Raw genomic sequence first — 72,089 nt, forward strand, 5'->3', positions numbered from 1 at the left:
TGGCTGGTAAATACACACCTCATAAAGTATCTGTTCAGTTGACACAAGTACACTTTTGTAACCTTGTAATGGTGTGTTATCTTAGCCAGGTCTCTCTTGAAACAGAGATTTTTTTCTCAAGGGACTTCCTTGTTAAATAAATGGTGAAATAGATTAAGTATACAAGATGAATATACAGTACATCTAATTCCAATCATTTCTGATGTATCTGATGCCGTACGAAAAAAGAAGGCAGTTCCATTCAGGTTGTCTGTAATGGAGCTGTGATATTCCTGCCACAAAGAACCTTATTTATTGAAAGAGTGTCCACTGGGGATTGAGCTCTCAGTTCATTTATGCAGTGCATAAACAGCTGGAGAAGCAGCATCACCCTGAGCAGTTGTTCTGCAGCAGCCCACCACCAAAAGAGACTGTTGGGGCTCAGGCCCGCACCATCCACTCTACTGTTTAAACTTTAAAATCTCCCTTAACTGCTGCATATTTGATGATCTGGAATGAAGGAAGCTCACTGTGAAAACTGACGTGCCCTGCTGGCAAAACAAGTTTTTCAGGGCATGCCCATCTGTGTCAAACGGTAAGAGATTGGTGTTGTTTGTAAGTCCATGAACTATACAGCTTCATGGCAGCAGTTATTTCTGTCACACCCCCAGAAAAATAGTACTGGTGGAAAAGAGGGAGTCTGAACTTGGAACTTGATGGCTCTGTCTTAGGTTTCAGCTGCTCCCATTTTACACCAGCAGTCTAGCTTATCCTGTCTCTTCTCAATGCCACTAGTCAAGCTCATGTTTATTTAACTGTTAAGCGGGTTCAAGGGCTTAAGGGCTGCGTTTTTGAAAACCAGCTACACCTGCCCCTCCTCACCACCAATGGATGCGTTATGAGACGGAGAGGAGGTCCAATCAGTTCGTTCCGATCAGCTGCAGACAGGAGCGGGCTCACAATGCCTCGAGACTAAAACCTGGATTCTACTCTTTCATTCACTGGATCTTTAGAAGATGAAAATAGTTTCAGAGGCTCTGGCTGAACGGTACTTTGGACATTGAGGAATACTTTCATATCATCTCTCCCTCCACTTCAACAGTGAATCCTCACACCAGAGAGAGTGGAGAGGGAAATTCTGTGTTACCTCCGAGGGACCCGTGGCACCACTGAACGGTGGAGCCAACCCCCGGTGCCACAAACTCAGGATGATGAACGGCTTCTAGTGGATTTATTTTGAACTCACAGAGTGTGTGAGTGAGGTATCAAGACACTGTTATCAGATAACGTTGAAAGAAAGACAAAAAAGAAACGGAGAAAAATGCCTTTTGGTGGGTCAGCAGGTTTGAAGAAACTTAACAGCGTGACAGCCTGTTGAAGTAAATAACGCACGCGCTGGTAGTTTTAGCTGCATGTACGTGTCAAATTAGCTGGAAGAAGATGATGTAGTGAAGACAATAACTTTAATCGTAATTATTAAACAACAATGATGTCTATAGTCCCGTTTTTGAGACAGTTTGTCAACGAGCGACTAACTGCTGCTGCTGAAGAAATATTCGAAGTTTTGGAGAAAACTATCGTCGAGCACGAGAAACAGATCGATCATCAGCGCAGACTGTTGGATATCGTTTTGAAAGCGGAAGGTAAGTTATACAGGATATATGTAAAACCGTTATAGTCTTTATAGGAGCATGTCTGACATAACGTAACGTGTTGTATCTTCAGTGTTTCTATCATCACAGTTTCATATTCTATTCATCCTCTGTCCCCCCAGAGCTCCCACAACAACATGTCTGTGAGGAGGACATGTGAGGCTTTTATTTTGTAAAATGTCTCAATCAGTATTGTAAAAATCGTTTATTTTCAGTTTGTCAGAGATGTCTTGAACATAAAAATATCAGTCATTGTCTGGAATTATTGACAATTGTCTATTAATAGCACCTCAAATATTGAAAAATCATCTATTTCCAATTCAATTGATCTTATTTCCATATTATGCATTTTGTATCTATGCTCCCTCAACCCTGGTGTGGGCCGTTTGAATGCGTTTACCATGAATGTAGTAGTAGTGTTTGTGTTCATCCATGTAAAGTAAGACAGAATATGGGCGCACTACCATTTTAGTGTCAGCTGATTTGACAACGGTTTCTATCATCACAGTAGTATCATATACCTTTCATCCTTTGTCCCTCCAGAGCTCCCACAACAACATGTCTGTGAGGAGGACGAGCATCTCTCTGACCAGCAGCAGCTCTTTGTTCAGGAGAGGAACTCCAGTGTGGACCATGAGGACCCAGAACCTCCACAGATTGAAGAGCAGCAGGATGAACTCTGGACCAGTGAGGAGGGAGAGCAGCTCGTACTGAAGCAGAAGACTGATGTCTTTATGTTGATTCCTACTTCTGAGGAAAGTGACCCCAGTGAAGACCAGACCAGACCAAACTTTAGTGTCGATGAAACTCAGCCTGTCAGCAACATCCCAGTTAAAAGCTCTGTGGTATCAGAACCAAGTGGTGACCAGCAGCTCCTCTCTCACAACCCTCATGAAGCTGAGAGCCAAGATCAGGAAGGAGGCAAGAATGGAGACTCGGGATCAACTGATGCAGAGCCAGAACAACAGAGTCAACATCACACAAACAATCCCGCTATGGCAACGATTCACTGTCATACTCAGACATTCAAATGTGACATGTGTGAGAAAGCTTTTAAGTGTAAGCCATATTTGCAGAGACACATGATAGTACACAAATGTACGAAGCCACATACTTGTAAACCATGTGGGAAAAGTTTTCAATATAACAGTTATTTAAAGATCCACATGAGAATTCACACAGGTGAGAAACCATATCCTTGCAAAACATGTGGGAAAAGTTTCAGATGTAGTACTGACATGAAAAGCCACACGAGGATACACACAGGTGAGAGGCCGTACCTTTGCAAGATATGCGGGAAAACATTCCGTGAGAACTCATCATTGACAAGCCACATGAGAATCCACACAGCTGAGAAGAAGTCCTTTACTTGCCAAACATGTGAGAGAGCTTTCAGATTTAGCGGTCAATTTAAAATCCACATGAGAACCCACACAGGTGAGAGACCGTATACTTGCAAAACGTGTGGAAAAGATTTCAGATTTAGCAGTAACTTAAGCGTCCATATGAGGACACACACAGGTGAAAAGCTGTATCACTGCAGCACAGACGTTCCAGTTATAGTCACAAAAAATATAAACAAAAGCACGCACATCCAGGTGCCTTAATACTAAGAAGGCCGGCTCCATCATTGGCTGCAAACTGGACACTCTGGAAACGGTGGTGGAGAGGAGGACACGAAAGAAACTATTATCCACATTATATTGGATAACCCGGACCACCCTCTCCACCACATACTGCAGCGGAGCACTTTCTCCAACAGACTCATCCAGCTCCGCTGTCACAAGGACAGATACAGGAGCTCTTTGAATTCACATACATCACATGATGTCTGAACAGCGTTTCTCTGAACTAATACAGTCTTTGATGTCTTGTGAGCCTTTGTTTCACACAGAAGTGGTTGTTAAACTAATGGTGTGATGTGGCTGACCGATTGTTGTGTGTGCATAAGAGCATTTGTCTAACGGCATTTTTAAAAAGACCAGCATCCTGGGTCTTCTGTAAGTACTTCCAGTGTGCACTGCTCAAAAGACTGACAGCCTGATCTAGATAGTTTGATGGACAGGAAACCCTAACCCTAACCCTCATTAAAGAGAAAAATAATCTTAATATATGAAACATCTACAATAATTAAACAACACTACTTATAAATGACATAACAAACTACAATATCAAATAAATAGCTCCAACAGTGGGAGATGATTTATTTCTAGTGGTTTACTGTGAAAACAAGAGAAACCGTAGAATTGAAACTCTTGGTGACGTGGTAACTCTATGAAAGCAGCTACATCTATGTAACTGAATGTAAAAGGTTTTAAGTGAAGGTGAGATGTCAATGTCTTAGTGAAAGGTTTTTCTGTCATATGACTTTTACTTAGATTTCTGTATGCAGACAGTACTTTTATGTGGGAGAAAAATGTATTTGTGTCTTGAAATATATTTGTGTAAAACCAATAATCTCCACAATTGAAATGTATCCATGTATATTCACATTCATCCTGTGATAATGGCCTGTATCATTGTCATATCTTCTTCAAGTCACTGAGACAGGGAGTCTACTAGTATAGTGGCCTTGGAGCCCGGGTGAAGATTTCTAACGCAGGAGAAGAACGGGAGTCGATCGGGGGGGGGGGGAGGCTGAGGGTAGAATGAAGGTATAAACTAATGTACAATGTTATTGTGATGCGAGTTGCCTCCGGACAGCTCGGTGTACTTGTATACTTTGTGATGCAAATAAATCTGCGTGAACTGAAGAAAATCCAATCTCTCTTGTGTTCTGTGGGTGCTCGTTACTGAGTTCCTAGTAGTGAGATGCTGTGGTGTCTCACATTTACAAATTAATAATCATTGTTTTAAGTTCAACAATAATTTAAAATCAATCTAACTATAAATGTGTATAAGACTTGTGAACAAGCTAGACTGTGATGCAGTTCTAGTACACTGTTCTTGATACTATTTTAATTCAGTGTCTGAGGGAGTGACGCCATGATCGAAAAGTGGCCTTTGGTATGCTGCTATTGTTCAGCAGTATGTACCCATCCTTTGGGTGTGCCACTATTGGTCAGTGGTAGGTACCTATCCCTCGAGTGGTATGCTGTTGTTCAGCAGTACCTATCCCTCGAGCGGTATGCTGCTATTGTTCAGCAGTATGTACCCATCCTTTGGGTGTGCCACTATTGGTCAGTGGTAGGTACCTATCCCTCGAGTGGTATGCTGTTGTTCAGCAGTACCTATCCCTCGAGTGGTATGCTGCTATTGTTCAGCAGTATGTACCCATCCTTTGGGTGTGCCACTATTGGTCAGTGGTAGGTACCTATCCCTAGAGTGGTATCAGTACTTTTCCTATCACATACCGTAAACCAGTATAAGGTAATATACCGGAAAAGTCGCGCACACCTCCCAGCTTGGATGAGTCTACCCGAACCAGACCACTGTCCAAAATAAAGTCTGTTCTGCACCTGATTCCTGTCTTGTGGTTGCTATTGGAGGTTGGGCACAGAAATCATTCATGTATGGTGGTGTGAGGAAGACGAAGTGGAGTAGCAGAGGCTCACAGCTTGATAACAACATTTTACCCAAACATCTCCCTGCATGGCTCCACCTTGTGGAACAATGGAACACTTACAATTGATATGAAAACTTGAGGCAAGACTGATGTGAAAGAAATGTAATTGATGTTACAGATGTGCCCAAATCTACTGTAGAAATTACAATGAACTGTATTTGTAGTTTAATCATTTAATGAAAATATTCTTTGGCTTTGAGCCCTTTGATCCTGTAACTTTGCATCGCTACTTGTTTTGTGACTTGACAGAAGTCTGACGATGCTTCACAGCACTGGTTGTATTCATTCAATCACACAATACAGCGGTGGTCTTTGCAGACACACCTGGCGGAGATCTGCACTCTGCAAAAGAATAGCCATCGTAACTTGGTCTACAGATTGCTAAAGATTTGACATTAATTTGGATTTGTTGGTTTTTCAAAACTGGCTTCAATCCATCTTGAAATGTTGTTTTAGCAGCAAGTCCTTAAGCCCAGAAAAGTGAAGGCTTATTGATAGTTATCTGGAATATGATCAATTTAATATTTAATGTGAACCCCCTAGTTGAACTTACCGTGAGGGCATATACCTGAACAGTGTTCATGTTACTAAATCTGACACATATCAGTTTAAAGTCACCATTACAATCATGCACCAATCATACATTGGCATAACTTGTAGTTTAACCACATCAACTGGTAATATCCAATGTTTAACGTTGATGAAAGTGTGGAAATATTGTGGAGCAAAATGTAGAACCAGAAAAAATGCAGGACAACATGAAATGAGACTTATGTCCATGAATCTATTGCCTCAGTGCATGCTGGGAGTTTTACCAAAACGCAGAACTCATGTAACTGCAATTAATTAATAAAATAAAATAAATTATACTATAGACCCATGTGAGATTGGGCCTTTTCTTCCATGAGTGTGCTCTGTAAGATTGCAGTTAGATTGATTGCAATGTGACTGCAATCAATACCTACCTACCTCCATCTTAGTAGGATCTGCCATCCTCCCCTTAGCAAGGATGACATGCCCGAGGTAACCCACTTGTGTGGAAAACCAGTCACACTTGGATGGATTAACTTTGGCATCCACTCTCATGTAAAGTCAAGTGAGTCCTGCCTGAGCCAGTCTCCATCTGACTGAAAACAGATGTGCTGGTGCAGTAACTGTTATTGCGTTGAGCCCTTCTCTTCTATTTGAAACAAACTGCCAAAGCCTAATCTCTTCTCAAGTTAGTTTTAGTTCCTCAGTGGGTAGATGACTGAGGTATACAGTGTATTGATCTATGTGTCTCTCTGCAGAATCACCTGATGATCACATCTGCTACTTTCTCCTTCAAACACTAGATGGTAGACACGACTCACTCAGAAAAGGAAAGACTATAGGGACGATGTTCAAAAGGTCCTTGGCTTCATGTTCAGATATTACATTCAGAAATAATGTTGCATCAGGAGGCATTAGGTTACTTTAAACCAACTGTTTGCCAAATTCAGTAATCACATTATTGTGCAAATGTTACAATTCCTGGGAAGCAGTAGAGCAGAGTCGAACAGAAACAAGAAGACTGTCAGGTTGGACATACATTTAGTTGAGCGTTTCCTCTGAAAGTGCATCTTATACGGTTGCGACGCTATTGCAGTTACAAAATCTGTCTGCAGACAGACAGCAACTTAAACACTCGGCAAAGTACTGACAACCAGCTCTGTGGTAGTTCCTGCTACAGTAGGTGTCTCCAGGACCACGTTTGAACATGATGACTCACACACAGACTCACAAAACAATACCAGCGTTGCTGTCGTGGCTGGTAAATACACACCTCATAAAGTATCTGTTCAGTTGACACAAGTACACTTTTGTAACCTTGTAATGGTGTGTTATCTTAGCCAGGTCTCTCTTGAAACAGAGATTTTTTTCTCAAGGGACTTCCTTGTTAAATAAATGGTGAAATAGATTAAGTATACAAGATGAATATACAGTACATCTAATTCCAATCATTTCTGATGTATCTGATGCCGTACGAAAAAAGAAGGCAGTTCCATTCAGGTTGTCTGTAATGGAGCTGTGATATTCCTGCCACAAAGAACCTTATTTATTGAAAGAGTGTCCACTGGGGATTGAGCTCTCAGTTCATTTATGCAGTGCATAAACAGCTGGAGAAGCAGCATCACCCTGAGCAGTTGTTCTGCAGCAGCCCACCACCAAAAGAGACTGTTGGGGCTCAGGCCCGCACCATCCACTCTACTGTTTAAACTTTAAAATCTCCCTTAACTGCTGCATATTTGATGATCTGGAATGAAGGAAGCTCACTGTGAAAACTGACGTGCCCTGCTGGCAAAACAAGTTTTTCAGGGCATGCCCATCTGTGTCAAACGGTAAGAGATTGGTGTTGTTTGTAAGTCCATGAACTATACAGCTTCATGGCAGCAGTTATTTCTGTCACACCCCCAGAAAAATAGTACTGGTGGAAAAGAGGGAGTCTGAACTTGGAACTTGATGGCTCTGTCTTAGGTTTCAGCTGCTCCCATTATACACCAGCAGTCTAGCTTATCCTATCCAGAATGGCAGTGCATAACGCACGCGCTGGTAGTTTTAGCTGCATGTACGTGTCAAATTAGCTGGAAGAAGATGATGTAGTGAAGACAATAACTTTAATCGTAATTATTAAACAACAATGATGTCTATAGTCCCGTTTTTGAGACAGTTTGTCAACGAGCGACTAACTGCTGCTGCTGAAGAAATATTCGAAGTTTTGGAGAAAACTATCGTCGAGCACGAGAAACAGATCGATCATCAGCGCAGACTGTTGGATATCGTTTTGAAAGCGGAAGGTAAGTTATACAGGATATATGTAAAACCGTTATAGTCTTTATAGGAGCATGTCTGACATAACGTAACGTGTTGTATCTTCAGTGTTTCTATCATCACAGTTTCATATTCTATTCATCCTCTGTCCCCCCAGAGCTCCCACAACAACATGTCTGTGAGGAGGACATGTGAGGCTTTTATTTTGTAAAATGTCTCAATCAGTATTGTAAAAATCGTTTATTTTCAGTTTCTCAGAGATGTCTTGAACATAAAAATATCAGTCATTGTCTGGAATTATTGACAATTGTCTATTAATAGCACCTCAACTATTGAAAAATCATCTATTTCCAATTCAATTGATCTTATTTCCATATTATGCATTTTGTATCTATGCTCCCTCAATCCTGGTGTGGGCCGTTTGAATGCGTTTACCATGAATGTAGTAGTAGTGTTTGTGTTCATCCATGTAAAGTAAGACAGAATAAGGGGCGCACTACCATTTTAGTGTCAGCTGATTTGACAACGGTTTCTATCATCACAGTAGTATCATATTCCTTTCATCCTTTGTCCCTCCAGAGCTCCCACAACAACATGTCTGTGAGGAGGACGAGCATCTCTCTGACCAGCAGCAGCTCTTTGTTCAGGAGAGGAACTCCAGTGTGGACCAAGAGGACCCAGAACCTCCACAGATTGAAGAGCAGCAGGATGAACTCTGGACCAGTGAGGAGGGAGAGCAGCTCGTACTGAAGCAGAAGACTGATGTCTTTATGTTGATTCCTACTTCTGAGGAAAGTGACCCCAGTGAAGACCAGACCAGACCAAACTTTAGTGTCGATGAAACTCAGCCTGTCAGCAACATCCCAGTTAAAAGCTCTGTGGTATCAGAACCAAGTGGTGACCAGCAGCTCCTCTCTCACAACCCTCATGAAGCTGAGAGCCAAGATCAGGAAGGAGGCAAGAATGGAGACTCGGGATCAACTGATGCAGAGCCAGAACAACAGAGTCAACATCACACAAACAATCCCGCTATGGCAACGATTCACTGTCATACTCAGACATTCAAATGTGACATGTGTGAGAAAGCTTTTAAGTGTAAGCCATATTTGCAGAGACACATGATAGTACACAAATGTACGAAGCCACATACTTGTAAACCATGTGGGAAAAGTTTTCAATATAACAGTTATTTAAAGGTCCACATGAGAATTCACACAGGTGAGAAACCATATCCTTGCAAAACATGTGGGAAAAGTTTCAGATGTAGTACTGACATGAAAATCCACACGAGGATACACACAGGTGAGAGGCCGTACCTTTGCAAGATATGCGGGAAAACATTCCGTGAGAACTCATCATTGACAAGCCACATGAGAATCCACACAGCTGAGAAGAAGTCCTTTACTTGCCAAACATGTGAGAGAGCTTTCAGATTTAGCCGTCAATTGAAAATCCACATGAGAACCCACACAGGTGAGAGACCGTATACTTGCAAAACGTGTGGAAAAGATTTCAGATTTAGCAGTAACTTAAGCGTCCATATGAGGACACACACAGGTGAAAAGCTGTATCACTGCAGCACAGACGTTCCAGTTATAGTCACAAAAAATATAAACAAAAGCACGCACATCCAGGTGCCTTAATACTAAGAAGGCCGGCTCCATCATTGGCTGCAAACTGGACACTCTGGAAACGGTGGTGGAGAGGAGGACACGAAAGAAACTATTATCCACATTATATTGGATTACCCGGACCACCCTCTCCACCACATACTGCAGCGGAGCACTTTCTCCAACAGACTCATCCAGCTCCGCTGTCACAAGGACAGATACAGGAGATCTTTGTATTCACATACATCACATGATGTCTGAACAGCATTTCTCTGAACTAATACAGTCTTTGATGTCTTGTGAGCCTTTGTTTCACACAGAAGTGGTTGTTAAACTAATGGTGTGATGTGGCTGACCGATTGTTGTGTGTGCATAAGAGCATTTGTCTCACGCCATTTTTAAAAAGACCAGCATCCTGGGTCTTCTGTAAGTACTTCCAGTGTGCACTGCTCAAAAGACTGACAGCCTGATCTAGATAGTTTGATGGACAGGAAACCCTAACCCTAACCCTCATTAAAGAGAAAAATAATCTTAATATATGAAACATCTACAATAATTAAACAACACTACTTATAAATGACATAACAAACTACAATATCAAATAAATAGCTCCAACAGTGGGAGATGATTTGTTTCTAGTGGTTTACTGTGAAAACAAGAGAAACCGTAGAATTGAAACTCTTGGTGACGTGGTAACTATGAAAGCAGCTACATCTATGTAACTGAATGTAAAAGGTTTTAAGTGAAGGTGAGATGTCAATGTCTTAGTGAAAGGTTTTTCTGTCATATGACTTTTACTTAGATTTCTGTATGCAGACAGTACTTTTATGTGGGAGAAAAATGTATTTGTGTCTTGAAATATATTTGTGTAAAACCAATCATCTCCACAATTGAAATGTATCCATGTATATTCACATTCATCCTGTGATAATGGCCTGTATCATTGTCATATGTTCTTCAAGTCACTGAGACAGGGAGTCTACTAGTATAGTGGCCTTGGAGCCCGGGTGAAGATTTCTAATGCAGGAGAAGAACGGGAGCCGATCGGGGGGGGCTGAGGGTAGAATGAAGGTATAAACAAATGTACAATGTTATTGTGAAGCGAGTTGCCTCCGGACAGCTCGGTGTACTTGTATACTTTGTGATGCAAATAAATCTGCGTGAACTGAAGAAAATCCAATCTCTCTTGTGTTCTGTGGGTGCTCGTTACTGAGTTCCTAGTAGTGAGATGCTGTGGTGTCTCACCACGAGTCAGACAGAGAACAGTTCCTGAGCCAGCCGTTAGGTAAAGTAAAAGATTCACAATCATGAAAAAAGTTTCACAGTGAGTGCACAGTAGTGACCAAGTAATACAAAGTAAGTTGTTGGTTTTGCCAAATGTTCATTTAGAAATTAATAATCATTGTTTTAAGTTCAACAAGAATTTAGAATCAATCGAACTATAAATGTGTATAAGACTTGTTAACAAGCTAGACTGTGATGCAGTTCTATTACACTGTTCTTGATACTATTTTAATTCAGTTTCTGAGGGAGTGAAGCCATGATCGAAAAGTGGCCTTTGGTATGCTGCTATTGTTCAGCAGTATGTACCCATCCTTTGGGTGTGCCACTATTGGTCAGTGGTAGGTACCTATCCCTCGAGTGGTATGCTGCTGTTGTTCAGCAGTACCTATCCCTCGAGTGGTATGCTGCTGTTGTTCAGCAGTATGTACCCATCCTTTGGATGTGCCACTATTGGTCAGTGGTAGGTACGTATCCCTAGAGTGGTATCAGTACTTTTCCTATCACATACCGTAAACCAGTATAAGGTAATATACAGGAAAAGTCGCGCACACCTCCCAGCTTGGATGAGTCTACCCGAACTAGACCACTGTCCAAAATAAAGTCTGTTCTGCACCTGATTCCTGTCTTGTGGTTGCTATTGGAGGTTGGGCACAGAAATCATTCATGTATGGTGGTGTGAGGAAGACGAAGTGGAGTAGCAGAGGCTCACAGCTTGATAACAACATTTTACCCAAAGATCTCCCTGCATGGCTCCACCTTGTGGAACAATGGAACACTTACAATTGATATGAAAACTTGAGGCAAGACTGATGTGAAAGAAATGTAATTGATGTTACAGATGTGCCCAAATCTACTGTAGAAATTACAATGAACTGTATTTGTAGTTTAATCATTTAATGAAAATATTCTTTGGCTTTGAGCCCTTTGATCCTGTAACTTTGCATCGCTACTTGTTTTGTGACTTGACAGAAGTCTGACGATGCTTCACAGCACTGGTTGTATTCATTCAATCACACAATACAGCGGTGGTCTTTGCAGACACACCTGGCGGAGATCTGCACTCTGCAAAAGAATAGCCATCGTAACTTGGTCTACAGATTGCTAAAGATTTGACATTAATTTGGATTTGTTGGTTTTTCAAAACTGGCTTCAATCCATCTTGAAATGTTGTTTTAGCAGCAAGTCCTTAAGCCCAGAAAAGTGAAGGCTTCTTGATAGTTATCTGGAATATGATCAATTTAGTATTTAATGTGAACCCCATTGAACTCACTTTTAGGATTTATACCTGAACAGTGTTCATGTTATTAAATTAGTGCGGCAGATTAAGTCAATATTCCATTAGAATCTTTCACTTGGTGATACAAGCACCAAATTTGGCATGAATAATGCCGAGGAACTACTCTTTCAGAAAAGCCCGGTATCCACCTGAAAATCCAAGATTTTTTAAGATGGCCGTTGCCGAAAATGTGAATAGATTTTTCATTGTAGGAATTGAATGGCTGGACATATTTGAATAATCTAGACATCAAAATGTATGTATTTTGACACGAGAAATTCAATGGTGGCAATACAAATTCAATGTGGTCTCAATTTTTCAAGATGGCGGCCATTTGTTACTCAAAATTCACAGTTTTTGTCGTTCTTTGATCAGAGATTAGGTTTCAGCTGGATGAAGTGGTAGTCCAAGTTCCAAGTTATCTTTTCGATCCAAATTGAAATGTTTTGATTGATCTATATGAGGTGACATTCTGTTTATGAAAGAGTGATGTCAAAGCACAACCAGGGCACACTGGTGACATCATTGCTGTGAGACTCAGCATGGGGTTGTCGGCTAATTAGTGTACTTGCTGTAGTTGTAGTCTACTAACTGTAGTGCTAACTGTAGTTCTAGTATAGTTTTGTGTCCCAAATGCTGTCTAATTAGTCCTGTATATCTGTAAATCGCATATCGGCATTTGCTGGCGGCCATCTTTGAAAATGGCGGCCATATTGTTTTTCCATCGTGGATACTGGGCTTTTTTGAAAATATGGGTCTTGAAGATCATTTGTGCAAAATTTGTTGCTTGTATCACCAAGTGAAAGATTGTTTCACTAATCTGCCCCACTAAATCTGACACGTCAGTTTAAAGTCACCATTACAATCATGCACCAATCATACATTGGCATAACTTGTAGTTTATGATGAAATGAGACTTATGTCCATGAATCTATTGCCTCAGTGCATGCTGGGAGTTTTACCAAAACGCAGAACTCATGTAACCGCAATTAATTAATTCAATTTTATTTATTATACTATAGACCCATGTGCGATTGGGCCTTTTCTTCCATGAGTGTGCTCTGTAAGATTGCAGTTAGATTGATTGCAATCTGACTGCAATCAATACCTACCTACCTCCATCTTAGTAGGATCTGCCATCCTCCCCTTAGCAAGGATGACATGCCCGAGGTAACCCACTTGTGTGGAAAACCAGTCACACTTGGATGGATTAACTTTGGCATCCACTCTCATGTAAAGTCAAGTGAGTCCTGCCTGAGCCAGTCTCCATCTGACTGAAAACAGATGTGCTGGTGCAGTAACTGTTACTGCGTTCAGCCCTTCTCTTCTATCTGAAACTGCCAAAGCCTAATCTCTTCTCAAGTTAGTTTTAGTTCCTCAGTGGGTAGATGACTGAGGTATATACAGTGTATTGATCTATGTGTCTCTCTGCAGAATCACCTGATGATCACATGTGCTACTTTCTCCTCCAAACACTAGATGGTAGACACGACTCACTCAGAAAAGGAAAGACTATAGGGACGATGTTCAAAACGTCCTTGGCTTCATGTTCAGATATTACATTCAGAAATAATGTTGCATCAGGAGGCATTAGGTTACTTTAAACCAACTGTTTGCCAAATTCAGTAATCACATTATTGTGGTAATGTTACAATTCCTGCGAAGCAGTAGAGCAGAGTCGAACAGAAACAAGAAGACTGTCAGGTTGGACATACATTTAGTTGAGCGTTTCCTCTGAAAGTGCATCTTATACGGTTGCGACGCTATTGCAGTTACAAAATCTGTCTGCAGACAGACAGCAACTTAAACACTCGGCAAAGTACTGACAACCAGCTCTGTGGTAGTTCCTGCTACAGTAGGTGTCTCCAGGACCACGTTTGAACATGATGACTCACACACAGACTCACAAAACAATACCAGCGTTGCTGTCGTGGCTGGTAAATACACACCTCATAAAGTATCTGTTCAGTTGACACAAGTACACTTTTGTAACCTTGTAATGGTGTGTTATCTTAGCCAGGTCTCTCTTGAAACAGAGATTTTTTTCTCAAGGGACTTCCTTGTTAAATAAATGGTGAAATAGATTAAGTATACAAGATGAATATACAGTACATCTAATTTCAATCATTTCTGATGTATCTGATGCTGTACGAAAAAAGAAGGCAGTTCCATTCAGGTTGTCTGTAATGGAGCTGTGATATTCCTGCCACAAAGAACCTTATTTATTGAAAGAGTGTCCACTGGGGATTGAGCTCTCAGTTCATTTATGCAGTGCATAAACAGCTGGAGAAGCAGCATCACCCTGAGCAGTTGTTCTGCAGCAGCCCACCACCAAAAGAGACTGTTGGGGCTCAGGCCCGCACCATCCACTCTACTGTTTAAACTTTAAAATCTCCCTTAACTGCTGCATATCTGATGATCTGGAATGAAGGAAGCTCACTGTGAAAACTGACGTGCCCTGCTGGCAAAACAAGTTTTTCAGGGCATGCCCATCTGTGTCAAACGGTAAGAGATTGGTGTTGTTTGTAAGTCCATGAACTATACAGCTTCATGGCAGCAGTTATTTCTGTCACACCCCCAGAAAAATAGTACTGGTGGAAAAGAGGGAGTCTGAACTTGGAACTTGATGGCTCTGTCTTAGGTTTCAGCTGCTCCCATTTTACACCAGCAGTCTAGCTTATCCTGTCTCTTCTCAATGCCACTAGTCAAGCTCATGTTTATTTAACTGTTAAGCGGGTTCAAGGGCTTAAGGGCTGCGTTTTTGAAAACCAGCTACACCTGCCCCTCCTCACCACCAATGGATGCGTTATGAGACGGAGAGGAGGTCCAATCAGTTCGTTCCGATCAGCTGCAGACAGGAGCGGGCTCACAATGCCTCGAGACTAAAACCTGGATTCTACTCTTTCATTCACTGGATCTTTAGAAGATGAAAATAGTTTCAGAGGCTCTGGCTGAACGGTACTTTGGACATTGAGGAATACTTTCATATCATCTCTCCCTCCACTTCAACAGTGAATCCTCACACCAGAGAGAGTGGAGAGGGAAATTCTGTGTTACCTCCGAGGGACCCGTGGCACCACTGAACGGTGGAGCCAACCCCCGGTGCCACAAACTCAGGATGATGAACGGCTTCTAGTGGATTTATTTTGTACTCACAGAGTGTGTGAGTGAGGTATCAAGACGCTGTTATCAGATAACGTTGAAAGAAAGACAAAAAAGAAACGGAGAAAAATGCCTTTTGGTGGGTCAGCAGGTTTGAAGAAACTTAACAGCGTGACAGCCTGTTGAAGTAAATAACGCACGCGCTGGTAGTTTTAGCTGCATGTACGTGTCAAATTAGCTGGAAGAAGATGATGTAGTGAAGACAATAACTTTAATCGTAATTATTAAACAACAATGATGTCCATAGTCCCGTTTTTGAGACAGTTTGTCAACGAGCGACTAACTGCTGCTGCTGAAGAAATATTCGAAGTTTTGGAGAAAACTATCGTCGAGCACGAGAAACAGATCGATCATCAGCGCAGACTGTTGGATATCGTTTTGAAAGCGGAAGGTAAGTTATACAGGATACATGTAAAACCGTTATAGTCTTTAGAGGAGCATGTCTGACATAACGTAACGTGTTGTATCTTCAGTGTTTCTATCATCACAGTTTCATATTCTATTCATCCTCTGTCCCCCCAGAGCTCCCACAACAACATGTCTGTGAGGAGGACATTTCAGGCTTTTATTTTGTAAAATGTCTCAATCAGTATTGTAAAAATCGTTTATTTTCAGTTTGTCAGAGATGTCTTGAACATAAAAATATCAGTCATTGTCTGGAATTATTGACAATTGTCTATTAATAGCACCTCAACTATTGACAAATCATCTATTTCCAATTCAATTGATCTTATTTCCATATTATGCATTTTGTATCTATGCTCCCTCAATCCTGGTGTGAGCCGTTTGAATGCGTTTACCATGAATGTAGTAGTAGTGTTTGTGTTCATCCATGTAAAGTAAGACAGAATATGGGCGCACTACCATTTTAGTGTCAGCTGATTTGACAACGGTTTCTATCATCACAGTAGTATCATATTCCTTTCATCCTTTGTCCCTCCAGAGCTCCCACAACAACATGTCTGTGAGGAGGACGAGCATCTCTCTGACCAGCAGCAGCTCTTTGTTCAGGAGAGGAACTCCAGTGTGGACCAAGAGGACCCAGAACCTCCACAGATTGAAGAGCAGCAGGATGAACTCTGGACCAGTGAGGAGGGAGAGCAGCTCGTACTGAAGCAGAAGACTGATGTCTTTATGTTGATTCCTACTTCTGAGGAAAGTGACCCCAGTGAAGACCAGACCAGACCAAACTTTAGTGTCGATGAAACTCAGCCTGTCAGCAACATCCCAGTTAAAAGCTCTGTGGTATCAGAACCAAGTGGTGACCAGCAGCTCCTCTCTCACAACCCTCATGAAGCTGAGAGCCAAGATCAGGAAGGAGGCAAGAATGGAGACTCGGGATCAACTGATGCAGAGCCAGAACAACAGAGTCAACATCACACAAACAATCCCGCTATGGCAACGATTCACTGTCATACTCAGACATTCAAATGTGACATGTGTGAGAAAGCTTTTAAGTGTAAGCCATATTTGCAGAGACACATGATAGTACACAAATGTACGAAGCCACATACTTGTAAACCATGTGGGAAAAGTTTTCAATATAACAGTTATTTAAAGATCCACATGAGAATTCACACAGGTGAGAAACCATATCCTTGCAAAACATGTGGGAAAAGTTTCAGATGTAGTACTGACATGAAAAGCCACACGAGGATACACACAGGTGAGAGGCCGTACCTTTGCAAGATATGCGGGAAAACATTCCGTGAGAATTCATCATTGACAAGCCACATGAGAATCCACACAGCTGAGAAGAAGTCCTTTACTTGTCAAACATGTGAGAGAGCTTTCAGATTTAGCGGTCAATTGAAAATCCACATGAGAACCCACACAGGTGAGAGACCGTATACTTGCAAAACGTGTGGAAAAGATTTCAGATTTAGCAGTAACTTAAACGTCCATATGAGGACACACACGGGTGAAAAGCTGTATCACTGCAGCACAGACGTTCCAGTTATAGTCACAAAAAATATAAACAAAAGCACGCACATCCAGGTGCCTTAATACTAAGAAGGCCGGCTCCATCATTGGCTGCAAACTGGACACTCTGGAAACGGTGGTGGAGAGGAGGACACGAAAGAAACTATTATCCACATTATATTGGATAACCCGGACCACCCTCTCCACCACATACTGCAGCGGAGCACTTTCTCCAACAGACTCATCCAGCTCCGCTGTCACAAGGACAGATACAGGAGCTCTTTGAATTCACATACATCACATGATGTCTGAACAGCGTTTCTCTGAACTAATACAGTCTTTGATGTCTTGTGAGCCTTTGTTTCACACAGAAGTGGTTGTTAAACTAATGGTGTGATGTGGCTGACCGATTGTTGTGTGTGCATAAGAGCATTTGTCTCACGCCATTTTTAAAAAGACCAGCATCCTGGGTCTTCTGTAAGTACTTCCAGTGTGCACTGTTCAAAAGACTGACAGCCTGATCTAGATAGTTTGATGGACAGGAAACCCTAACCCTAACCCTCATTAAAGACCTTAGGGTAGAATGAAGGTATAAACAAATGTACATTGTTATTGTGATGAGAGTTGCCTCCGGACAGCTCGGTGTACTTGTATACTTTGTGATGCAAATAAATCTGCGTGAACTGAAGAAAATCCAATCTCTCTTGTGTTCTGTGGGTGCTCGTTACTGAGTTCCTAGTAGTGAGATGCTGTGGTGTCTCACCACGAGTCAGACAGAGAACAGTTCCTGAGCCAGCCGTTAGGTAAAGTAAAAGATTCACAATCATGAAAAAACGTTTCACAGTGAGTGCACAGTAGTGACCAAGTAATACAAAGTAAGTTGTTGGTTTTGCCAAATGTTCATTTACAAATTAATAATCATTGTTTTAAGTTCAACAAGAATTTAGAATCAATCGAACTATAAATGTGTATAAGACTTGTGAACAAGCTAGACTGTGATGCAGTTCTATTACACTGTTCTTGATACTATTTTAATTCAGTGTCTGAGGGAGTGACGCCATGATCGAAAAGTGGCCGTTGGTATGCTGCTATTGTTCAGCAGTATGTACCCATCCTTTGGGTGTGCCACTATTGGCCAGTGGTAGGTACGTATCCCTAGAGTGGTATCAGTACTTTTCCTATCACATACCGTAAACCAGTATAAGGTAATATACCGGAAAAGTCACGCACACCTCCCAGCTTGGATGAGCCGACCCGAACGAGACCACTGTCCAAAATAAAGTCTGTTCTGCACCTGATTCCTGTCTTGTGGTTGCTATTGGAGGTTGGGCACAGAAATCATTCATGTATGGTGGTGTGAGGAAGACGAAGTGGAGTAGCAGAGGCTCACAGCTTGATAACAACATTTTACCCAAACATCTCCCTGCATGGCTCCACCTTGTGGAACAATGGAACACTTACAATTGATATGAAAACTTGAGGCAAGACTGATGTGAAAGAAATGTAATTGATGTTACAGATGTGCCCAAATCTACTGTAGAAATTACAATGAACTGTATTTGTAGTTTAATCATTTAATGAAAATATTCTTTGGCTTTGAGCCCTTTGATCCTGTAACTTTGCATCGCTTGTTTTGTGACTTGACAGAAGTCTGACGATGCTTCACAGCACTGGTTGTATTCATTCAATCACACAATACAGCGGTGGTCTTCGCAGACACACCTGGCGGAGATCTGCACTCTGCAAAAGAATAGCCATCGTAACTTGGTCTACAGATTGCTAAAGATTTGACATTAATTTGGATTTGTTGGTTTTTCAAAACTGGCTTCAATCCATCTTGAAATGTTGTTTTAGCAGCAAGTCCTTAAGCCCAGAAAAGTGAAGGCTTCTTGATAGTTATCTGGAATATGATCAATTTAATATTTAATGTGAACCCCCTAGTTGAACTTACCGTGAGGGCATATACCTGAACAGTGTTCATGTTACTAAATCTGACACATATCAGTTTAAAGTCACCATTACAATCATGCACCAATCATACATTGGCATAACTTGTAGTTTAACCACATCAACTGGTAATATCCAATGTTTAACGTTGATGAAAGTGTGGAAATATTGTGGAGCAAAATGTAGAACCAGAAAAAATGCAGGACAACATGAAATGAGACTTATGTCCATGAATCTATTGCCTCAGTGCATGCTGGGAGTTTTACCAAAATGCAGAACTCATGTAACCGCAATTAATTAATTCAATTTTATTTATTATACTATAGACCCATGTGAGATTGGGCCTTTTCTTCCATGAGTGTGCTCTGTAAGATTGCAGTTAGATTGATTGCAATCTGACTGCAATCAATACCTACCTACCTCCATCTTAGTAGGATCTGCCATCCTCCCCTTAGCAAGGATGACATGCCCGAGGTAACCCACTTGTGTGGAAAACCAGTCACACTTGGATGGATTAACTTTGGCATCCACTCTCATGTAAAGTCAAGTGAGTCCTGCCTGAGCCAGTCTCCATCTGACTGAAAACAGATGTGCTGGTGCAGTAACTGTTATTGCGTTTAGCCCTTCTCTTCTATCTGAAACTGCCAAAGCCTAATCTCTTCTCAAGTTAGTTTTAGTTCCTCAGTGGGTAGATGACTGAGGTATACAGTGTATTGATCTATGTGTCTCTCTGCAGAATCACCTGATGATCACATGTGCTACTTTCTCCTTCAAACACTAGATGGTAGACACGACTCACTCAGAAAAGGAAAGACTATAGGGACGATGTTCAAAAGGTCCTTGACTTCATGTTCAGATATTACATTCAGAAATAATGTTGCATCAGGAGGCATTAGGTTACTTTAAACCAACTGTTTGCCAAATTCAGTAATCACATTATTGTGCAAATGTTACAATTCCTGGGAAGCAGTAGAGCAGAGTCGAACAGAAACAAGAAGACTGTCAGGTTGGACATACATTTAGTTGAGCGTTTCCTCTGAAAGTGCATCTTATACGGTTGCGACGCTATTGCAGTTACAAAATCTGTCTGGAGACAGACAGCAACTTAAACACTCGGCAAAGTACTGACAACCAGCTCTGTGGTAGTTCCTGCTACAGTAGGTGTCTCCAGGACCACGTTTGAACATGATGACTCACACACAGACTCACAAAACAATACCAGCGTTGCTGTCGTGGCTGGTAAATACACACCTCATAAAGTATCTGTTCAGTTGACACAAGTACACTTTTGTAACCTTGTAATGGTGTGTTATCTTAGCCAGGTCTCTCTTGAAACAGAGATTTTTTTCTCAAGGGACTTCCTTGTTAAATAAATGGTGAAATAGATTAAGTATACAAGATGAATATACAGTACATCTAATTCCAATCATTTCTGATGTATCTGATGCCGTACGAAAAAAGAAGGCAGTTCCATTCAGGTTGTCTGTAATGGAGCTGTGATATTCCTGCCACAAAGAACCTTATTTATTGAAAGAGTGTCCACTGGGGATTGAGCTCTCAGTTCATTTATGCAGTGCATAAACAGCTGGAGAAGCAGCATCACCCTGAGCAGTTGTTCTGCAGCAGCCCACCACCAAAAGAGACTGTTGGGGCTCAGGCCCGCACCATCCACTCTACTGTTTAAACTTTAAAATCTCCCTTAACTGCTGCATATTTGATGATCTGGAATGAAGGAAGCTCACTGTGAAAACTGACGTGCCCTGCTGGCAAAACAAGTTTTTCAGGGCATGCCCATCTGTGTCAAACGGTAAGAGATTGGTGTTGTTTGTAAGTCCATGAACTATACAGGTTCATGGCAGCAGTTATTTCTGTCACACCCCCAGAAAAATAGTACTGGTGGTTTCAGAGGCTCTGGCTGAACTTTTGGACATTGAGGAATACTTTCATATCATCTCTCCCTCCACTTCAACAGTGAATCCTCACACCAGAGAGAGTGGAGAGGGAAATTCTGTGTTACCTCCGAGGGACCCGTGGCACCACTGAACGGTGGAGCCAACCCCCGGTGCCACAAACTCAGGATGATGAACGGCTTCTAGTGGATTTATTTTGAACTCACAGAGTGTGTGAGTGAGGTATCAAGACACTGTTATAAGATAACGTTGAAAGAAAGACAAAAAAGAAACGGAGAAAAATGCCTTTTGGTGGGTCAGCAGGTTTGAAGAAACTTAACAGCGTGACAGCCTGTTGAAGTAAATAACGCACGCGCTGGTAGTTTTAGCTGCATGTACGTGTCAAATTAGCTGGAAGAAGATGATGTAGTGAAGACAATAACTTTAATCGTAATTTTTAAACAACAATGATGTCTATAGTCCCGTTTTTGAGACAGTTTGTCAACGAGCGACTAACTGCTGCTGCTGAAGAAATATTCGAAGTTTTGGAGAAAACTATCGTCGAGCACGAGAAACAGATCGATCATCAGCGCAGACTGTTGGATATCGTTTTGAAAGCGGAAGGTAAGTTATACAGGATATATGTAAAACCGTTATAGTCTTTATAGGAGCAGCATGTCTGACATAACGTAACGTGTTGTATCTTCAGTGTTTCTATCATCACAGTTTCATATTCTATTCATCCTCTGTCCCCCCAGAGCTCCCACAACAACATGTCTGTGAGGAGGACATTTCAGGCTTTTATTTTGTAAAATGTCTCAATCAGTATTGTAAAAATCGTTTATTTTCAGTTTGTCAGAGATGTCTTGAACATAAAAATATCAGTCATTGTCTGGAATTATTGACAATTGTCTATTAATAGCACCTCAAATATTGAAAAATCATCTATTTCCAATTCAATTGATCTTATTTCCATATTATGCATTTTGTGTATGCGCCCTCAATCCTGGTGTGAGCCGTTTGAATGCGTTTACCATGAATGTAGTAGTAGTGTTTGTGTTCATCCATGTAAAGTAAGACAGAATATGGGCGCACTACCATTTTAGTGTCAGCTGATTTGACAACGGTTTCTATCATCACAGTAGTATCATATTCCTTTCATCCTTTGTCCCTCCAGAGCTCCCACAACAACATGTCTGTGAGGAGGACGAGCATCTCTCTGACCAGCAGCAGCTCTTTGTTCAGGAGAGGAACTCCAGTGTGGACCAAGAGGACCCAGAACCTCCACAGATTGAAGAGCAGCAGGATGAACTCTGGACCAGTGAGGAGGGAGAGCAGCTCGTACTGAAGCAGAAGACTGATGTCTTTATGTTGATTCCTACTTCTGAGGAAAGTGACCCCAGTGAAGACCAGACCAGACCAAACTTTAGTGTCGATGAAACTCAGCCTGTCAGCAACATCCCAGTTAAAAGCTCTGTGGTATCAGAACCAAGTGGTGACCAGCAGCTCCTCTCTCACAACCCTCATGAAGCTGAGAGCCAAGATCAGGAAGGAGGCAAGAATGGAGACTCGGGATCAACTGATGCAGAGCCAGAACAACAGAGTCAACATCACACAAACAATCCCGCTATGGCAACGATTCACTGTCATACTCAGACAGTCAAATGTGACATGTGTGAGAAAGCTTTTAAGAATAAGTTCTGTTTGCAGAGACACATGATAGTACACGCAGATGAGAAGCCTTATTCTTGCAAAACATGTGGGAAAGCTTTTCAACGTAACAGTCACTTGACAGGCCACATGAAGACACATACAGTTAAGAAGCGGAATACTTGCAAAATATGTGGGAAAGATTTCCGATTTAACAGTCACTTGACCAGCCACATGACGATCCACACAGGTGAGAAGCCGTATTCATGCAAAACATGTGGGAAAGGTTTCAGAGTTAGAAGTAACTTGAACGGCCACATGAAAATCCACACAGGTGGGAAGCCGTACCCTTGCAAGAGCTGCGTGAAAAGGTTTGACACAATTTTAGCATTGCAAAGACACACGAGAATCCACACGGATGAGAAGCCATATAGTTGTGAAACATGTGGGAGGGATTTAGGATCTAGCAGTCACTTGACAGCTCACATGAGAATCCACACAGGTGAGAAGCCGTATTCATGCAAAATATGTGGGAAGGATTTCAGATGTGGAAGTAACGTGAACACCCACATGAGAACCCACGCAGATTAAAAGTTGCATCACTGCAGCAGAGGTCTCAGGTGTTGTCAAACATATTCGGGTGAGAAGCTGCATACTGAGAACAAGTGGAAGAGCTTTCTGTTCAGTGAAAGAATGTTCACCTGCAGTTATGGTGTGTCTTTGAATTCACATACATCACATGATGTCTGAACAGCGTTTCTCTGAACTAATACAGTCTTTGATGTCTTGTGAGCCTTTGTTTCACACAGAAGTGGTTGTTAAACTGATGGTGTGATGTGGCTGACCGATTGTTGTGTGTGCATAAGAGCATTTGTCTCACGCCATTTTTAAAAAGACCAGCATCCTGGGTCTTCTGTAAGTACTTCCAGTGTGCACTGCTCAAAAGACTGACAGCCTGATCTAGATAGTTTGATGGACAGGAAACGAGATTGGAAACTGAATATAGCATCGCTTTTGTAATTAAATAATTGGTCATGTGTAAATATGTGGGAAAGATTTCAGATGTGGAAGTAACGTGAACAGCCACATGAGAACCCACATAGATTAAAAGTTGCAGCACAAAGGTTCCAGTTGTCGTCACACCCACACAGTCATTTACTTGGAAATAAAGGGAAGAGATTTCAGAATGAATAGTGGCTTGTTGTTGTTCATGTGAAGAGCCCACAGTGTTGAGGAATCATCATAAAACGATTCGATGTTCGAGGTCTTGGGACAGTTTCTTCCCGTCGGCAGTCGGGCTCATTAACCGGGCCCGGGACCCCCACTGACTCTGTCATCCCCAGGACAAATTCCCACCGGTCACTCCCCCGCACATCCCTTCTATTACACTCGACACTTTCACACTACACTTACATCTCACTGGTCTATAGTCCTGTTATCTGTTCGTTTTTGCACTCTACTTTACTTTATTTTATATTTCAGTTTATCTTATATTCCACTTTATTTTCTATTTTACTTTATCTTATATTTTCTGTAAATTTAATTTGTTTCTACTTTGCATTGTTGATTGTTGTTGATTGTTGTTGATTGTTGTTAAATGTTACGCATCTCCCGTCATGTCAAATTCCTTGTATGTTCAACATACAATGTATGTGTTGATAATATCACCTAAAATGTGGAGCCAAAACCACAGAAGAGACACCACAAAAGCGAAAGTCACAGATACAATGCATGCAAGATGACAATACCTGCGGGAAAAGATTCAATCTAACATCAGCATTTAACATCCATACAGGCGAGAAGTTAGATTCATGCAAAACACGGTCAAGAGTTTGGATATAAAGGTGAGTTGAAAGTCCACATGCGTGTAAAACATGTGGGAGAGCTTTCAGACTCAGTGGTCCACATGATGAGATACTTTTATGGGTCTCATTTAGCGAGGTGTGTACGATCACATCAGGGCCTTGTAGCATTGTATTTGCAAAGAAGGTGGGAGATGATTTATTTCTAGTGGTTTACTGTGAAAACAAGAGAAACCGTAGAATTGAAACTATTGGTGACGTGGTAACTCTATGAAAGCAACTACATCTATGTAACTGAATGTAAAAGGTTTTAAGTGAAGGTGAGATGTCAATGTCTTAGTGAAAGGTTTTTCTGTCATATGACTTTTACTTAGATTTCTGTATGCAGACAGTACTTTTATGTGGGAGAAAAATGTATTTGTGTCTTGAAATATATTTGTGTAAAACCAATCATATCCACAATTGAAATGTATCCATGTATATTCACATTCATTGTTATTGTGAAGCGAGTTGCCTCCGGACAGCTCGGTGTACTTGTATACTTTGTGATGCAAATAAATCTGCGTGAACTGAAGAAAATCCAATCTCTCTTGTGTTCTGTGGGTGCTCGTTACTGAGTTCCTAGTAGTGAGATGCTGTGGTGTCTCACCACGAGTCAGACAGAGAACAGTTCCTGAGCCAGCCGTTAGGTAAAGTAAAAGATTCACAATCATGAAAAAAAGTTTCACAGTGAGTGCACAGTAGTGACCAAGTAATACAAAGTAAGTTGTTGGTTTTGCCAAATGTTCATTTACAAATTAATAATCATTGTTTTAAGTTTAACAAGAATTTAAAATCAATCTAACTATAAATGTGTATAAGACTTGTTAACAAGCTAGACTGTGATGCAGTTCTATTACACTGTTCTTGATACTATTTTAATTCAGTGTCTGAGGGAGTGACGCCAAGATCGAAAAGTGTCCGTTGGTATGCTGCTATTGTTCAGCAGTACCTATCCCTCGAGTGGTATGCTGCTGCTGTTCAGCAGTACCTATCCCTCGAGTGGTATGCTGCTGCTGTTCAGCAGTATGTACCTATCCTTTGGGTGTGCCACTATTGGCCAGTGGTAGGTACGTATCCCTAGAGTGGTATCAGTACTTTTCCTATCACATACCGTAAACCAGTATAAGGTAATATACCGGAAAAGTCACGCACACCTCCCAGCTTGGATGAGTCTACCCGAACTAGACCACTGTCTCTGCACTCTGCAAAAGAATAGCCATCGTAACTTGGTCTACAGATTGCTAAAGATTTGACATTAATTTGGATTTGTTGGTTTTCAAAACTGGCTTCAATCCATCTTGAAATGTTGTTTTAGCAGCAAGTCCTTAAGCCCAGAAAAGTGAAGGTTTATTGATAGTTATCTGGAATATGATCAATTTAGTATTTAATGTGAACCCCATTGAACTCACTTTTAGAACTTATACCTGAACAGTGTTCATGTTATTAAATTAGTGCGGCAGATTAAGTCAATATTCCATTAGAATCTTTCACTTGGTGATACAAGCACCAAATTTGGCATGAATAATGCCGAGGAACTACTCTTTCAGAAAAGCCCGGTATCCACCTGAAAATCCCCGATTTTTTAAGATGGCCGTTGCCGAAAATGTGAATAGATTTTTCATTGTAGGAATTGAATGGCTGGACATATTTGAATAATCTAGACATCAAAATGTATGTATTCTGACACGAGAAATTCAATGGTGGCAATACAAATTCAATGTGGTCTCAATTTTTCAAGATGGCGGCCATTTGTTACTCAAAATTCACAGTTTTTGTCGTTCTTTGATCAGAGATTAGGTTTCAGCTGGATGAAGTGGTAGTCCAAGTTCCAAGTTATCTTTTCGATCCAAATTGAAATGTTTTGATTGATCTATATGAGGTGACATTCTGTTTATGAAAGAGTGATGTCAAAGCACAACCAGGGCACACTGGTGACATCATTGCTGTGAGACTCAGCATGGGGTTGTCGGCTAATTAGTGTACTTGCTGTAGTTGTAGTCTACTAACTGTAGTGCTAACTGTAGTTCTAGTATAGTTTTGTGTCCCAAATGCTGTCTAATTAGTCCTGTATATCTGTAAATCGCATATCGGCATTTGCTGGCGGCCATCTTTGAAAATGGCGGCCATATTGTTTTTCCATCGTGGATACTGGGCTTTTTTGAAAATATGGGTCTTGAAGATCATTTGTGCCAAATTTGTTGCTTGTATCACCAAGTGAAAGATTGTTTCACTAATCTGCCCCACTAAATCTGACACATGTCAGTTTAAAGTCACCATTACAATCATGCACCAATCATACATTGGCATAACTTGTAGTTTAACCACATCAACTGGTAATATCCAATGTTTAACGTTGATGAAAGTGTGGAAATATTGTGGCGCAAAATGTAGAACCAGAAAAAATGCAGGACAACATGAAATGAGACTTATGTCCATGAATCTATTGCCTCAGTGCATGCTGGGAGTTTTACCAAAACGCAGAACTCATGTAACCGCAATTAATTAATTCAATTTTATTTATTATACTATAGACCAGCGGTTCCCAAACTTTTTAGGCCACGCACCCCCTTCTACATCCCGACCGGGTTCACGCACCCCCAACCCCCCCCCCCCCCCCACACACACACACACACACCTTAAAAAAAAAAAAGCAACAGAGCCGCATAAAAATCGGACGAATGAGAGAACAGTTTGCTCGCGCGTGGCGTTTGTTTACAAGATAAAAAACACAAAAACTCTTCCTGCACCGTGCCTTCCAAAAGGTAACGGACGTAACGTTACGAAGGTAACGGACGATTGGCCAGATTGGCCACATCTGTAGGCTCGTCTACTTGCAGAGAGTAAAACTCACTCTTCTTCACGCGACCGACCAATGTAGCCAGGATGTCTTCGGACAAAGCATCGATGCGCGCGACAGTGTTGTTGGACGCGGGATCACGTCCAACTTTTTCGCTTCTCTCTCTCCAATCATACATTCCACCATCTCTTTAACATTTGTTCCCCTCTCCACCACCGCCTCTACCTTCTCCCTATTACGCGGTCAGAATACTACCACAACACGCCGCCTGTCTCCGGCAGAAATGCGCTCATCCACGCACGGGAACAACACCGAGTTGTAATATATACCTCCATAACACCCCGCCACTCTCGGCTCATACCTCCCCAGCAACGAGGCACATCACCCGGTCACAATACCTCCAGAATGTCCCCCGGGTGAAATCCGGGACTTGGTGTTATGGTTCCGAGTGGCGGGCGCTCACTCGTTGGCGCCGGGACGCGAGGTCTCCAGCCGCCCCCGCCGTGAGGCACCCGATCGTCAGGTCTTCAGCCCTCGGAACAGGCCGCGGGTCAATAACTTGTGGGTGGCGGGGTAGAGGCGAGGCAGATCACAGAAACATAATAAAGACTAGAGTACAGCAACGATATGTTGATGAGAAACGTATTTGTACGTCAAACACAAACGTAATCAGGGAGAAAATACGTTCGTGGTAAAACGTAATTGAGAATGCATTTTAGTTTTGGGGGAACGTAATTTTTAGGAGACAGGACTGCACCGCCATTACACTTTTCCTCTCGCGCACCCCCTAGAGGCAGCTCGCGCACCCCCAGGGGTGCGCGCACCCCACTTTGGGAATCCCTGCTATAGACCCATGTGAGATTGGGCCTTTTCTTCCATGAGTGTGCTCTGTAAGATTGCAGTTAGATTGATTGCAATGTGACTGCAATCAATACCTACCTACCTCCATCTTAGTAGGATCTGCCATCCTCCCCTTAGCAAGGATGACATGCCCGAGGTAACCCACTTGTGTGGAAAACCAGTCACACTTGGATGGATTAACTTTGGCATCCACTCTCATGTAAAGTCAAGTGAGTCCTGCCTGAGCCAGTCTCCATCTGACTGAAAACAGATGTGCTGGTGCAGTAACTGTTATTGCGTTTAGCCCTTCTCTTCTATCTGAAACTGCCAAAGCCGAATCTCTTCTCAAGTTAGTTTTAGTTCCTCAGTGGGTAGATGACTGAGGTATATACAGTGTATTGATCTATGTGTCTCTCTGCAGAATCACCTGATGATCACATGTGCTACTTTCTCCTCCAAACACTAGATGGTAGACACGACTCACTCAGAAAAGGAAAGACTATAGGGACGATGTTCAAAACGTCCTTGGCTTCATGTTCAGATATTACATTCAGAAATAATGTTGCATCAGGAGGCATTAGGTTACTTTAAACCAACTGTTTGCCAAATTCAGTAATCACATTATTGTGGTAATGTTACAATTCCTGGGAAGCAGTAGAGCAGAGTCGAACAGAAACAAGAAGACTGTCAGGTTGGACATACATTTAGTTGAGCGTTTCCTCTGAAAGTGCATCTTATACGGTTGCGACGCTATTGCAGTTACAAAATCTGTCTGGAGACAGACAGCAACTTAAACACTCGGCAAAGTACTGACAACCAGCTCTGTGGTAGTTCCTGCTACAGTAGGTGTCTCCAGGACCACGTTTGAACATGATGACTCACACACAGACTCACAAAACAATACCAGCGTTGCTGTCGTGGCTGGTAAATACACACCTCATAAAGTATCTGTTCAGTTGACACAAGTACACTTTTGTAACCTTGTAATGGTGTGTTATCTTAGCCAGGTCTCTCTTGAAACAGAGATTTTTTTCTCAAGGGACTTCCTTGTTAAATAAATGGTGAAATAGATTAAGTATACAAGATGAATATACAGTACATCTAATTTCAATCATTTCTGATGTATCTGATGCCGTACGAAAAAAGAAGACAGTTCCATTCAGGTTGTCTGTAATGGAGCTGTGATATTCCTGCCACAAAGAACCTTATTTATTGAAAGAGTGTCCACTGGGGATTGAGCTCTCAGTTCATTTATGCAGTGCATAAACAGCTGGAGAAGCAGCATCACCCTGAGCAGTTGATCTGCAGCAGCCCACCACCAAAAGAGACTGTTGGGGCTCAGGCCCGCACCATCCACTCTACTGTTTAAACTTTAAAATCTCCCTTAACTGCTGCATATTTGATGATCTGGAGTGAAGGAGGCTCACTGTGAAAACTGGCGTGCCCTGCTGGCAAAACAAGTTTTTCAGGGCATGCCCATCTGTGTCAAACGGTAAGAGATTGGTGTTGTTTGTAAGTCCATGAACTATACAGCTTCATGGCAGCAGTTATTTCTGTCACACCCCCAGAAAAATAGTACTGGTGGAAAAGAGGGAGTCTGAACTTGGAACTTGATGGCTCTGTCTTAGGTTTCAGCTGCTCCCATTTTACACCAGCAGTCTAGCTTATCCTGTCTCTTGCCACTTGTCAAGCTCATGCATATTTAACTGTTCGGCCTGCTATCAGATGAGCCTTTCTAGCTGAAGGGGTGGAGCTGGGGAGATGAGGATGATGTGTTCAGCGAGGGGGCTGGGTTTTTGAAAACCAGCTACACCTGCCCCTCCTCACCACCAATGGATGCGTTATGAGACGGAGAGGAGATCTAAGCAGTTCGTTCCGATCAGCTGCAGACAGGAGCGGGCTCACAATGCCTCGAGACTAAAACCTGGATTCTACTCTTTCATTCACTGGATCTTTAGAAGATGAAAATAGTTTCAGAGGCTCTGGCTGAACGGTACTTTGGACATTGAGGAATACTTTCATATCATCTCTCCCTCCACTTCAACAGTGAATCCTCACACCAGAGAGAGTGGAGAGGGAAATTCTGTGTTACCTCCGAGGGACCCGTGGCACCACTGAACGGTGGAGCCAACCCCCGGTGCCACAAACTCAGGATGATGAACGGCTTCTAGTGGATTTATTTTGTACTCACAGAGTGTGTTCGTGAGGTATCAAGACACTGTTATCAGATAACTTTGGAAAGAAAATAAAGACAGAGAAAAATGCCTTTTGGTGGGTTCGCAGGTTTGAAGGAACAGGTGCTTAAACCTGGGAAGGAGGAAGTAAAAAGCACAGTGGGGGACTCTCTAGGAAAACTGCAAAGGTGAGAGGGTTTGTATGGAGAGAGGTGGGAAGGAGGCATAAAAACTGCGTGCAGGGTGTTTAATCCACATTCCACAGTTCTTTAGATGTCATTGGAGTGCATGGAATGAGCGTGTCACTCTTATTGTTTTATTGTTGAGACTTATTTTTCATATTGCTCTGTAACTAAGAGGGAAACATCTGTAGTGGAGAGCCTGGAAGCGAACACATTCAGCCCAGTGTGTTCTCAGAGATCCTGACGATTAATAAATATTTGATTCTTCTGCTTGCCGCCAGGCAATGCCAGTGATGTAATCACAGATTTTATTTTAAGACCTTAATATATATTTCATATCCGATACATCCTTAACAGTGAGATGTGTGTGGGGTGTTGGAGCCCCCATTCTGTAAAGAAGATTATGGCCAAGTAGGCAATTTCCTGGAAAAATATACGGTTAATGTGTATGTATTTTTGTCATGGATAATAGCAATGCCTTGACTGACATTACAATCAAGTGGAAAATGGGAATTTAAGATATTTGTATTCATACTCTATCTATCTATCTATCTATCTATCTATCTATCTATCTATCTATCTATCTATCTATCTATCTATCTATCTATCTATCTATCTATCTATCTATCTATCTGTCTATCTATCTAGATATGTGGGGGTTCACATATAACATTTTGGTCATGATGCAGCTAACGATAATAAACCTACACTTTCTCAGGTTTGGGCTTAAGGACCTGTTGCTATGACATTTCCAGGTGGATTTTAAACCTGTTTTGAAGAATGAACAAATCCAATGTTAATGTCAATCAATATGTGTTCGAAAAATTCACTCGAGGCCGATGTAAAAATCATTAAACAGGACATTTATTCTTGCAAGAAGGAGACAGAGTTGATTCACATACAGAATATGCATCAAGGCTGCTCAGAGGTCTGTCTCTGAGTCTCTGATATATATATACTGACGATAACAGGCATACATGTTATGCATACTTTCTGAGTATGCATAACATTGACGTGAACACAACAGATTTACTGTCTTCCCTTGACGCCCGGTCATAAGTAAACAAACAGATGAGATAGCCATTAAGAAAGACAACTAAGTCACTTAATGAAGAACACGGCTGAGAAAGCTTGTGTGGAGATTGGTTCATACAAGAACACAGACTTTGTGGAACCAGCTTAGATTACAGTGGCTCAACAAAAACGTTATTTAAGTTTTTCCAACAATATGTTAATTTTTTTTGATTGTGTCATCCTGCTACAGACACCAAACGTATTCATTTGATATGCACCTTTCTTTTAAAACAGACAGTTAAATGAAATCCTTGAGAATCAGACTTCCATAGAGGGCTGCACAATTCAGGACTTGGAAAGTTACTTTGAGTTAATGGAAATGTTTTTGCCACATTTTATCGATGGAATTAGTGACCAGACATGAACTCTTAGCCATGCTTTGTTATTTATTGTTGTTTCTTTGTTGTCATCTTGCAACTTATACATTTGAGACTGGTTGCATTACATTAACAGTAAAAAGGACTTGAAATGTGGCTTTCGTATCTTAATGCAGTTCAGAATTCCAAAGCGTATTAACGATCCTTTCATGACATGATGTCCACAATGAGTCTGCTATTAGACTATTAACTTTTATTTTACGACAAAAACATAAATATAAAATATGCTGTTTTCCATAGCAGTGTATTATTTTGTAATACATAATATAATAGGACAAACCAGGTGTTCCAACCGTAAAGAAATGAGGGAAAATGTGAGTGCTTGATATCATAAGCGGATCCCCGTTTCTGGTTAATTCGTGTCTTGCTGGAAAAGAACTGCAGTAGAGATCTGCTGCAGGCAGATGAAAGCAGTTCTTGCGATCGGGGAGACGAGACAGAGATGGATTCTGGGTAGTGAAACAGGTGTGGAGAGTGATGCACCTGAAAGCAACCTGATAACAGCACTGCTGTTACCTTTTCAGTCGTGTGTCTTGCCTTCCCCTAGACTTGGGTTACTGTGTTATTTCTGTTGCCACCGTTTTGTTTTACAAACTTACAGACAATTTTAACTGAAAAAAATCAAAGATTCTAGGTAGCCAACATTTTGGTACATTGTGGATGCAAGAATAAAGGACGACTATGGATGAAAAGTATTTCAAGCTGAACAGATAACAACTAGCACTGCTGACGATCACGTGCTCTTACTGTGATTTATTTTGCTGCTATTTGCGTCATAGGAAAATAGACGGTAGTAATGTAGAAGAAGAGGACCACATTGAGCTGACAGAGGATGGGCGTCCGGTGGCATCAGCTCCACGTACTGCCCCCCTGCTGGACTGTAGCTGCGGCGGTCTGCCAAAGCGCTACATCATCGCCATCCTCAGCGGCCTGGGCTTCTGCATCTCTTTTGGCATCCGTTGCAACCTTGGTGTGGCCATTGTGGAGATGGTGAACAACAACACCGTCTATATCAATGGGACTCCTGTGCTTCAGGTAGATGAATCAAATCAGACAGGACCCCTGGGATATTGACGTTGCAGGACTTTGTATAATATGTCTATTTTCTTGTTGCTCAGAAGATAGTCTGGCCTTACAGAAGAAAACTAGATTGCAGTATAACCATTTCAATCAACTCTAAGGGATGCATCTGTAATGCAGCCAGGTAGATGATACCAAATGAATGCAGTTTAGTGGTAAATATTGGTTTGTTTCTCTCTCTTTCTCTCTCTCCAGCAAGCTCAATTTAACTGGGACCCAGAGACAGTGGGGTTGATCCACGGCTCCTTCTTCTGGGGCTACATTGTCACTCAAATCCCTGGTGGTTTCATCTCCAACAAGCTGTTTGCCAACAGGTGACATGCACTTCATGACTATTAATAGTTCCACTGTGACACTGTAATCTCTCTTTTGTGTCATTGAATATTGAATATATTTAGATTTTAGATTTTTGGTAAGAAAAGTAATTTGATGATGATGTTTTTTTGGGAGCCAATTTTAACCTTTCTCTTTAATTTAATAAAAACCAAAGGATTAATCAATAAGAACAGAGTCATTAGTTGCAGGCCAAACAGTGCAGAGACAACAGATGATGCGGCCCATGAGAGAGAAACTGTTCAATGTGGGATGCGCTTTGACGGATTATATTTTTTGTCTTTTGAAGTTTTTGCTCAAGTTGAGGGTGAGCTCATGGTCAATGCAGCCATGATCACATATGTTAAGAAAGGATCACAAGAAAGAAAGAAAAAGGTAGGAAAAGAAAGGTTCGGGGGGGGGGGGGCGTGCGTGGTTAAAGGGTTAAAGCTGTACGCTGTGGTGAGCGGTGCTGATGGAGCAGATAGCAGTCCTGTAATAAAAGCTTCACAGGAAAAGAGGACACGCCACTGACAGAGTTAATAATGAAAGATCCTGCCTCTGATTTCTTTCTGAAACACCAGCCACTGGAATATTACAAGTGTCACTTACACACTGTTTTGGAAAAAGAGGAGGAAGGAGGGATCGGGTGAAGAAGAAAATATATGGGAGCTAAGGTGGTGATGAAGCAAAAACTTGCAGATAGAATGGGATGTCTTTATCTCAGTGCGTGAAAGGCAGAGGCGTGAGATCTTTCCCATTATAAGGCTGACTGAGATGCTTTGACCGTCAGATATTTAGAGAAATACTGCCTGACAATATTAGACATCTACAGCAGCTCTTAGACACTGGGTAGCATGTGTTTGTTGTGTTTTTACCTGTTACAGACAGATATTAAGAATATTACAAATATTAGTAGTTTTCACAAACTATAATTTTGCAGTTTGGTGCTAATTATGGGCAAAATAGGAAATTCCTTGACAGAACTGCTCCATTTAAAGTCAAGTAAATGATGATTTCACACAACAAGCTGTGCACTGACTAAAATACCATTGGTTACATTCGCAATTAATCAATTGAAAGTATAGAATTTAACAGTGTCTCTATTTCCCCATTATTTTATGTCTGTAAGTGCTTCAGGTACATGGAAGTTGCTGTCTCCTCACTTTAGCCACATCCACACACACACACACACACACACACACACACACACACACACACACACACACACACACACACGCACACACAATATGATGACATTGCAGTTTTTCTTCAGGGTTTTTGGGGCTGCCATTTTCCTGACGTCAGTGCTCAACATGTTCATCCCATCAGCAGCGAGGGTGCACTACGGTTATGTCATGTTTGTGCGCATCCTGCAGGGCTTAGTGGAGGTAAGAAAAAACACGCTGGGGGTTTAACCAGTGAAAATGATCCACATACACAAAGCAATACTTCGACATCTTGGGAAAATATGCTGATTTGATTTCTTGTTGAGAGTTAGCTGTATCAAACATCTCATCTAACTCTCAGCAAGAAAGCAAGTAAGTGTATTTCCTAAAATGTTAGACAATTTTTTTAAAGCCTTTCCTCTTTGAGACAAATCCCAGGTTTCCTCTTAGATCAACATTTGACCTTTGACATCTTCCACACCATGTGCCTGCTAGGGTGTCACCTACCCAGCATGTCACGGGATGTGGTCCAAATGGGCGCCACCTCTCGAGCGGAGTCGACTGGCCACAACTTCATTCTGTGGTGAGCAATGCCTCTAATTCACTCTTGTCAAAAATACTCCCAAACTGACCACAACACAGAGCTTTTCATTGATCCAAACCAGTTTACACAACCGTGTCAGTCATAGTGGGGCTGGTCAGTAAATGGACATGAGAGAGGTCATTTTGCGTTGCAGATTTAGTCCACTGCTGTCTCTCCCGAATTAAAATAACCACATTGCACTTTAAACTGGTGCCATGACAACCCACACATCAAAACCCTCTTGACATTGTCTGTAAATGAACATGGCTCGCCTGCATGCTCACAGGGAGCTTCTCCCTCCATTCACCTACATGAAGCGTTACATTGCTTTCTGTCCAAAAGCACTCTCATGCTCCCTGCTCTATTCAAAACAACAGTGTTCATGAATCCGTCTGATAATAGAAAAACACGCTCTCTGTCTCGGCAGTGCCAACGACTCGCCATTTATTCCATGAAATGTGTTTCTTTGATGTGTTTGTTTTTATTAAGACACATTTTTACTATATGGTGTAGTTTCTTGTGTAAAACTGAAGGCAGTTAACTATTTCGGTTGTATAATATTCAAAAAAAGATAAGTTGGGCTATATATGATATATTTTTAGTTATTTACCACTGAGTCCCGATGTTACTGCTGGTGTAATCATACCTTGAACCTGAAAATTGACACCAATTGTTCCCAGGATCCTACGCAGGAGCAGTGATCGCCATGCCTTTAGCTGGAGTGCTCGTTCAATACGTCGGATGGCCTTCGATCTTCTATATCTATGGTAAGACTCAAAACAAACACTTCAGTCAGTCTATCGCATATACAAAACAATAAGCAATGAGCTAAATATGTTCATGTAAAGATAAGACGCAGATATTGCAGAAAGTGTGATGGGAAGATCAATACCATTTTTATGTCTGTACAATAAATATGCAGCTGCAGCCAGCAGCCGATTAGCTAAGCTGAGCATAAAGACTGGAAACATGTCATTTATTTGATAAGGACAAATATAATATATAATCTCCCTTGAACCATGCAAGCGCACAAAAATAACATAAGAGTACATGAGGTTTATGTCTATATGTATAGATATATATACACACATATAGGATGTTCATGAGGTGTTGAGCCACTTTATACACTAGGTGTCAGTTTAGTGACATGTAAAGTGTCTTTGTAATCCCTGAATGGCCTGCTGCTCTGGCGGTTGTACTTTGTATGCTTTGCACAATAAGCGCTATCTGAATTGCTTTAGTGTTTGATTAAAATGATTAATATTGACATATAATTCATGCTTTGCCAAATGTGTTTTAATAAAAATCTACTGTGGTTGTGCTGTGATATAATCTCATGATTTATTGAAGTGAATTAGCATTTTCCTGTCTGGGCTCTGTGACTCATACCGTGTCAATTTAATTTTAATAATGAAAATTCTTGTGGTCCAGAATAGCTCGGGCTTGTTTTAATTAGTTTATCCCGCCCCTTACAAAGCCTTCAATATAAATATAAACACCTTTAAGTATGTATGTATAAAGTAATGCAATCATTTTTGTTATTTCATGAAAGGTGTTTTTGGGATCATGTGGTATGTCATGTGGCTGCTGCTGGCATATGGAAGTCCTGCTGAACATCCCACAATCACAGACGAGGAGAGGATGTACATCGAGACCACCATCGGTGAAACAATGCGCCAACTGAGTGTCACTGAGGTGTGTTTGCCCAATATGCTGCCAGATTCAGGTTATCATAGTGCATTCAGTTTAACATCATTTCACTGAAATTCTGACACACACACACACACACACACACACACACACACAGTTGTGTTTCCATCACTTTGAAGGACATTGACTTCCATTAATTTCCTGGAGAATTACCCTAACCATAATTGCCTAATCATAACTTTAAGCAAAACCTAACCTACCTTAACCTTTAAGTCTCCACCCTCAAATGTAATGATTTATGTTATCCCCAAAAAGAAGTAGAATCCCCACAATGCGACTGACAGGTTTACGTCCCCACAACATGAGTAACTCATGCCCACACACACACACACACACGTACACACACACACACACAGACACACACACACACACACAATAAACGACATACACTGGCTTCTGTCTCCCAATCACAGAAATTCAAGACACCGTGGCGGCATTTCTTTACCTCCATGCCCGTCTATGCCATCATCGTGGCCAACTTCTGCCGCAGCTGGACCTTCTACCTGCTCCTCATCAGCCAGCCGGCGTATTTTGAGGAAGTCTTTGGCTTCCCCATCAGCAAGGTTGGCCTCACAGTTTCACTATAGCTATTCAACGAGCAATGGCAAATATCCATATAGACGGATGATTCATCATAGGACTGATTTACATGATGGCTTCCTGAATGCATCATGTTCCAACAGGTGGGGATGCTGTCCGCCGTCCCCCACTTGGTGATGACAATAGTAGTTCCTATTGGAGGACAGCTGGCTGACTACTTACGCAGTAACAAAATTATGTCTACCACAAATGTGAGAAAAATCATGAACTGTGGAGGTACGTCGTGGTAAACTAGAAGCAATATGTTCTGTCATTTGTTATAGTTATCTTGGAAACGAAGAGACACTCTGGTTTTACCGTTATTGTGCACAAGAATGGTTCTAAACCATTCTTGCTTTAGCCAGCAGTAGTGATAAAATGTTAATCGTCATTAAAATAGTTCCATATTACAATCAGCCATTGCTCTTGAGCTTCTAATAAGTATTTAAAATATGGGAGTGTACAAAAAGTCCTGTTAGAATGATGCAGGTATTGTGCAGGACAATGAATTGAGTCATTACAGATCCCAGGCATACATTTGAAAATGTTTCTTACGTGAGCCAATGACTCACATTCTCTGGTCCTGTATTTTGACAGGATTTGGTATGGAGGCCACTCTGCTGTTGGTGGTTGGGTTTTCTCACACTCGAGGGGTTGCCATCACCTTCCTGGTTCTGGCTGTAGGGTTCAGTGGATTTGCCATCTCAGGTATTACATCTGCACCAAAGAAACATGTTTCACCCGATATAAGACTTTTGGTTTGGCTATATACTGAACCTAAAACATGAGGGTTTTGGTAGAAATGCTCAGGATGTTGCCTTTTCCTTTTGTGCCTTTTCCTTTTGTGTTCTCTTTCTTCAGATTATTTTCAAAGGCAACCATCAACTCGAAACGCTAAAGTGCATCTAAGCCATGTTCGCTTTGGGAGAATGCATTTCGTAATTGTGTCACTCTCCACTTAACCAAATGTATTGTGTGGTCCGTGTCTTCAGGTTTTAATGTAAATCATTTGGACATTGCGCCTCGCTACGCCAGCATCCTGATGGGCATTTCTAACGGGGTGGGAACGCTATCAGGAATGGTGTGTCCTCTGATTGTTGGAGCCCTGACTAAAAACAAGGTATAACAAGTTGTTTTGTAACAGTAACTGTTTATTATGTACCCGGGGCTAAGTAAAGAGGCTACTGGGGCCTCAAGGATAGACAACTCTGGGGTTGGAATCCCCAGTGGACCTCATGTCAACCTAGATGAACAGGTTGACATGAGTTCCCCACAGAGAGAGTAACAACAATACAGAGACGAGGATGTTGACTCTCAATGGACAATTTATTCAACACCAGTTACTTTACAAAAATCTGGTTTATTCAAGACACAGTTGCACAACACAACAGTCTAAAAACAATTGAAATTGATTCACTCTATTCCTCTCCCCACAGACTCGTCTGGAGTGGCAAAATGTCTTTGTTATTGCGTCCATGGTGCATTACTCAGGGGTCATTTTCTACGCTATCTTTGCTTCTGGAGAACAGCAGGACTGGGCCGAACCCGAGAGCACCAGCGAGGATAAATGTGGCATCATTGATGAGGACGAGCTGGCTGAAGAATCAGAGCTCAACATGGAGAACACGGTGGCTCCCAAAAAGAGCTACGGAACCACAGACAATTTATCTGGTGGAAAACAGGGCTGGAAAAAGAAGAGAGGGGTGACCATGCAAGAGGAGGAGGAACATTTTCGGAATGGCGACCACCAGGACCAGTACCAGTGAGATGCCCTGTGGGGCAAAGGACTTCCACAACACTCAAGTCTGGTTGAGGCTGAGAAATGTAAAAAAGCATTGGAAAAGTGACGAGGAGCAGCAGCATCATATGTACCTCAAGACATTTTTCCTTTCTGGTCAATACTCCAGTTTAACTGTGATGTCCTGTAATGTCAAAAATCATGTGGAAACACAACACAAAAATGCTAAAATCAACCATAGTTTTTATTAGAAATCCATTGGGGCAAAATTAAAAAACAAAAAATATGAACAAAACAGACTTGAATAATAAATGTAGTTTAGACTTGAACATTTGTGAACAAACTAGTGTTAAAAGAACATCAGAAACACACATCAACTTTCAAACCTGACTTTTCCTGCAAACTGCGTTGATCATATTTCGTCCGTCGGCAAACGTTGACTGGACTTTATGGAGCTTACTTAGAACCACATGAACAGTTTCTGAAATGTTTTGTGTCGGCTATGCAACGTGAAAAGAGACAGCAGCGTTAATGTCATGAGCCTTATTTCATTTTTTGCTTGTATGTATTTGCTGTTGCTGAATGATTGCACTTTGAACCGCTTAGCCCGCTTTCCTTGTCCGAGCAGGTCTGAGCTCACCATCTGTTTGTGATGCACTTCTTCCAGCGTTATATCATCTTCATTATTTATACTCTTCTGAGCTCATAATGGGACGTAATGGATGGTGAGTTCAGTGCTGACGTTACTCCATGATGCATTTAGTGTAACTCTATATATTCTCCTGGTGTTTGTCTTTTTTTTGCAATTTGTCAATGTTTGACCCGTAGAAACCCAGTTTGTTTTAAAAAAAAAAGTACTGTGATGTTTAATCATAAAAGAGTATGGGAAATTTACACTCACTGTTTATCATTACTACAGAAGAGAACATTGATTTTGTACTGTAAATTAGTATCTTATTGTTTGAGAGAGCATTGATTTGATTTGCACTTTATTTGAACAGACTGGAGATGTAATGCATTTCTATTCTGTATTAAGATTGTTTAGAAACATAAAATCTTGTGAAGGTTCTGAATTATTGATTACCTTGTATGAGGATATTTAACATTCATGTTACTTTGTATATTCAACGAATTTACAAAGATAACTACAAAGGTGCACTCAGTAGAGTAAAGATCTCCACCAGGTGTGTCTGCAATGACCACTGCTGTATTGTGTGGTTGAATGAATACAACCAGTGCTGTAAAGCGTCGTCAAACAGACTTCGTTCAAACTCAAAAACAAGCAGCGATGTAACGTTTTGCAAGCAATGGGCTTGAAGACATCGTAGAATACACTTAATATAATCGTGCCAAAACATAAAGGTAAACTCATCAAGCTGTCTAGACAGTGCTGGCGAGGTACAGCCGTGTGTACTAGTGGTTTCGATAGCTGTTAGCGGTTAGCCAAACACATTGTCCAAAACAATAAAAGTGTGCAAACTGTTTTCCCTCACTGTGTCTCTGAGCGCAGAGTAGCAGCTTGTGGTTGGCTAAGAGTAGTGAGCGAGGAGTACGCAGGCAGGCAATGGTGGTATAAAACCGGTAATAAAAGGTGTTTTTAGAGAGTGTGAGTCAACACAACCACAAGAGGTCCTTAAACATGCAGCTATGACGTCGCCACCAAATATATAGCGCAGTTTGCTTCAGTGGAATGCGAGATCAGCTGTGGACAGACGCAGAGGTGCACACTCACTCAGTCATGGACTCACACAGTAACGGTCCCGGACACACACACGCACATAAACGACTTAACGCATAATCTTTCCCCAGGTTTTTGCCTGGCCGAGATAATTAATAACCAAATTGCACACAGTGTTTCATGTAAAACAAGACTTAGCTCCTACAGTCATGCTCGCGGATCTGCAGGGCTGTACTGGGGCCAACTAGAATGGCAATATGATCAAAATGACCTTTCTAACATGCTGATTTTTAAAAGGTATGGTGTGTTTGCCAAGTTCATTTGTCGTGGTAGCATGCTAACATTTGCTAATTAGCACCAAAAAGCTGAGGCTGATGGGAATGTTGTTACAACGCAGTGTTGCTGGTATTCGATCACAAAGTAGTTGAATTGAAATTTTGAAGTGATGACTCTACTCACGAAAATTGTTGCAATTCATCCTGAGACGAACATGATTATCTGGACCAACTTTAATTTCAGTCGGTCAAGTATTTATCAAGAGCTTTCACCCAAAACTACAAATGCCAAACCTGCTTCTCACCAAAGTCAGATGCCCTCCTCCTCTTGGAACCATGAATGTCATGGTAGCGCATCCAACAGTTGTTGAGATATGTCAGTCTGGATCAAAGAGGTGGGCTGACTGACCGACCATCTAGCTCATCTAGCTGTGCGTCTAGCAGGACTAAAATAAAGAAAGACGAGAGGAAGTCGAACACTTTTGTGCCTTCTCTCTCTATATCGCTGCTTTGTTTCTAGCGCTCCAGCTCATTGTTTTTACATTCAAATCATAAACATGAAGCCTTCAGAAAGACACAATGTGCCCTGATGTTTATTATCTTCTGTACTTGACAGAATAGACTGTCCTTAATGCTGTCTGTTTATGTTAGAGAGCTCAATTTAGACATTTTTAAATATTCCAAAGACTGCTCTGTTTCCCATCACGCTTTGGTAAACATCCTCTGTCTTATCTGTCTTTATCCGCCTGCTTCATTTTCACCACGGAAGATAATTACTGGACAGGATATTCCTCTTCAGTGTCAGACCGGCCTCTGCAGAACTACTGCCGCTTTAAAGGATGACATGTTAGAGGGAGTCCTTATATTGTGAAAAATACACAAGTATACAAATGTTTAACACTTAAAGGTGATGCTTTGTGTGCATTTGTTGATGAAAAATAGACTTTGTGCTGTCCTTGCAGAACATGAGGAGGATTGTGTCACTTTCCAGGGTGTTATTTCTGTTATTTCACGTGTATAGCCTACGTCACTCACAATGTCTGGAATGAGTAACAAAACACCAGAGTGAAAGGCAACAGGCAGATCTTTTCTCGTCCTCATTAAACCACATTAAGAGAGGGATTTGGAATAGGTTTAAATCAACCCCATCAATATTTGTGGGCGCTTTGACTGCTGTACATGTGACTTGTTAATGTAATCAGTGGCGTTTTGTCTGTCCTTTTTCTCGAGGCCATCGCTGCCAGCTCATTCCCCACATGCTCTTAAACACAGACCAGATAGTCCACAAACAGCTGGCAGCCAACGGCAAAGGTTCTGTTTATTTCAGAGAGACTGTCTGTTGACTCAGAAGGGCCTCTTTGGATGGAGCAACAACCCATCAATGATTAAACAATTGTTTTCTTTGGGACAAATTAAGGATGATAATGACAAAATGACAAGAAGAATTTGATTTCCAGTGTGCGTGTCCATCTTAGAGAGAACAAAACAAGAGGGCAGGTACGCTGAGGTATGAAAGTGCCAATATAAATAAATCTGGTGTTGACTGACATGATAAAAATGACTTTGATTGGTTCAAGGTCGGATGGCAACGATCGCTATGGTCTGCTTTCAGGGGTTTTCTATGAAAACCTCTATCTGTGCTTCTGCAAAATTATTGCCAAAAGATTCACAACACGTGTGCACAGACAAGGAATTGGACTCAGTTGTTATATATATTATGTATCTCTCTCAATGTACAGACATAGAAGTAACAGAGAGGGACAAGCAAAAAAAAGCTTGACAGATGAAGGCAAACAATAGAAAGGATTGTTATTTACACAAGGTGTGAAAAAATAGATGTAAAAAGCAACAATGACTAAAAATATATAAAATGTCTAAAAAGTAAAATACTTCATGAATTGTCAACCATCCAAATAGAGCAAAGAAATAAATACAAAAGGGATATACAGGGACTGGATGATTATGTACAGCATGGACAAGTAAAGAAGTCTACACACAGTATATACGGTGTGTACCATTTATATTGACAGTGACAGATGATTTACAGTGTCTAACAGTTGCAGTGAAAAGAAGACACACTGTGATGTTCTGTTTGCATTCAAAGATAAACAATGTCAACGTTTGGAGTGATAGCAGCGCTTCTACTTGGCTTGCATGCACTAGCACCAGTTGTTTCTTAATAACTGATATATGTTCCATGTGTGATTTGTGTGTTTGTTTGTGTGTGTGTGTGTGTGTGGGGGGGGGAGATTTCTGGTCTGCTGGAGAATTCATGAGGCAGCCTCTTGTCTTGGTGTGAGATGGATTTTTTTTTTGGTGTGTGTGTGTTTGGCGGGGGGGTTGGGCGAGGGCAGGGAGGGGAGAGATAGTGTGTTTGGAGGGGGGATGACATGGACAGGAATGGACAGTTTAATTAATAACCACCATCCATTTCTCCCTGACCTCAACTAGTCAAACATGCTCTCACTGTCCAGACACAAGCAGCTAAATGTTCATTCGCAAATATTGATTGAGCTGTAGCTCACGGAGTGGATGTCAGAAAAAAGGCTGGAAAAGCGGAAAGTTAGCGGGCAGGAATTTAACATCAACTGACCGGGATAAGGTAAGAACTTTGAGATTGAGTCTGATCATATATCATGTTCAATAGTGAGCAGGTGACTCCTTATTAGTCCACTGCGTGTCCCTGTGTGTGAGGCATGTTTGGATGTTGTGTGGGTTGTTAGTGGACTGGGGGCTTCTGCATTATTGTGGGTTGCTCTTGGATCGCAGGGGAAATTTCACTGAGTTCATTAAAAATGAAATGTGGCGGATGAAGTCTGTGAAAGTAATGTTTCACATGTGATCTTGACACAGACATGTGGTCTTGACGCAGAAAGAAAGGCCGTGGACAAGTTTAAAAGACACCTTCAGGCTATTTTACCATTTTGTTAAATGAGCCTCTATCTAATACTGAAAGGCTTGCATACATTATGTTTAGTGAGAGTAACATTAAGAAAGACAACATGAATCTTCTGACAGATCCTGGCAAGTGAGCCCTAACGAATGTGTACTTGAATATGTGATGTGAGAGGAAATATAATAACTGCTATGTCAAAAGGTAGAAAGAAAAGACTCGCTTTGCAGGCGGCCTTGTTGTGGCCTGACCTTCATCCCCCACCTCCATGCAGGCAGAGCTCTACTGAACATCTCATCCCTGAGTGGGAGAGAAGACCCGTCGGGAGTGTTAATGTAGAGACCGCCAGGCTGATGTTCAATTACATGGTGGTGCAGGTTTTAGAGGATTCTGCAAACCTATAAGGGTGTCCAGGAGATCTTCTCAATGGATCACAAATCCCTCTATTGTTATGATTGTTACAGGAGTAAACAGACTTACGACGACCACGACCCAGTCCAAGTCAGTTTTCTGAGTTGGTGCCTGACGACCCTTCTGAATGAATGAGTGGGTGGGCCCTGACATCAATGTGGTGGGACCGCTGCAAATCCCACCCAGCGATGAATTCTCCATCTCAGAGAGCTCCCACTTGTTCGGTAAGTCAACTTGGCAGGAGCCAGCTCACAGAAAGACTGGTGTGTACAGCCACACAGTGGTGCTTTGAGCTAAATGCTAACATCAGTATGCTAACATTCTCACAGTGACAACACGAGAAAAAGCTACGACCTGTTAACAATGCATTACGTCATTTTAATACATTACATGCCAACCAGCACAAAAACAATACCAATGGAAAGTCAATTCGGATCCTTTTTCGTGGTGGGAACACAAACGTTCAACCCAAAGTGTACCCAAAGAATCTCAAAGTGTTGATATAAAGGGACGCATTCATGGCATTTTTCCTAAACCTAACTAAGTGGATTTGTTGCCTATAAGCCTAAGTTGACATACTTATTTCAAGCCCAACTATGATGTTTTTCCTTGTTGTCGAAACTTAACGTTCATTTTGTTGCTGAACTCCAAGTTTACGCACTTATTTTAAGCCCAGCCATGATGTTTTCCTAAACCTAACTAAGGGATGTTGTGGCCTAAACCTAACGTTCATTTTAATGCGTAATGTCATCCCGACTGACAGAAAAAAATAACAGCGCAGGCACAAAAGATACTTCCAATTGAAATACATTAGTTTGAAAGTCGTGCTGAGCGACACAAAAAAAAAGGAAAATTCGTGTCCATGTTCACGAATCAATTGATTACATTTTGTGAATATTTCACAAACTGCCGTGAGACTGAGTTGGACGTTTAGCAGGCAAAATGTTTACCATGTTCCCTATCTTAATTAAGTTTATGTTTGCAGGTATTTGCTCCTAAACCAACCTAGTGAACAAATTGAAAGGCTGACCTGCTGGTGCTAGATGAACGTCAGGGGCCAACAAAAATATATCGCCGCAAAGCTGTCTCGTTCCCGATTAATTTATTCTACATAGACATGACAACATTTCCACTACAAATGATCTTCCTCAGGTAAAGATGAAAGTGTGAGCACTCCTGTATACATACATAGGTGAGCTATGATGACATACATCAACTGGCATTTAGCTAATTACAATAATAAGACACACAAAAGGACAATATACCCAAACTGTTATCACAAAAGGGAAAGAAAGAAGAAAACTAACACTAAAACGTATTTTAGAGAGTTGATTACAACTAGGATGGTGTGAGGCTGATCTGTACATTTACTGTCGCAACAACCAATCAACTACCTGCTATTATAGGCTGACTGCACAAGACACACCTCGAACCTGTCCGAGTGAGTTGCACCACCATAACACCACGTGCTGCACTTGAGAGTGAGTGAAAACTAGTGAGCAAGCAAGAAGAAAAGCAAAAAATAAAGCAAAAAATAACTGAAATGCCCATCTGGTTTCTCTTGTGGTGACAGTGGTAGACAGTACAAATGTAAACTCAACTGAGTGCATGCAGAAGATAATCACCCAACACCTGCAAAAAATGTATGGATGCACATGTCTTCTGATAGCTGCATGAACCAGCTCACAGCCATGTCACCATACAGTGGCAGTCAGCTGGGACCATTGCCCAGATCCGGAAATGACTTCACACATTAGCCAGCTACTTGTAGGTGTAAAGAAATGTAACCGTGTGGTTAATGAGTAGCCGTGGCCACCTTTGCTCCCCTTGGGATTTCTCAAGCAAGCGTCAAGGTGTTCAGTACTTGAGCTGCGGTTCTCACATCTTTAAAGGAAGGTTTCCCAACAAAATAAATAAATGGATGATAGTTTGTTAGTTAGAGGCACAGGAAGGACCGATCTACGAAACACAGCTGGACTGTTGGGAGCGGGGAGTAAAGTCTCTGAATAGTTTGTGTGTTTGGTCGCATGGAGATGGCCATGGTCCAGACCACGTCTTCAAGAGGTCAGCGTGTACATATACTTTACAGCTGTTGCATTCTTGTTGGTGTGTCATGTTTGCTTTAATGACAGATTTGATTTGAGGGACTATCTTTTCGACGACACCAACTCCTGTTTTAAAAGGGAATATTATGTTGTGCATATGCAACACTTGTTCTCAAAACCAGGAGTCATGATACAGCACTGTAACCATGCTAACGATCCTTTTATCTCTTTAAAAAGTGCCAACCTGTTGGGAGTGGAGGTTACAAGTCATTCTGAAAGACACAGTGTGTTCTGTGAAAGCGAGTTGTTAATCATTTATGGGTTTATAATATCTGTTGTGAGGGTTACCGGCTACCGCTGAGCCACTGCCTATTCTTCTGCAGGTAGAATAGAATAGAATAGAAAAGTACTTTATTCATCCCCAAGGGGAAATTTGTCTGTGGCAGCAGCAAACAGGGTTACACAATAAAATAAAATATTGGGTATGGAAAATGCACACTATATACAAAGGTAAGCACTTGAAATAACAAATAATCTTGTGGAGTTTATGACAGAAGTTTTTATTATAGAATGTATCATATTGCAGACTGTAAAGCCCCTGAGACAACATACATTATTTCCGGGTGTAAAAATAAAAGTAACTCGACTTGACATTCATGAAAATGGATTTCCTTTGAAGCTATTTGACTGCGTCTGACACTTGAGCTTCATCATTGTTATTCAAGGAACCAGTCCAAATTATTAAAGCTGCACGAATCAATATTTTATACTAACACTGGGTCAAGTCACTACCTGTAATGTGAAAGGAGTCTCTGGTAGTGATGATCCCACAGACAACTATCTGCATCCCACAGTTCTATGGAGTGTTTTAGCATCTTTCAGCTCATTCTTTTGAATTTCTGGTCTCACTCTCATCACTCATATTTGCGTCCGTCCCAGATGTAGCAGGTAGCTGTTTTCAGCAAAAAAAGCTATGATAACCCACTGTGAAATACCTGCCCTGCACCAAACGGCAGACAAAGTTAGCAACTCGCTGGTGCAAGTGGAGTATTTAGCAGTTAGCACCAGATAGTTCGCTCAGGAGTCGGTGAAGACCAAAAACAGCTAAAATATTGTGAATATTTGACTTACATTCTTCCGGTGGCCAGACATCACACTCTTAACGTGAGTATATGTCACTATGAATGCTGTGTTTGCAACGTGTTACACTGAAACAAACTTGTCTTTATTTTGGGATCTAAAAACTGACTTGACATTATTCCAAACAACCTTCCTTTGGGATTTGACTGCTTTGTGACATTGTAGCTTAGTCCAATGTATATCATGTTTAGTAATATCAAGTTCACTTCGTGTGAAAGTGTATTCTTGACTTTTAAATGGGTATCTTAAGTCAAGGTCCATTTGCAAGCTTTTACAAAGCTTTCAACCTTATGTCATAATCTTCGGCGGAGTTTTCTCAGCTGAAATGGAGATGTCTTCAGCTGTTGATATCTGGTTCCATATTTACACCATGTTATGACAACTGAGCTATCTCCATTCACTAAAATAGTCCACGAGACGCAGCAAGAATCTAAGAAAAATATAAGTAAATGGACCTTGAGTTAAAGATTCTGTACATCCAGTTTTTAAGCAGTTTTATAATCCCTCTCCTATTTCTCTTAGATATCCTGGCAGATCAAGGCAGTCCTCTCCTGCAGGATCCCGACATCTTACCCTTCACCGGCTATCCCAGCATGCAGTATTCGTCCATGGAGCCGACCATGTCTTCCACACCATACTACTCCAGTCAGAACTACTACCCTCAGTACCACGGAGACAAATGGTTCTCACACACGGGGATATATGAACTGAGGAAAGAACCCCTGGAGGTCGGCTACGATGCTGAGATGGAGGAGGTGTCCACTGCGGTGCCCGCCATGTGCAAGAGGACCCGGCACATGTCGCAGGCTGGAAGGGTCAAAGGGGAGGAACTGTGTGTGGTGTGTGGCGACAAGGCCTCTGGATACCACTACAATGCTCTCACCTGTGAGGGATGTAAAGGTGAGGAAGTAGTGACACAAGTTTGCTGGATTTTAGCCAGTTATTGACAAACAATCGGTGATTTTATAAATCCCCGCTGTTCAAGCAGATTTCCCTGCATTTGCTTGCAACATGTTAAGTCTGAGCGTCTGGGTTTGTACAGTTTAAAGTACATGTCCGGGCACATACGAAGGATGCGGTTGTGTAGAGTGACATTTGTCCCATATAGCAAAAATGATGTTTTTGTATTGTCTTTAGCTGTTGCCTTTAGGGGCCATGACATACCATGACATGGTTGATCATATCGACAGACCAAACAGTAGCTGGTGAAGAGTTATTGACACATGAGCATTTGTATTTAATAGAGCTTTGGTAGTGTGCTTTGTGCTTATTAGGCCTAACAGACAGACTGTCAGTAATATGCTTTCGTGCTGCATGTAATTTACGGTTTGTGTGCTGTTGATAAAATGAGATTAAGGGCTGTTCAACCACACTTTACAACTATTACTACTACTGCTGTACACTGTTTATAATGTTGATTACATGCAAGGGAAAGGCAGTAAATCCATGCAGTCATTCAGTACCTCAAGGTCAGCTCCGACTTCTTGAGCTGAAGAAAAGATCAAGGCTGATTCAATATGAGCAAAGAATGTGTGAGGAAATATTACAGTAACTATACAACCCTTCTCCATGTGAAATGTCATTGAGACATTGGGGTCGCGGCCTTTAGCGGCACCTCCCCTTGTTTCCCCGTGAATTTGCTGTGATTCCAGCCAAACCACTGGGTGAATGGATATGAGTGTAATTCCACACTATGAGGTAGGACAATGCCAGGAGTGCAGCGGCTCAGAGAATAGGCTCAGGTCTACCCGGTACTGCTGCCAGATTGGGTTCCCTCTCAGCTTTCTGTTGTACAATGCAGGAGCAACCTGAGCTCAGTTACGCTAGTGCATGTCATTCAGCTTAATGGTCCATGTCAGAATGTCTAATAACTGTTCCAAAGTTATTCTGTGTGTGTGTGCATGTGTGTGTGTGTGTGCGTGTGTGTGTGTGCCTGTTTGGGACATTGCCAGCCGTGTTCACAGGATTCTCTCTGTGACATTATTAGAACAACCGACAAATATTATTGATATCACATTTTCAATGATCCTTCCTATTAGTTAAGCCTAAATATGCATAAAATGCATACAGAGCAAAGAGAGAAGGAGATCAAACTCTTTACGTATTATGTAAAACTAGATGTAGCGCAATGAAAAGAAATCCTCAAAGTCAAAACAATACTCAAGCTATCTACGAAATGTTCTGAAAGCAGCTACAGTTTAGTTAATAGTTTCCTATTAACAATGACTTAAATGACAATGTGTATGTGAAAAATGATACATTCATGAAAACTGAGTTCTGAAAATGATATTCCATTTCTGCCAATAAATACCCCTAAATCCTACACACTGCTGCTTTAAGTATCAAAATCACGAGCACTCGACATGCAGAATGGGCTCTTTCAAAGAGTTGTATTACAATATATATTTAGCATTGTTTTATTGTTATTCCTTGTACTTTTTTTGAGTAAGAAGCCATTTACTGTTGCTGTTGGTTGAGATGGAGAACGTTTGGATTGCATCATGTCTATAAAATAAATGCAAATAACTAGCAACTACAACTGGCATGTAGTTAGAGACATAAATTAAAAGTTGAATCTGAAATGTATTGGTGCAGAGGTATAAAGTCGCCTAATTACATGGAAATCACATCGGGAATTAACTCAAAAAGAGTACTTATGTGAATGTCCTTTAGTGTCAGTAGTCCATAATGTACAACATGGCTTTGTATCTGCATCTTCTGTGCCTGGCTCACACTAACAACTTGTTTTGTCAATCAGGTTTCTTCAGAAGAAGCATAACCAAGAACGCTGTGTACAAATGCAAGAGTGGCGGAAACTGTGAAATGGACATGTACATGCGCAGGAAATGCCAGGAGTGTCGGCTAAGAAAGTGCAAGGAGATGGGCATGCTGGCTGAATGTGAGTATCACTGGTTAACGTTGATGCCGACAGGATGCAGAAACAATTAATGCGATGGGAAATTTAAGAATTGTAGACACATTTCTGTTTACTGTCAACCATCAAGTCAAACTGATTTGCACCCTCCAAACGCACACAGCGTACTGTCTATTTAGTCGAGTCAAGACAGGCTGTCAAAGGTTGCTGTGGCGAGCCCTCATTTTCCATTCTGACAGGGCCTGTTGAATTTAACTGGAGGATCGGGTGTAACATAATCACATGATAGAAAAGTCCAGCCTTTGTTACCGTTACAGGAATAGAAGCAGTTAAACAGACACCTTAAGATCAATTTAGAGAAATTGACACCTCCAAAGCAAGACATTTTCGATGGAAAACCCCTTTCTATTTGGGAATTTAGTCTTCTGTATTTACACAGGCTGAGCATACCTTAATGTGAAGATGGAACTTGCAAATATGAACATGTACTTTCAGAGTATTGATGATTAATTATTGGGTCTATTAAGAGCTGTCGGTTGAAAACAGCCGGAGGATGGTTGCTCATAAATACTGCAGGCACGTTGAGATGAATATTGCAGGGTGGCACACATTCATGACTCTACCTGTTGGAGGGATAAACGCTTTTCAAGACAAATTTTTTAGATGAATTAAACATGTTTTGGAAAAAGACAGATGCTAATTTACTGGACCCTTCAAGTCTTGAGAGAAATTATTTTCTGATTGAACTTACAAAATCAAATAGAAACCTAGGTTGCAACAGCAATGATGTTAAAATTGAAGTTAAGATTCTCGCTTCATTATGCAGTATTGGTACTAACTAATGCCATTATGGGCTCATAATGGCATAATGGCTGTTGAACAGCTGTGAGGTATTTAACACACATAGTGAAGCCTTCATCACCACTGGCAGGCCTGCTGACAGAGATCCAGTGTAAGTCTAAAAGGCTGCGGAAGAACACCAAGGCCTCCCCGGGACAGTCGACCGGAGACGAGACAGAGGGGGCGGACCACACGGACAACAAACAGGTTTCCTCAACCACCAAACTGTCAAGGGTAATCACTACTTCAGCCGTGTCGTGGAAATGTGCACTTCTTCTTCCTTCATTTATGTCTCAAAGATTCTGTGAGTCTGTCACTTAAACTGTAAGAGATCAAATGTCACTCAACAGTTAATGATGTGTTCTGTTTTCTCTTCAGGAAAAAGTTGAAATCACCAAAGAGCAGCGGGCTCTCATGAAAGTCATCGTAGATGCTTACAACAGACATCAAATTCCTCAAGACGTAGCCAAAAAACTGGTATATCCTCAATATATTAAACTTTACTTTCCTTTAACTACTTTAACCAGTGGCATTTAAAGATCCAATAGAGGAGTTCCAGAAGTTAGCATCAGAGAGTGCAGCTCAAATACACAAAGCCAGTACAGAAGGACGCCACACTCAAGTTGGCTGACATCTAAATTTCAGATATCCTGAAGTTCACATGACATGCTACCTCTGATGCTTCTATACCTATTAAACAAGGTAGTTGTAGGTGGGTATTCTCTCTGTTGATCTGATATTTATCTTGTTTCGTCCCTCCAGCTGCAAGAACAGTACAGCCCAGAGGAAAACTTCCTCCTATTGACAGAAATGGCAACAAGTCAAGTTCAAGTTTTGGTGGAATTTACAAAGAATATTCCAGGTATTGTTCCCTAGTTTGCATGTATTATAGAATATAGACTTGCATAGTATGTACTATGGATGGTGATATACCACACTGATAGTATGATTCTTTGCTGGATGTAATGAGTGTTTTGTGGCAGGCTTTCTCTCTCTGGATCGTGAGGATCAGATCGCTCTGCTGAAGGGTTCGGCCGTAGAGGCCATGTTTCTACGCTCAGCTCAGGTTTTCAGCAGAAAGATGCCCAACGGACACACAGCCGTTTTGGAGGAGAGGATACGCAAGAGTGGTGAGTCAACTGAAGTGGAAATATAAGGAACTCTCTGTCTCTGGTACAACAGACTGTCCTTTTGGATTGAACAGCCCGATCAAAAATGAAAATGGTGCAACCCCACAAATCCTTGTGGTTTCAACAGAAATTCCTTCTCCACTTTCATTTTTCAAAATAGTCTGAGTAAATTCAAAGTGTGGAACTAGAATATCTTTGCTCTGAATTGATAACCTTCAAGACTCTTTAGTGCTTTGCTCGACCAGCAGGCTGCACATGCAGCATCATGACATTTGTAGTTCCACCTGCAGCCAAGCAGCCAGGTTTAGTCAGATCATCCTTTAATAATTGATCTGCCTGATCTGTCTGATGTAGCGTGGAGATGTGTGCTGACCTGTTGATCACTGGCTGGGTGTAGGTTACACATGCACACACACCCTTAGTGGGTACAGTTTCACTGTGAGGACGAGGGAACCCAGTTCTTCAGTGGCACTGGGTTACATTTATTAAAACACACACATAAAAGTCTGTTTTTGCAGTCTTTACACATAACTCCCATATCAAATAGTTTACTGGCTTGGTGGCTTTAAGGAGTCATTTATATGTATGCGAGGTGTCATTATGTCAACCAGGTTGGACAGTTAGACAGACAGTGATGGCAGCAGTGTGTGTGTGTGTGAGTCACTGGGTCCCTCGGTGCAGCTCTGGTGTGAATGGTGGGGATAAGAGACATTCACACTGAAGGCCAGTCTGGGAGAATAAGGGAGCAAAGCTGTCTGAAGAGACCATTGTCTCTTATCAAAACATCAAGAGTGCCATTGTCCACTTCCCTCCCTCCGAGCCCCAGTGGCATTTCTGAATGCTTGATGATGTGTCCGAACAGACAGACACACACACTCTGCTGGAATAAAGAGCATCGGAAGTAGGAACTGTTGCCAGTGTGCAAGAGCAAACTGGATGCAAACATTTGAAATGATCTACAGAGCAGTTTGTAATGATCATCCGCATTTATTATTGAATCATTACATAAAGAAAAAAAGCAGAGTAGTTTGTATTTTATTATATGATATAGAGCTCTATTTTGGCCATTTTGCACTTAAGGATTTACATGACAGACCAGAAAGGGGGGGGGGGAGAGAGAGGGGAAGACATGCAGCAAATTGCCAGGGGTCGGATTCCAAACCCCGGCTGCTGCAGTAAGGACTCAACTTGGGTACATGGGTTCACTCTAACAGGTGATCTACCTTGGCACCCAGTCTCCCCAAAATGTGTCCCACTTCAGAGATAAATGAGGCGGATACCCCTTCTACTGAATTGCAACTATTGTTTTTTAATTTGTGCAAATGTATGACCAGGACATATATGATCAAAGCTGAGTTAAGACACAATGCAATCAAAGTATTTCAGTTGTAATTTTCTTGTGGAATAATGAACATTACAACACTGATCCAATCCCTCATTTTACAGTTAAGATTTTACAATTGAATTGACTTTTATCTCTCTAAAATTCACTCCTTTTCTTCTTTTTATCTTAGTAAATCGTGTAAATTTGGATATCACTGAGGTTCATCAATAAATTGTACAGTCTATTCATAAACACTCTTTATCCTCTTTTTCTTACATGTCTTCCTCCTCCTCTCTTGTCCTCCAGTTCTGTTTGAATGATCAGTGCACCAGAAATGTATCCTGTCATAACAATCACAACAGAATACTTACTTTACTTGGAGAATTCAACTTGCTGCTTTCCTTTCGTGCAGACTTGAGTTTATTTTCCTCGTGATCATATTGCAGAATACTACAGATTAGGACAGTTGGTTGAATGTCCTGGCTCAAAGTGCAGACCGTTATGTAAGACAAGCTCCTTCTACTCTCTCTCGTGCTCTTCGTTCTGTATTGTTCGCTACATATATCAGATAAAACTACACGTGTTCTATGGCATTGGTTTGACTGTGTGAACTGATCTCTGTCCTGCTCCGCCCGTGACACAACATTTCCATCAGATTAGTTCATCACGTGAGCAATATACAGACTAACATCATCAGCATACAGATACAGATCACCTTATATCATGAAAGGTACAATTTGAGAATGTTATAAAGAAAGTTCATGGTGAATAACAACAAAAGTTGCCTCTGAATATAACAACGTTGCTCCTGCTTTTTTATGTTGTGTCTGTCGTAACCACTTTGATCCAGACTAAGGAATTGTTAATGTAGTACTGTAGATGTACTGAAACGAGTGTAAGTAATTAAACCAGGGCTTAAAAGACAGCCCATTGTGTTATCACTGATTCAAAGTCTGTGTTTGACTCGACCTTATCATAACGGGTTGAAGGGGAGCTCGATTATGTCACTTCACCATACATGTGTTTTGAAAATCACATACATTTCTTTCTGCAGGTATGCCCGATGAATTCATGACACCCATGTTCAACTTTTACAAAAGCATCGGTGAGCTCCACATGGTGCAGGAGGAACAGGCTATCCTCAGTGCCATAACCATCCTGACGCCAGGTGAGCCAACATCAACAGCTTTTCGATGATCCAAAGGTATTTTTTTTGTATTCGAAAATGCTGATGTATCATCCTCTCCAGATCGGCCTTACGTCAAGGATCATCGGGCTGTCGAGAGGCTTCAGGAGTCCATGCTGGTGGTGCTGAGGAAGCTGTGTGTCCTGCAGCACCCACAGGAGCTGCAGTACTTTGCTCGTCTCCTGGGCCGTCTGACGGAGCTGAGGACGCTCAGCCACTACCACGCGGAGATGCTCACGTCCTGGAGAATGAACGACCATAAATTTACGCCACTGCTCTGTGAGATATGGGACGTGCAGTGACACACCAGGAGAGGCGGAGAAAGCAGTAACGTAGGGATGAAAACATGAACATTTCAACTTGCAAGACAAAGACATGGCCCAACTACAGTGCATATTTATTTTGAATGATGTGAGGATGTGGAATTAAATCCCTGCACCACCTGTTGATGGCATTTGTTATGATTCAGTGAATGGTTTAGATTATTGCTTGTGTTTATTCTGCTCATGCATTTATTTTACGACTCACAGTCCCAACATCTTTACGTGTGTTTACTGTGTGATGCAGCCAACTCATCGTTGTCTCACTGTTGATATTCTATGACAGGGTTTTCAGTGCAAAGAGGGAACTTCTTTTTACTATTTACATCGTGTAAAACATCTTGAAGTCCAACAAGTACAAACTGAAACTTATTCACAGCAAAGATGGTGCTCATAAGAAATGTACAGTTCTAAGTCCTTTCTGTCTCAATAAACAAGGTTTACGTTGGAACATTCTGATTTTCATGCCTGTTATATTCCTCTTCAGGAGTTCACATACAGACATAACATGCGATACATCTGAAAATAATATCTTTCTGAAACTGTATCACAATACATTAAACCAAAGATGTTACTAAAACAGCAATTGACTGAAGATGAGATGAAGAATGTCTCGTGGTTTTCCTGATGAAATGCTGTCTTCCACTATATGACCTGCAAAAAATGACTTCTCGTGCGTTATTTCTGCCCACATCTAACCGTTTTTTGAATCGATAATATTTAATTTCAGTGGGGTATCATAACAAATACCGTAAACTGTGTTTTTGCATGTTTTAGCCATTTTTATATAATTAAAGAACATCCAAAACAGATTTCTATCCATATTTCTTTCATGCTACGCTGCTTTTATTGCTGTCGATGTTATTAAGTGCGGTAGTTGTAGTAGCAATGATGCTTTAGCTAGCAGAAGCTTCTATATTTGGAGCAGCAGCACCTGGAGTACTAGGATCCATGTTTTGAGGACTGTGTTAGAGGAATGAAGACTTCATCAGTTATACTCAACAGCATGTACTGTTAGCTTTGGACCTAGAAGAAACAAGACCTTTTAAATTCATTGAAGCATATGAATTTATTTAGTTTCCTGAAATGCACATAAAACATCATAAGAGATACATATATATATATTTATATATATATATCTACAATATAAAAATTCCATAACATGACTATCACCACTCACATGACAATGATGTGTTTCTAAATATCATGTTTACAGTAAGTCGATTTGAATAAACTATACATAATTTACATCATATTTCTTGGCATGCAATATCTAAATACAAATTATTTTAAAGGTAAATATATTTATGAACCAAACCCCAATTTAACTGGCAAGTTTTAAACAGAATTTCTTTTAGTTCTTACAGCTAATTGCACTTAAAGGACAAAAATCACCATGTTGCTGGTTAGTGTCCATAATTGTATCATAGCACCATCCAGTGGAGTAATTTGGCAACAAATGTTACACGTGGAGTTACACTATTTACTGAGGATAAAATAAAGAAAAAGCAAACAAACAAAGGATTAAATGTGGTTACACTATGCTGACCATAGTATATTTTTGTCTGCACCATCAACACAGAAACATTCTACAGGTTTTCTACAATATTATGAAATGTTATATGTGCTATGAAGGGTTAAGACATTCAGAGGTACGTTCTGTCCTGAGTGGTGGCAGGTGGGAGTGTTTCTGCAGCAAGATAAACCAGGAAGCCAGAAAAGGTAGTGTACCTCCCCTGGTTGCTGTAGACAGCATAACGCTCATCCTGCTGACTGTACAGCCACACACTGTCGCCCCGGCGGAGAGACAGCAGCAAGCTCTGACTTTGCATCTCCCTTCTCTTCGATGTGTCCTCATCAAACACCATCGCCTGCACTTCGCCCTTCCCGGTCATCAGCTTCACAGAAACAGCCTTACGAGGATGTTTCCCCACGGTGAAGGCGAAGAAGTAAGCGCCTGGGAAGTGGCAGGTGAACACGCCTGAGGTTTTGTTGAAATGGCCCCCGATGTTGACGTATTCCACATCAAAGGTCAGAGGTGGCTTGTCCTGCTGCCTGATGCTCTGACCCATGAGTGTGGAGGTCCGTGCCACAGAGAAGGCGGACCGTGGCTCTGACGTCTGACTTCTGGCCAAGGGGTCAGGGGGGCAGTTTGGGTAGGACAGCCCTGATGGGGACAGGTGGTTGCTGGCGTAGCCGTTTGGGGAAATGTCCGGAAAGACAAGGTAACCAGAGAAGGTGATGTAAGGGCCGGCATTGCTGTACAGAGCATATTGGGGACTCTGCTGTAAAAGCAGCCACACTGTGTCCATTTCCTTCAAACTGATCATTACACTTTGGCTTTGAAGTTTCCTTCCTTTCTTGCGGTAGTCGTCATACGCTATAGCCTGCACCTCCTCTCCATTCTTCACCAGTATCACAGAAAGCATTTTCTTTGGAAACTTACCCACGGAGAAAGAGAAGTAGTAAGCCCCAGGGATGCGGCAGCGGAAGTGACCGGTGTCTGGATTGAAATCACCTCCAATGTTGACCATGAGCCTGTTGAAGGTCACTGCCTTCTGCTTGCCTCCCACTACGCTGCTGGTTCGTGTGGCAGAGAAAGCAGAGCGCACACCTGATGTTACTGGAGGGGCATGAAGAGGTGAAGCTGGTCCACAGCAGGCGATCATGATGAATACACACGCCAGGTAGCACCGTGTGCTCCATTGAGCTAAAAAAGAAAATCAAAAGACATGACATTTACAGATGACAAACAGAAGTCATTTAAAGTATTAGAGAGTGAAATATTTTAGATGTTTTTGCTGTAAAATATAAAAGTACAGTCTTATAGTTGTCAACCTGTGGTCAGGACCCATAAAGGGGTCACAAGATAAATCTGAGAGGATGTTAATTACAAAAATAATACAGTACAAGTATTTTTTCAATATTACAGTAAAGTACATTTCTTTTAGTTTGAGACGTGTATCAAACTAAGCTTCACCCATAATGGACTCTATGGAATACTCTAAGTTGATGAGAAAGTCTTGCTAAGCCCTGTCAAGATAGATCTTGCCACTCAAATCAGGCACTGTGAGCATCAGCCCCTGTGATGTGGCTGATACTGTCTGTTCTCTCTGTGCACTGAGAGAAAGGTCGAGATTAGCTGCTGGTTTGTCTGTTCCTGTGTGTGTTCAGCAATGGAAAACTTTGGAGGATTGGTTGGGTCGGACAGGGCAGAATGCTAAACCACTTAGATCATTTGCTGAACGTCAGTTGTTATTATTATTATTGTATGAAAATTGTAGTTTTTGAATACTTTTTTGGGACTTTGTTTGTTTACATTCCTGAAATCCAGCTATGTTACCTTCACATACATTGGTGAGCATGCCCTATTCAGATTCAGACAGGAAGGTATCACCAATCTTAATCAAAATCATTACTACCACCAGAATATTTTAATGCCTGCATGCATGTACAGGATCTGTAAATGAGCTCTGATTAGTCTGAGAAGCTTCCACGATCACAACAAAATTAACGGAAAGACAGTAATTAAAGGCTCAGATTTGACACCTGGCTGTTTCCCCTGTTGCCTGTAATATACACATTTTACAAAACACTAATGATAGATATTTAGCCCTAAACTGTGGTGGAAAAGCCAAGTTCAGTGTCAGGAAGTACGTGAGTTGGCAAAAGAATATAGGAGTCAGAAACCTTCAGGTTGCAATACACTTTTAAAAATAAAATTTGAACGTTTCTAAACAATCTACAGTGTAACATAATGTATTATCGTTGAGTTGAATCCACATTTGTGTAGCAATAAATGAAGCTTAAAAACAATGAACTAGAGCAGAGAATCATATGACAAAAAGTATCTGGAGAGTAATAGAATTGACTATACCATTGCCAAGACAAATAAAAAACGATCATACACACATTTCCTTTTTCCACTTTAGTTTCTAGGCACAGACTTCATGCTCAAAAAAGAAACCGACAGAAATATCAAACCCACCTGTTGGACTATGGTGGAGCAGAAATTGCATGCTGGACTTCGTTTTCGTAGACATCCTTTTACATATAGTTCCTCTTAGTTTGCCACACTGATAATGCCCATGTAACAGGCCTGACACCCAAAGGGACAAAGCTTCTGTCCCCACAGACTTGTCAGGAGGAGGGGCTCCAAGTCCCCTCCAATCTATCGCTCCTGTTCACCCTGCAGAGCAAAAACAAGTGAAAATACAGCTGTACCGTATGCGTATTGGCCAGTGGAAGTGGAAGGTCTAATTCAGGGGTGCCCACACTTTTTCGGCTTGCGAGCTACTTTTAAAATGACCAAGTCAAAATGATCTACCTACATTAAAAATGCTGAATATATATATATACTGAGTATACTTTATATTTACAATATATGTTGGCGTACCTTGCATAACTGCATGAACCCTTGTGGCACAATACAACTCTGTACATTTTTGGTCGTTACCTTACTCTGATGATTGCACTGAATGGGATTGGCCAGAGTTGCATCGTCCGGACAGTAGCTGTTGGTATCCGCCTCAAGCAGACTTCAGATGATCATCAGTCATGGTGGAACGGTGTTTGGACTTAATGTTCTTCATGTGGGAAAAGGCTGACTCACATAAATGAGTAGAGCTGAATAATGCAGTCAAGAAGGTATCACATTTCCTCATGTTTGGGGACTTTTCCTCTGTGAGGAAACTGTCCGTGAGCCCTGGACTTCAGCTGAATGTCAGCTTGCAGTGTCATCATCTCATCCTCCACTCCAGACGAGTTCAGGTGAAACAGCGTTGACATTTTTGATGCGAGTGAATCAACCTCAATATCTTCCCCAAATGTGCAGCACATAAGTGTAGCAACTGGCTCGAGTAAAGCAAAGTCTGGAAAGCGTTTGTCAAACTCTGACAGACACGTGTCAACCTGCTCTGTGTAGCGCGCACTGTCACGTTACGCACACGCCTTCCGCTGAGTCTCCAGTTCTGACGCCAGGTTTTGGAGGTTTCCCAAATCATGGCGCTACAGCTTTAGCTCCTTTAGTAGAAATGAATTGGAAGGCTAACTAATTAGCTCGTCGGAGTTTTGCAGTAGCTCGCGCGGTTGACTGCGCATACGTGGTGACCCGTGTGTTAGAAAAGCAAGTGGCAAATGCCATGAGGACATCTCATTATTTTGAATGGAATGAGATCGACCCGCACTACCTCCGCGATCGACGTATTGGGTGGGCACCCCTGGTCTAATTCATGCTTTGTTATGTCTATGACAGACAGAGTAGCTGGACACGATGTTGTCCAGAAAAAAAAAGAAAAAAAAGGTTTTCGAGGGACTGTAAATTACTAGTTTTGAAGGCTTTGTAATTTTTTTGTGTGTCATTGTGTCCATGTCGCCTGTGTATGTACAGCTTTGTATTTAAAATGAGAACATGTTACTGTCAATATCATAAAATCTTCTAAATCTCCAAAAATCTTGCAGGGCCAAAGAGCATAATCTGATTTATCTGTTGGTAAATGACTATCCTCTACAATATGTAAAATATATGCATCAGGTAAATTGCTGCCTCGCTTAAAAACAACTTAAAATATGGTGTTTAATTTGGAAATGAAGCTAAATGAGTATAACATTTCCCAAATAAGATGTTTTTAAAAGTTGACAATAGATATACTGTTATCATCACATTCAAAATAGTTGATATATAAGTGCATTTTTTTTACCTTCAATACTTAGTGCATGTGTTGTTTTGCCCAATATACAGTATAATTCCCAGTCCTTCCAAAGTGTAATGCAATATGGGCAATCAAACAGATGAATTATACCTCATTGTTCAGTCTTGCAGAAAGTGTATTAGTTATCAACATCTGAAGAAAATGAAATATATATGTTTGTTAATTATATAATTTGTGTAATATTTTCAGGTGTGTTTCTCTAATGTGTGTCTCATGCAGACTCTAAAAGGAACAAGCTTTGTTCTTTGTCTTTTTAAAAACGAGCTTTTTCTCCATCATCAGCTGCATCCACTGTCGTGACGTAGACAACCCGGAAGACGTGAGTTTGCTGTCAATGCTAGCGACAGAGAGGAGGGTGAGAGCTAAAACACCGCATTTAAAACAAGATGGCAGGACTGCCCCGCAGGATCTCTAAGGTAATATTTCACACTTTAAACAGCAGCATATGTCACTTTTCTGTCACGGGCAAAACTCTACATCCACCGTCTAAACTCCCAATGCTCCGAGTTAACGGTACCCGCTTCACGTCCAGCTCGCTAAAGTAACTTCCGTTATCTGAGGCTAGACACGGCGGGTTAGAGATACACCAACGCTTTGAGAAAATGGCGGATAAATGTGCTGTGTACCGGGATTATATTTTCTAAATATACTTTTCAAGTCGAATAGTGTTCTCCAACCGCTAATGATCAGATTGTGATGATGCTGACTAAATGGTTAGATAGCAATGCTAGCTAACTATGCTAAACCCAGCTAGTCTATTAGCTTTGTTTGTGTTTGAGTGATGGAAACTCATGAATAAACTAAAGCTAGCCTGGTAGCCTAATACTCCGAGTGTTGTACTTTTCATTCAGGCATACGTGTATTTAGCTAAGGTAGGATGCTTGCCCCTTGCAGTCTTTTCTTACAGTTTCATTGAAGTTTCTTAAGTTTGTCCTTAACGTTAGTCATAAATGTAGTGACCTAACTAGTGTTGAGTGGTATGGATGAAACGTTTGCTACTGTGATTAGCAGACATTTGAACCTGACTTTATGGGCCAACATCAGTAACCAAAGAGGCTTTGCTCAGCATACTAGAGATGCTGCTGATTGGTTACATCCCCTGCCTTCAACAATATGCTGTCACTGTTGCCTGGGAGCTGTCTCTTCCTTTGAAGAAGAGTTTTCTTGTATTTCCTGCACATCCCTATTCATGTCTTCACTATATAATATAAATTCAATTGCTCATCATTTGGCTGCTAAAATGTAAAAAAACCCGATCCCTCCACTCACAAGAGTGTTGGAGAATTATGGTGGGCTTCAGGTGATGTAAAAACACGAAAGGCCCTCTTTAGAGCCAGTGTTTGGTTTGTCCGTTGTGGGCTTCTGTAGAAACATGGCGGACACCGTGAAGAGGTCCCTCTATGTCGATATGAATGGCTCATTCTAAAGTCACGGAAACACAACCATTTATAGTTTCAGGTGATTGGTATGAATATTATATCTCATGTCTGCCAGTGAATTGGATCCTAATCACTGGACCTTTTTAAAGTCATAATCTTGTAAAAAGTGAGATTTTCATGTCTATCTTTTTTGTTATTATTATAAAGCAGGGCCACGTGTTGTATAAATACTGTGAAAGTATCGAAACGCTCTATCCATGGAGAATTACTCATCCCATTTTCAGAAACTGTGCCTTTAAACGAGCGTCAGGATTACAGTACGTTTGTGATATCACAGTATCAAGATCAGAGCATTTAAAGATGTTACAAGTATGAACCCTGAAATGAGCATACTTTGTCTACTTTATGTTCCCAGAGACCAGGGTGATGTGTTTCCACCGTCTCACCAGCAGCCACAATTCCACATTTATGTAATTTATAATTTTCTGTAGAAGACTTCACCAGTCTTATTTTTGTGAACCCACTACTTACTTGATTCTTAGTTATGTTTTAATAGACGAGCCTCATACTCTCTTTCCTTTTTCTTTTGGGAACCCTACAGTACCCTCGCTGTAATCTTGCAAATAACAGTCATGCATTCTGTGTATTGTTATATGTCGTATTAACCATATTCTTTGGAATTACAGCTTACGATTTGTAAAGGTTTCAATAATAAAAGCATCAGGAACAGGAATGGTGTTCAGGAGAAGGTTGCACAGGTGCTTGAGTAAGCAGACCACAGACTAGCGTTGGTGGGAACAGTACTTAGTGCACGGAGCCCTTGAGCCCTCAGAGCGTGTGACTGGCACTGGGAGCCCCCTCCCAGTCTGTGTTATCACTGTGTGGTTTTGTCTGTGGGTTATCTGAAACATTTCAGGAATCTCCCTCTCGGTTTCATTCAGGAAAAGAACGACAAAAACAAGTGCTGTCTCTTGGCAAGCTGTATTTGATGCTATTATTCATCCATAGTTGCTATTTATTTATTGTTCCTTTTGTTGTCCGGCATATTGCATCTATAACTCAAGCCTGCGTTTCAGATAGACACAAGAGGATACTACTCTGATTTTAGATTGGGAAAATAATCAATAGCAGAAGAATTGTAGTATCTGTACTACAGTTTGGAGTATGTACTGACGCAATGATGTGCATATTCGCAGCAAGCTTGAAGAAAGTTTTCTTGTTAAGGCCATATATCAGGTGTGTCACTCATGCTGCCTCATGCATACCACAAGATATATCAGATACCTGTGTAAGAAATTTGAGTAAAAAACTGTAGTTAGTAGATATAATAAAAGTGTTTAATAATTCATAATTAATAATTCATAGTTAGTCATAATCATAAGGGTTTTGAGAATGCATAATTAAGATAAACATAAGCATGAAACTTCTGCCAAGTGCAGATGTTTAACTTTCATTTTGAAGGATTATTATAGATGGGATTAAACAATAACTGACAATCATTGAATGTGTTAGCTGCTCAGAAGAGACAGATGTGAAGACAGGCGTTTGCTGAGCTGAGGGTGGGTAGCCAATAGAAATTGAGATAGACGGAAGGGAGGAGTCGTGAATTAATATGTGGGCGGGTTAGAAGCGTTTTTTCTGCCTCTTTAGTTTGTGAATCTGCGGGACGGCTGTGTCCTGGGACCTGAGGTAGTTTTTTTCCAAATGGGGTTGTATTGTTTTAATATGTCATAGGAGTGTACACTCCAATGTATAACTGTAATCGTGCTTACATCAGTGGAATTAAATTCCTTATAATTGTAAACCAGTTTGGGTAGCGTTATTATCGCCGCGTGTGTGTCGACGGCACAAAGCCGGCCACATGGCAGTCACATGGCTGGCTCCGGCCTCCCCTTTGTTATGAGGTAAAAATTCTTCCATAACAAATTTGGCGAACCCCAGATGGGACAGTCTTGCCGGCCTCGCTGTGTGTGCTGACGGCGACGTTAGTCAAGCAGACAATCCTGGGCCCACAATATCGGTCGGCAGAGCCGTTTCATGAAATCTGTGAGTTAGCTACTAGGAATCTTAGAGGAATCTCTGCTTGGCTAAGCGTTGCTAACGGCTAGCTCTGTGTTGCCGGTGGGTACGTTCCGACGAGGGAGGCCATGTCCACTGAGGTATGTACGATTTGCTGTCTGAAGTATGATGAACTTAAGGGATTAGTCAAGAGTATAAGGATCCTAAGAATTAATTAAAGACGGACAGCGCTGTGTAAGTAAGTAAATCACCACATTGGAATCAAGCAAGCTGTGGTACGGGCGATACTGCTTTGCTCATGCTGGGAGCCTCCTTCGGCCCAACATAAGTATTGTTAGGCCTGCAGATAGCTAGTTTAAAGCAGTTATGTAGCGAGGCGAACTGAGATGTTGTGGGCTTTGAGGGGCTTAGGTGTGCAAACCTTTGTGGGCTTAGTCCACAAATGTCGGGTCACGTCGCATAAGTTGCTTAGTGAGCTAGGCTAGCGGGAGTTAGCTTCTGAGGCCGCAGGCTTCAGGAAAGACACTCTTGCTAGCTTTGGCTGTGAATATAATTAGTGGATCATGTGGTGATTCAGAGGGCGTAGAATAAGGGCTTTGGTGAAACTAGACAGACTGGGTGAGTGGTTTGTGGCGTTGGAAGTGAATAACTCGCGTTTCATATACGTAACAGTGAGCTCAGGTCCGGCGGAGCTAAAGCCCGTTAACCGGAGGTTTAAGGGTTAATAATAACAATAATACGTGTGACTAGTCTGTGTTTTAGCAGCGTGGAAATACGTTTAAAATGATGACTAAATAAGTCCAATAATACGTGTGACTAGTCTGTGTTTTAGCAGCGTGGAAATACGTTTAAAATGATTGATATTGCATGACCGCGCTGTGGGGAGCTAACGCTAGCTACGTGTAGCTCCGGCGTTGCGGTACGATGTATGTAAAATAAGTGCTTATAAAATAAAATAACGGCTGGATTGAGAGAGGAGACAGAAGGCGTATGAGTGGAATTAAAGTGTGGGATTTTGGTGATACTTGTGTGTGCGTACGCTTTATCAGAAGCTCCGTTTTTTCGTTAGCATTGCGGATAGCATATCTGTAAAAAAGCCGGTTTCATGACAACTTCCGGTTTGGCGCAGAACAACTTCCGGTCCGGCGCAGACGGCAGGGCAGGTTTATTTATATAGCACATTTCAGGGTGCTTCGCATAGAACCATTAGGAGCATCAAAACATAGGGCAAAAGAAAAGGAGATTTAAAAACAATTAAACAGAAGGAGTAACTGCTAGTTAATGATAATAATAATATTAAACCTAGTGTTTTGAATCTGTCATTACATTAGTACTAAAAGAGACTGACATCTGGTGACTTAGAGAGACAATCACAGCATAGTTTTATGCCACCCAGTGGCTTCCTAGATAAATTACACAAAACAGTCTTAGAAATTCATTGTCTATGACCTTTGTGCTTACATCCTGACTTTAGTTTTAATTAAGCATTATAAACTTTAGTTGTTGACTTTGGTTTTAATTCAGCATTTTAACAAAGATTAATGGTTTCAGTTGTTCTTCAATTCTTGAACTTAATTGTGATTCATTCTTGTGCAGACCAGAGTGTAAGTGCAGTTCAACAGTTTGACTTGCCTTGGTATTTCTGATTGAATATCTTGAACACAGTTATTGATTTTAAAGTTGAATTTAATATTTAATTGATTAATTATTCATTGTTTTTTAATTTCATTTTACTTCCAATTTTAAACCTTTCGAATTCTGATTTGGAACTGGATTGTGATTGTGATTCTGATTTAGATGTTGAGTTTGATTTCGGAATTCCAGCTTCAATTTTGGATTCGAGATTCCTTCACATATCCAGTATTGACTAATTTTGGTACATTTACTATTTTACATAGTTCCTAAGAATCAATTTTGACACGGACGGCGCAACATATTTGAGAGATCGTTGACCTCTCTTACACTACAGACGTATGCTAACATTTACTGCTGAACTTTTGGCAGTTCTGTGTTTGTTTCAGTCAAGGTGCGTGGTTGAGCGGATCCCAGTTTTGGAGTCAGCGGCCACACGCCATACAGCACAGAGGGTGAGTTGATTTTGATTCATGTGATGACAAGCATGCACATGTAATACACACATTTGAATACTCCTAGGCTGCATAATGTTTACATTAAAGAAGCAGAGTAAGGAAGTAGGAGAGTTGGTAAAATCCAACGGACAAGCTGAGTTTGTGCCATGGGGACATCGAGACATGGACGCACTGGAAAAGGCGTTGCCACCGCTGGCAGGTGGAGCCAATCCGTGGATCCGTGTCTTTGAAAAACTCACAGCAGCTGATAAATTGGCATTGGGAGACATCCGTGCCGTGATGATCCACACCGAAGGAACAGCCAAATTGAACATTTTGGAGGTAAGTACAGGAACGACCAACAGGGGGGATGAAACCCCATTTGACAACTTTCGAGGAGTTTTCTGGTCAGCAATGCGGAGAATCTGGGCCAAAAAACCAAAAACGAACTCTCTTTCGGGACTGAAGATAAAACCAGAGGAAGAAACCCATCAGTACCTGAGGAGAGCTGAAGAAGAGTGGCAGAGGGCAACAGGGGGGAGACATGACGGCAATGAAGCCACCACTGTAGTATGGCGACACACTGTGCAGATGGGCCTGCCTCCACCGGTACGGACAGCGCTGGGAGAAGTAGTAGGCTTGAGCAACATGAAAGATGCCATGTGGAGGAAACACCTAACTCACTACAACCAGCGACAGCTAACTGAGAAGACAAAAGGACAGGAAGACATAAAGAGCATGCAGCGGCGGCTGCTGAAACTTCAAATAGCGGCGGCTGACAGAGAGATAAGTAGAAAACATCTGGCCAAGAAACAGATGGCCGTAGACAAGGCTCAGGCCTCACAACAGCCCCAATATCCAGCTGCACCCCCGACCTCATACCAACCAAATCCAGCAGTACCAGCCCACACAGTGGTGTACTACCAACCTCCACCACATTATAGAGGCAGAGGACGTGCACGGGCATCCAACAGAGGCAGAGAATATGGAAGAGGCAGAGCTTACCAAGCAGGCGGATATGGCCAACCAGGAAACAGAGAAAACCCTGACAGGTTTGGTGAGTGCTACGTATGTGGGAGATGGGGCCATTGGGCCCGAGACTGCCCAAGGCAAATGGGAAGAGGAAGACAGATCAGTGCAGCACCACAACATGCTCCGTTCCCACCACAACATCAGCAGTACCTACGACCAGGTCCAGCTGGACCTCCTCCCGTGAGACATCAACAGATGCCCATGCTGTCACCAGGACCATGGGGGGGTTCACTGTATAGGCAAGATACATAGATGGTTGCCATGTGATCCCTTACAGCAGAGATATCGAGGTGAAGGGGGGATATGGTAAGGTGTCAAACATTTATGGTAAGGTGTCAAACATTTTTTGTAGATCCACATTTAGAATCGTTTTCAGTAAAGGTGCTACTCATAAATTTTGAGATTTAATAACGTCATGATAAACCACAACTAGACTTGCTAACTCTAGAAATTGAGAAATATACGGGAGCTCTAACTAACATGAGCCGAGTGTTGTTTTCTCAGGTGACAAACGCAGAAGCAGCAGCTGACGAAAGGAAGCAGGCTGATGTGTCACCAGGCAGTCTGGTGTGGATAAAAGTCCACAAACGCAAGTGGAGTGAACCAAGGTGGACCGGTCCATGGGAGGTAGTATTGGCAACCTCACATGACACCACCTCACTCACTGTGCAGCAGCGAAGGTAACGAGTAAGACACTCGCAGAGACAGGATTGAACATCAGACAGGAAAATTTGAAGCCAAAGACACCTCAAAAGAGGGGTTTAGACAGTACTGAAGATGACGTTTTCCCCACAGTTTAAGCGAGGGCGTCCATTAGGAGACTCTAGGGTCAGTGGGTTATGGAAGTCTGTAGTTGCTTTCTTCCTGATTTCAGTAGCTTCCCTCTTAGTATGTGGAATTAACCACAGACAGGAACCAGATCACATGCATGACTACATCAGGATTCGACATTTAGCCTCAGTAGCTAATCAAACCGATCTTAGACCACGTAGAGAGGCTTCTCTGACGACACTCACCTATGAAAATGTAACTCTCACTCTTATGTTCAAAGAAGGTACAACATCAACGGTCCAGTTCGACTTCTGTGAAGAAGTTTCCAGTCCCAAGTATGAACACGCCTGCGGGTGGATGACCAAAACCGTGTGCATCATAACTGACGAGTGTGGGCCTGCCACACATAAGTATGGGAAGCTGTTATCATATTATGCCTGTGATGTGTACAAAGGGGGTGGGTAGATGTAATCCTTAAGATTTACCTAAATTGACTGACTGAGGACTTTACGTAATACAGGGAAAGGCTACTGATAGTCCTGCCCCACAAGGGCTCATTAGGATTATTGTTAAGCCTGTAAAAAGACCAGGTTCGACATACGACTGACGCAGAGAATGAGGTAAGGGGTGGAAACTGGAATGGCAGATGGGAATTTATGGTGGGTACAATATACGGCTTCAAGCCAGTAGTACAGATTGTATTGTGTGTTTAGGATCTAGACCCCTAGCAACACCAGTTCCTTCAAGATTCAGACTCCTAAGTCCTGAATTAGTTGTATTTTAACTCTGTTTACTGATGACACTTTGCCCCTCCAACACACTTGTCAGAGGCTGCACTGGCATTACCCACCTGTAGAATATAATACCCCACCTCTGTTCAAGGTTTCAGAGGGTCCATTTGATTGTATAGTCTCAGATACCGCTAAGGGCCCAATGTAGGTAGTATTATTGCAAATTAAAGCAAATTGTAGCAACAGTCACCTATATCTTGCCTGTCACTGATGCAACTTATGGAGAACTCATCTCTCCACGCCCACATGCTAACAGAAGATCCAAAAGAGATGCCGGCGGCCCGAAGGGAGCTTTTGATGACCAAGTGTACATAAGATGTCATAAGACTGCCAAGGGGGGTGTCTAATGACTTTCAAGCCAGAAATCAAATAGCAGCAGATTTAGAATCTGTTTTCTCTCAGAGGGTGATGATTAATAAAAATGTCGATTGGATCAACTACATTTACTATAACCAACAGCGTTTAGTAAACTTCACCAGTGACGCCATATCAGGACTGCATGCACAGCTGGCGAAGACTAGTTTAATGACCTTGCAGAACAGAATGGCATTAGAGATGATTTAGCAGAGAAAAGTGGCGTGTGCCAGATGTTTGGGTCTGCGTGCTGTACTTTCATTCCGAATAACACAGCTCCTGATGGATCGGTGACCAGGGAGCTGGAGGGACTGACAGCACTCAGCCAAGAGCTAGCAGACAACTCTGGTGTCACTGATCCGTTCACCGACTGGTTGGGAAGTATGCTTAGCCAGTGAAAACATACATTTTTGGCAATCGTAATTATTCTGTGTGCTGTCATCATAGACCGCCTAGTTGTCTGTGGATGGGGGTTCCCGTGCATCCGTGGACCTCTACAGGGGTTTATTGTTTCACCGATGAGCCAGACACCAGTCCAGGCAACCAGTTATGTGACGAGGATGAGGACGAATTGGAGCTTCTGATGGCCACAGTCTAGATGAGGCCACCAGAGGGACTTCACGAGCGGTTCCTGACCATCCTCTCGGAGATCCTGAAGGACCTGATAAAGGCCCAGATGGACTTCTAAAACATCCAGTGAGATGTTGGAAGTTTGGAAAATAGACGGATTGTTTTGGATGAGTATTCGGAGATTAAATTTTTTGTTTAATTGGGTTATAAAGGGATTTTAGGGTGTAAAAGATTAAGAAATGTAATTTTGTCACGTGTAAAAGAACAGTCAAGGCTTCTCAGTATGTGTTCTCTAGCCTACAGACTGTATCCTGATCCTGCCAGCCCCAAGACGTGGAAGGCAGTGGCTCTCAACGCACTCTATCTTGAAACGAACTGAACAGAAATACTTGAAATGATATCTGTGTGCATGAATTCTTTGCCTCGGTTTAGATAGATAGGGAGCCTTTCCCTGGATTGAGTAGGGGGAAGGTCTCCAGGGACATTTGAAAAACTAACTACATTCGAGTAGCTAACTCACAGTGAACTGTGAGTTAGGGGGGAATTGTAAGAAATTTGAGTAAAAAACTGTAGTTAGTAGATATAATAAAAGTGTTTAATAATTCATAATTAATAATTCATAGTTAGTCATAATCATAAGGGTTTTGAGAATGCATAATTAAGATAAACATAAGCATGAAACTTCTGCCAAGTGCAGATGTTTAACTTTCATTTTGAAGGATTATTATAGATGGGATTAAACAATAACTGACAATCATTGAATGTGTTAGCTGCTCAGAAGAGACAGATGTGAAGACAGGCGTTTGCTGAGCTGAGGGTGGGTAGCCAATAGAAATTGAGATAGACGGAAGGGAGGAGTCGTGAATTAATATGTGGGCGGGTTAGAAGCGTTTTTTCTGCCTCTTTAGTTTGTGAATCTGCGGGACGGCTGTGTCCTGGGACCTGAGGTAGTTTTTTTCCAAATGGGGTTGTATTGTTTTAATATGTCATAGGAGTGTACACTCCAATGTATAACTGTAATCGTGCTTACATCAGTGGAATTAAATTCCTTATAATTGTAAACCAGTTTGGGTAGCGTTATTATCGCCGCGTGTGTGTCGACGGCACAAAGCCGGCCACATGGCAGTCACATGGCTGGCTCCGGCCTCCCCTTTGTTATGAGGTAAAAATACTACCGTAACACCTGCCCCTCTTTCATAGTATATAATATGTTTCTGTAGGTCCCTTGGCTGCCACTATGAATTAATAGAGGCCTTGCTGCAGTGACTGATGTGGTGCAGAGTCAGCGTCGCCTCTGAAAGACAGTTGCGAAGTGAGAGTCTTCAGAATGACAGCATCAAGCCGCTACTGCGGTCAAAGCCACCCTCCCTTCTGTGTTAGAGGATGAAAGCCAAGCAGCCCATCTCCTGCCACATCAACCCAGATTCAAAGTGAATACATTTCTCTGTCTTTTTCTGTGGCAGGAAACTCAACGTTTGATTGCAGAGCCCGTCCCAGGCATCAAGGCAGAGCCAGATGAATGCAACGCCCGCTACTTTCACGTGGTCATTGCCGGACCCCAGGACTCTCCTTTCGAGGGGGGCACATTTAAACTCGAGCTCTTTTTACCCGAGGAATATCCCATGGCAGCTCCTAAAGTACGCTTCATGACCAAAATATATCATCCCAATGTAGACAAGCTGGGGAGAATATGTCTCGACATTTTGAAAGGTACGTCAATACTCTTGTTACTGTATAAGCCTGTATGCATTGTGTCCTCTGATGTTTGGCCTGTGGATGAAGTGAGGGCTTTGCCGATTTCATCTCGTTCAAAAGATCAAGGGCCTTGTTCGTTACACTTGTGACCCCTCACTGGAGCTTTGTGCCGCTACTACCTCATATCAGCACCGTCTCTTCTTTGCCCCTACAGCCTAAAACTCTCTATTGTCCCTCTTGATTTTATTCTTAATAATCCCTATGATTTAATTTTGATCAGATAAATGGTCGCCAGCTCTCCAGATTCGCACAGTGCTGCTATCAATCCAGGCGTTACTTAGTGCACCCAACCCTGATGATCCCCTTGCAAATGACGTTGCAGAGAAGTGGAAGTC

At 41.7% G+C, this 72,089-nt stretch overlaps 4 protein-coding genes across 4 annotated transcripts in view; 3 read left to right on the forward strand and 1 right to left on the reverse strand.

Annotated features, from left to right (window-relative positions):
• Positions 1–30,469: 30,469 nt before the first annotated feature.
• On the forward strand, positions 30,470–39,214 carry slc17a8 (solute carrier family 17 member 8; the record flags this gene model as incomplete). The annotated part of the gene is made up of 12 exons (XM_079268526.1): positions 30,470–30,570; positions 32,795–33,050; positions 33,291–33,409; positions 34,684–34,798; positions 35,072–35,159; positions 35,840–35,926; positions 36,712–36,854; positions 37,283–37,432; positions 37,553–37,685; positions 38,046–38,156; positions 38,441–38,568; positions 38,885–39,214. The coding sequence occupies 12 exons, from the start codon at positions 30,470–30,472 to the stop codon at positions 39,212–39,214; spliced, it is 1,761 nt and encodes a 586-aa protein (XP_079124652.1).
• A 5,356-nt stretch (positions 39,215–44,570) lies between these two features.
• On the forward strand, positions 44,571–55,285 carry nr1h4 (nuclear receptor subfamily 1, group H, member 4; the record flags this gene model as incomplete). Its single annotated transcript, XM_079266943.1, has 9 exons — positions 44,571–44,667; positions 48,151–48,528; positions 50,387–50,527; positions 51,435–51,577; positions 51,722–51,820; positions 52,106–52,205; positions 52,327–52,473; positions 54,852–54,965; positions 55,047–55,285. 9 exons carry the CDS (start codon positions 44,571–44,573, stop codon positions 55,283–55,285), a joined length of 1,458 nt encoding a protein of 485 aa, XP_079123069.1.
• Positions 55,286–56,949: 1,664 nt separating this feature from the next.
• On the reverse strand, positions 56,950–57,972 carry c1qtnf13 (C1q and TNF related 13; the record flags this gene model as incomplete). Its single annotated transcript, XM_079280052.1, has 1 exon — positions 56,950–57,972. One exon carries the CDS (start codon positions 57,970–57,972, stop codon positions 56,950–56,952), a length of 1,023 nt encoding a protein of 340 aa, XP_079136178.1.
• Positions 57,973–61,330: 3,358 nt separating this feature from the next.
• Positions 61,331–72,089, forward strand: part of ube2na (ubiquitin-conjugating enzyme E2Na) — a 12,148-nt gene continuing 1,389 nt past the window's right edge. The window contains exons 1-3 of the mRNA XM_079285280.1: positions 61,331–61,430; positions 71,463–71,709; positions 71,975–72,089. The exon at positions 71,975–72,089 is cut by the window's right edge and continues 26 nt beyond it. Coding sequence (XP_079141406.1) covers positions 61,401–61,430; positions 71,463–71,709; positions 71,975–72,089 — 392 coding nt within the window. The 5' untranslated portion in view covers positions 61,331–61,400. The remainder of the gene's footprint in view (positions 61,431–71,462; positions 71,710–71,974) is intronic.

Source organism: Melanostigma gelatinosum, assembly GCF_949748355.1.
Source record: "Melanostigma gelatinosum genome assembly, chromosome: 1".
NCBI lineage: Eukaryota > Metazoa > Chordata > Actinopteri > Perciformes > Zoarcidae > Melanostigma > Melanostigma gelatinosum.